At 37.9% G+C, this 60,948-nt stretch overlaps 3 protein-coding genes across 5 annotated transcripts; all 3 read right to left on the reverse strand.

Annotated features, from left to right (window-relative positions):
• Positions 1-9,628: 9,628 nt before the first annotated feature.
• On the reverse strand, positions 9,629-16,109 carry LOC129280264 (retinol dehydrogenase 8-like). 2 transcript variants are annotated; one of them, XM_064112472.1, is made up of 5 exons: positions 14,520-14,711; positions 13,686-13,953; positions 12,761-12,940; positions 11,718-11,811; positions 9,629-10,612 (listed from the first exon to the last, which is right to left on the reverse strand). In XM_064112472.1, exons 2-5 carry the CDS (start codon positions 13,948-13,950, stop codon positions 10,276-10,278), a joined length of 876 nt encoding a protein of 291 aa, XP_063968542.1. In that variant the 5' UTR covers positions 13,951-13,953; positions 14,520-14,711; the 3' UTR covers positions 9,629-10,275. The 2 variants fall into 2 exon arrangements, with proteins under 2 accessions (XP_063968542.1, XP_063968541.1); XM_064112471.1 differs by lacking the exon at positions 14,520-14,711 and adding an exon at positions 16,021-16,109 and having other exon boundaries at positions 10,249-10,612.
• A 665-nt stretch (positions 16,110-16,774) lies between these two features.
• On the reverse strand, positions 16,775-34,763 carry LOC129280701 (retinol dehydrogenase 8-like). Of its 2 annotated transcripts, XR_010296264.1 has the most exons (6): positions 34,558-34,763; positions 33,022-33,289; positions 32,090-32,269; positions 30,423-30,516; positions 27,786-29,367; positions 16,775-20,746 (listed from the first exon to the last, which is right to left on the reverse strand). XR_010296264.1 is itself a non-coding variant. In XM_054916710.2 (5 exons), exons 2-5 carry the CDS (start codon positions 33,284-33,286, stop codon positions 29,043-29,045), a joined length of 864 nt encoding a protein of 287 aa, XP_054772685.1. In that variant the 5' UTR covers positions 33,287-33,289; positions 34,558-34,747; the 3' UTR covers positions 25,988-29,042. The 2 variants fall into 2 exon arrangements, 1 of the variants encoding a protein (XP_054772685.1); XM_054916710.2 differs by lacking the exon at positions 16,775-20,746 and having other exon boundaries at positions 25,988-29,367; positions 34,558-34,747.
• A 4,200-nt stretch (positions 34,764-38,963) lies between these two features.
• LOC135157171 (uncharacterized) lies at positions 38,964-56,836 on the reverse strand. The gene is made up of 4 exons (XM_064112002.1): positions 56,754-56,836; positions 54,485-54,703; positions 48,377-48,467; positions 38,964-41,566 (listed from the first exon to the last, which is right to left on the reverse strand). The coding sequence occupies exons 1-4, from the start codon at positions 56,797-56,799 to the stop codon at positions 41,341-41,343; spliced, it is 582 nt and encodes a 193-aa protein (XP_063968072.1). The 5' UTR covers positions 56,800-56,836; the 3' UTR covers positions 38,964-41,340.
• Positions 56,837-60,948: the final 4,112 nt, after the last annotated feature.

The raw sequence follows: 60,948 nt of genomic DNA on the forward strand, positions 1-60,948 counted from the left end.
TGAAAAATTGTAGGCTTTAGTTGGGATTTTGGTAGTGGTAAAAGCTTTTTCTCTTTTTCGGTTTTGCCATTGGGTTTGCAACAGCTCCTTATGTTTTCATTACATGATTCAAGCCTATTGTTAATCATTGGCGTAGAAATTGTATTTTCATTGTTTTGTATATAGATGATTGGGTCGTGCGGCTTCCTTTGATTCATATGATACTATGGTCAAGACGGTGAAAAATGACTTACTTGAAGCAGGTTTGATACCAAATGTTGAGAAATATCTCAATGGACTCCTGTCCAGTGTTTGGATTGGTTAGGATTACCATGGGAAAGTAGACTAGCTTGTATAAAGATTACTGAAAGAAGGATGAAAGATCTTGAGTTATGTTTAGATTCATTTCAAGCAGAATTGCCTGAGGTTTCAGCACGAAAGGTCGTAGTTATATTTGGAAAGATGCATTGTATCCAGTGTTTGTGTTTGGCACAGTTACTCAATTTAAAACCAGACGTATGCATCACGAAATCATCCGGAGGGTACATTGGGATAGGACATAATGTGATCAATAGTGATAATGATTTAATATTCGTGTTCTTCATCTGGATAAGAATTTGCATATTCTTAACGTAAACATTATTTCTGCATATTCAGTTCCACAGACTTTCATCTATTCTGATGCAAGTCCATCATGCTGCTGGGCCTGGGTTTCTGAGTGCGCAGGCATGAAGAAATGGCATGAAAATGGTATGAGATTGGATTGAGTTTGAAATGGTTAAAAGCTCCACTTGGAGAGAACTCAAGTGATCAGTAAGTATGACACTGCAAACAGTTGTATCTCACTTGAGACATAAAACCGTCAAGGTCTGCTGTGATAATAAAAGGAGTAGAATCTATTGTAAATAAAGGAAGTTTTATTGCAGGATTGCATAGGTTGAGTTTGCACATCTTTAAGTTCTGTAAAGAAAATCATATTGGTCTTCATGTTTATCCGGTTCCCAGGGAGGAGAACCGTTGTGCAGATGTACTACTGTATTAAGTCGCATCTTTGATTTTGATTATTGGGATGTGTCAGGTGAAATTTTTGGGGTTTTGGACAAACATGGGGCCCGCACTGTCGACAGATCTGCGGACGATTTTGATTTAAAAATGAAGAAGTTTAATTCTAAATATTGGTGTCCCCTATAACAGCTCATGTTGATTCCTTCTCATGTGATTGGTCGGGTATTACTTAGTGGTTAGTTCCACCTATCGAAAGTACTGATCAACATGTCAAGATTTCTTCTGCTCGGTGGCTTGGTTGTTCCCTTTTGGCCCTCAGCACCCTTCTAGCCATATTCATTTCTCTGAACACAGTAATTTTCGTTCCTTGGTTTCTGAATACTTCAAAATAGATAATCCATTTTTGGGACAAAGAAATTCCGAAGCCCAGTATTATGTCTACGCCTTCATGGCATAAGAGTTTCTTTTTTTGGACACACTATGTTGGTATGTAATAATTATCCAATTGATGGAGGTTAATTCAAAATACTACTGTTGGAATGCAGCATATTGTCATTATTACATTTTATTACATTATTACATTATTACGCATGGCATAGAGCAAAGAAGTGGTGATGACAATTGGAGAACGTGACGATTATGTTGAAGGAAATTCATTATGAATATTGACAAGGAATTGATATGAGATTCATTCTCAAATATGAGATTCATTCTCAAGTTAGTTATATTCTACTAAAGGCGAATCCCATATGAGGAAATTGGTGATAATTGGAAATATTCAAAGTCTTGAATATACAGAATTCTCGAAAATAAATTGTGTTTAAGGAAGTTACATTTTTTGTTGTTGTTTTAAAGGCAAAAATAAATATTGTCTAAAACGAAATGAATACCAAAGCTTACAGTCGTGTTTATGCCTTCAGGACGATTTGAAGGAATTGCGATATGAAATTGTAATCCAATGAATACCCTACTAAAATGTGAGTTAATATATAAAACCACCTGGTTTGAGTATAGCTGCATAGCTATAGAGCATCATAGAAGTTATGAAATTTGGAGAAGTTGATAAAAAGATTGAAATTGAAAATTTGTCTCAATTTGAATATGAATATAATGTATTGAAATATACTTGTATAAAAATTATGTTCATCTTGTTCTTACTAAAAATCCAGAAATTCAATACAGGACAGGTATGATATAACTTGAACAAGGTTATGACAGCTTCGAGAGCTGATAACACTGAGTAAATACAACAAAGCGTTGATAGTCTGAAATGATTGGTGTAGCTAAATAAGGTATATTCTGACTTAACTCAGCAAAACCAGAAGACAGTCATGACAGTAGTCACTATCTTACCGGGCTATCTTATTCAATTGCATAAAGAGAAGCTCCGTATCTAGGATAGAGTCGGCTTTTTACGCCATTAAGTGGCACTTTGACTGTAATCCAAGCAATGTTAGCCTATGTGATCGCAAGTTCAGACATACTAATTTACAATGTTTAAATAAATTACTAAACAAACCGATGGTTAAGAAGGAAGTTATAACTTAAGACATTTTGCAAGCATTTCTTGAGAATTATGGGTGTTCAACCAGTCTATTAGATATTCGATTATGTGCTATGAGTTTGATTTTCTACGCATACTTTCTACGATTTGATGAAATGATACATATTCGTAAATGTGACTTAGACTTGTATTTGTCTCAAGTGAACGTTTTCATCATGAAATGTACAACCGATATTTACAGGCAAGGAGCTTGTGTTCTTATATAGGTGCTACAAATTACCCACCTGCTGAGTATTAGCATTACGGAAATATTATTTTGGTAGCAGACGTGCTTAACGATACCTCTAAAGAAGAAATTCTTTTCAGGCCTCTAAATAACTGTAAATCAAGTAATACTTATACGTTAAGATGTGGATAGTTGTCCTACATGTATACTAGACTTTGGCATTGTTGAGAGATGCTTGGCGTAAGGAGGGTTGAATCCAAAAATGTTGGCATTCATAGTCTTCGAATTGATGGAGCCACAGCAGCAGCAAAATTCGTGTGTTCCTGATATAGGTTGTTCAAGAAACATGGTAGATGGAGCTCGGAAAATGCATATATTATAAGGATAAATTGAAGGATCGTCTAATTTAGTTTCTATGATATCGGGGCTTTAGAATTAAATTTTACCAGGTAATTTAGCCTCACATGTAACTTGTTACAGATGGACTGCAGGTGTTCACAAGAAATTGTTGAACGAGACATGTTGTATTGTCATCAATATTCATCAAACGTTGACTAAAATTGAAATGATTGTGTTCTTTAATTCTTGTTCTTGTTTACCCGTTCTTTGATTGACTGATATAGGGAGCAGAGCTATGTTTAGCTTGTCTTGCCGTCGAAGCTGGGTGCTCCCCTTGAAACGGGTATATTTTGTAAAGTATACTTTTTATATATAGCGATCGTGAAGCGTGAGCAGACAATTATTGATATTCTGATCTGAAACTGGATGATTTAAGTACATTTAAATAAAGAACATGCAGGCTATCGCGCATGTTTTAGATTTAGACCTAGAATCTGGGCATTCTGAGTGCATTTTTTTAATGGAACTTTATAGAATACACGAAGACAATAGGGACTTGGCAAATCAAACAATGTGACCACGCAGCGTGAGCTTAAAATGTTGATTATGTAGACCATAAAACGGACATTTTACAGAGCACTTAAATTTGTAAATGGAAAAAATAATGAAAGCTCGATGTCCGAGCTAGAATATGTTTTGTATATTGACTTCAAAACTTGCTCCATATTAGCTCCATATCAGCCCGGATTGAGCAAGATATGAATCTCATCGAACGGGCAATTCTGGCGCAAAGCGCAAGCAAAAATTTTATATAGTAACATGAAAGATTTGTTGGTTTTTTTTTTGCAAGTCTTCCCCTCACATTATTTCATTCACTCGTCTTCCTCCTCTTATTTTCCTCTTCTCTTTTTTTCTGTCTTTCTCCTTCTTTTCCTTTTTTCTTTTCGTCTTTCACCCTTTTTTTAATTTTTTTTTGCTCTGCCAATTTTCTCGGGGGGGGGGGGGGGCACACCAAATCTCAGGGGGGGGGGGCACGTGCCCCCCCCCCCCGTAGCTACACCATTGGTTGTGCTTAAGGATAGTGAGGCGTGATTGAAAATAATTTATTCACGATTGAGAGTCGAATTAGGGAATAATTTAACTTTCACCAGTGTTACATCTTACCATAGGCTTCATTTAAAAATTCCAATGCAATTCAGATTTGACCTCTCCTGATCTCTTTAGGACAATGACCTTAAGGTCAATGACTTTAAAATTTCAGAATATTGATGTTTTGCATCCATATTTCTTGATTAGCATGTTCATGTTAAAATATTTTTAATATCGACTTATGTTGAAATTTGAGGATCTTTAAGGATAACTGACCTTAAAATGTAAAAATATTGGTAGTCGGCATCACTGGTTAATATGATAAATATTTATATTTTGAGGTAATTGAGCTTTCACTTTCCTCAGCAGTCAAATGTTGAGATCTGCGATCCTTACCCAAATGATCTGTTAAAAATTACAAAACTATATCATCCGTATAGTTGTAAATCTTTATGAAACGGTCTCCAGGGGCCCGTTCATAAAGATACCATGGTAACTGTCATAATAATGATAATGGCAACGTTAAAACAGGTGTAACTCTTTATGAAACGGGCCCCAGGTCTTTTTTTGCTAGTACATTCCTGACTGAGGTTAGAGCATTGGGGAGTTTTGACATATGCGAAATGCCTCAATTAAATTTTTGCTGTTATCATCTATGTATACTCCCCGAGAGACTTGCATTTTTCCTATCTAGATTGTAACCTGGTGCATGTAGTTCTTTAGAAGGGAGATGCAACTTACCATGATGCTGGTTGACACTGCACTTCTCTTCCCATATAACTTGCACTAGTCATAATGGTGACTCTGCCAGAGGTTGGACAGAATCATATGTTTCCTAGATTTTAGGCTCTTTCAACTAGTTTGGCATCATAGAATGGATGGACGCTATATCTTTGCTTTGCTGAGAGCTCTGTGGTATAGCCACTGATCTGCGTATATCAGATGGGAAATACCTGACAGGACATACAGACTCTTCACATTTTTTGGCCTAAGATACTTTGTGATAGTCCCACAAGTGTTGTCTAGAGGTAGGTCCAAGACAGGACATGCATACTCTGTAGCAGAATATTGGTGGAGGAGTTTGTCAGTTCCGGAGAAGGTAATTATGCATCCTCACTTCCCCCCTTCACTCTTGATGTGGCTGATCAAGGGTGACACCAAGATATATGCACGGTCGCAGTGCTAGAAGGGAATTCCAACCATAGGTTGCTTTGAGTTTCCTCCAAGCATGAGGATTGTGGGGATGAAACAAGCTAACCTTGGTCTTTGGGTTTGAAGAACACTGGACTCGAGCAAGAACACTACACTAAGTCAATTCTTTTGAATTCTTTACCTGCTGGTCTTCCTGTTGAGCTCCATAAACAGATGTATGTTTTCTAGTAGAAGTTTGATGAGTTTTTTTTTCAGATGAATGCCATCAATGTTTTGTATAGTTATACGAGTAGACCACAGTATCAGATGCAGCTGTTAATTCAACAAAATTTTCTACACCCGTAAGTTAGTTACCTTATCAAGTCGGAAGTCCTCAGTGAACTGGGTCTGGTTGAGAACCTAGCCGGTTCCCAAGTTAAAAACCAGCCTGGTTAGGAATAGGATATGTTCTATAATGGGACCATCTTTTGTACAGGATGAGATGCTCAAGTAGCTTGTAGAGATATCAGAATAGGGCGATTGGCCTGTAGATTTTCGGCACATTTGGATTTTTCCCAGGTTTGAGGAATTACTTTAGCCTTCCTCAAAATTTCTGGAAGATGGGACTGTGTAGCACATTGTTAAACAGGCTGACAAGCCATTCTTAAGCAATACGATCAAAATGTCTCATTTACTCAGAGGGATGTCACCGAAGCGTGCTGCCTTTCCCTCTTCAATATGAATATCCAGGTGAAGTCTCCATCGGACTGGTCCCGTGGAAGATATTCAGTTTGGTTTGGCTTGTACTGGGTTGCTCTATTCAGCAGAAGCTGGATAGTAAACTAGTTAAGTTTATTATTCTAAATACACTGACCTTTGAAAGTTTCAGGGTTAAATGTCACAACTTTTAATTTTCTCATGTATCAAGGGACCTTAGAGGTTAAAATTAACTATTGGATCTCAGAATACTGGTCACGTCTATCGGAAGGTAGCGTTTTAGGTCCGTCCCACTTACAGACGTTAGTATTAGTTTTCAAAACAGCTACGCTGGTGCTTTCTGGAACTTAAAGGATTTATTGTCAAATGCCCTTCGTGAATAGTCGAGGGTAGGTGAACTGATTTTTTTTTCTTGACAAAATATGGGACTTTAGGAAAACCTTCATTGGCCCGAATTCACATGGACAGTTTTCCATTGATTTTTTATAAATTGTCCTCCTTAAATTAAATGAAAATGAAATGAATTAAGGCGACCGCACACCTTACGATTGGTCTGCGACCCGATTTCAGAATAAAATGTAGTAGAATTTGATGCTAATATTGAGACTTGGAATATATTACTGTGTAATGTTCTAAATCATCTTACGAATACCTATGTTCAAATCTGTGACTATGCTATCATCCTTCTTAGAATAAAAGCGAATTTAATATCTAGTCGCAATGACGTCATAGCAGTCGTACGATTGGCTACGATTTGAAACTAATTTGGCCTTTACTCCAAAATAAGGGCTTGCAATCTTTCAAAATTGTTATATTAGTATTCTTTCAATTGATTTTAACCTCAAATAAAATGATATGTTTCATTCACATTTTAAGAAAATGAGCAAAATGCGATTTGTTCCAAAATCGGATCGCGAACAGTCGTAAGATGTGCGGTGGCCTTTATACGGCGCGGTGGTAACTGTAGCATTGACCGTGGCCGATGATGTCATACGAACAGCAGTATTTGACGTTACTGCTGTTGCTGAAAAATCTGATTTTAGATGTAAGTGCAAGAATGATGATAAGCATGGTTATAATGTAACAATAATGGACATTATTTACCGTGTTTACACGTGCATCGGCTTTTGGTTCAGAACCAGAAGCCGATGCAAGTGTAAACAGGGTATTAGACACATAGATCCTTATCATTTGATTGGTTGGTCGATATCGATCATTCAACCCATTTTACAATTTTTGTCAATGATGGCATCAACCGTGCAATTTTGGATCCATTCATCGTGCAATTTTGGATCCATACGATTTTGTCCATTGCACGCGCGCGCGCCGAGACAGCGCAGCAGGCACCACACAACTTGCCACACAACCACTCGTGTTTGCAGTGCGCATGTTGTATGTAAGCGATAATCAGCAGACCGAGCTCGTACCAAATGACCATATTTTTCATCGAAATTCACAAATTTCATATGAAAAAGAATTAATTTTTAGGTATCATATAAGCCAAATTGTTCTCCATTCGTGCAATGGACATACTAGGCCTACTTTCTTCGGTGAAAGATGAAATGAATGATCCATTCAAATTGGCTATACACCTCGTTGAATGGATCCTTTCATCTTTCACCCCGTGAAGTATTCTGCCCATTGCACACATGGACATTCATTATTTGTATATTAACGATTTTCCACAAAATATGGAATTGCCTTTAAGGACGTTCAACAGTTATGTTTGTGCGCATTATGATCTGCGCATATTTTACACTTTGCGCGCTGACGTCACAATGGATGAACAGGTGATTAATTAGCTGTGGGTATGAACTGATTTTTCTCATCATCTGCACTCTAACTGCAGATCCGATGCGTTAGTTTATGAAGCTAAAAAACTTTAATTATTCCATGGACCATTTAAAAAAACATCTCTACAATTTTAAAATACTTTACTCTACAGTGCTGCCAAAAATTACGAATATGACCCCGAGTTTGAATAAATGGTAGAGTGGTTTTGATTTTTTCTTCTCATAGATACCAAGCATTTGGCGTATTTTTTGTGTTTTAAAAAGCACATTTGCTCTAATGAAAATGCTGATAGTTTGAAAACAAGCACATGAAGCCCTATTTTCTAATGTTTGCACCTCTTAGGTATACCTTCCTCTACAACTTTGCAAATTTTGGTGAAAATGACATGGATTTTGAATAAAGTGCAGCATTTATTGTATTTTTGTAGTTTGTTATTGAAATTTCACTTTTTTGAGATTGGGTTTTTGTTATGTTTTACGCCATTTTTAAGAACTGACAGTGCTGTTAGACTTAAAATTGCAAACAAATAGCACTATAAATAGATTCTCCATTCTAACGATACACTTATTAACTCTCTTGCGAAATTTGATGACTTTTTCATGTATTTTGACTGAGTAATAGAGGTTTAAACTCATTGTAGTGATCTTGCGAGGTCTAAAAATGCCAAATTCTTTTGAATGCGCAATCCGTAAGAACATTCATTCGGGTGAACTTTGAAGCTCCATAGCAAAAAATCAAGCACATGGACCTATGTTAATTTTTGCATATTTCGAATATTCAGGTTCTAAAGTATCTATGTGCAAAGTTTGGTGAAAATGACATGGATTTCATTTTAACTGTGGAACGTCCTTAATGCATATAATCACACTGCGGTCATAACTAAGGTGCATAATGACAGACAGTAATTCTTCACACTAACTATTTTTCGAACAGAGTGTATTGTTGTTGTTGTTGCTTTGTTTTATCATTGTTGAATGAGCATTGCGTGAACACACTGTGCCAAGTCACAGAATTAAACTTATGTGTGGATAATGTGACCACAGTGGCCCGAATTCACAAATGTGGTTGTGAAAACCCACGGTTGAGTCCATGCTTTATGCAGATTATCTGGCGCGTGTTTAAAAATGTCCAATGCTGATGTGCGCTTTTGTCACAGTGCGCCAAATTGACGCCTGTTGCCGTAGTTATCCACGCTATTTTGTTCGTGAGCCCACTGTTTTTATTCATGAGTCCACTCTTCAAACAGTGGACTCATGAATAAAAATTGCGTATCTTACCATGGTAACAGGCGTCAATTTGGCGCACTGTGACAAAAGCGCGCATCAGCATTGGACATTTTTTTTATACACGCACCCGATACGCGCTAAATTAAGCGTAATTTATACAGGAAATCTGCATAAACCATGGATTCAACCGTGGGATTTAAAAACCACCTTTGTGAATTTGGGCCGGTGTGTTTGTCGTTACCACACTCTAAAAGAGCTACACAGTGCGAACGGGCATTTTCACTTGTCTGGCACTTATTTGTCATGACATAACTATATAGGCCTACACTATATATGTGATACATGTACGCAACACAGCGAGCCCACATTATTTTCTCACAGTGGTTACATTGTGTCCATACAGCTAAATATGTGTTGGCTATAGGCCTGTAAACACACTGTAGTTTTGTGCTCTTTCATTCCAGGGAAATTTCTCGTCCCACCTATCCAAAAAAAAAGGATTATTCATTTTTCCATAAATACTACACTGTAAAAAAGGAGATTTCACAGAAAGTAGTTTAAAGAACAGAAGAAAAAAAGAAAATAACAGACTTATTCTTTACTATTGTAGAGCATTTTCTGCAATTCAGGTCTGTTTAAAAAATGAAAAACTTTAATTACATGAGATTTGTAAGGTTCTATACAACAAATACCAATTTTCTGTAATATTAAACATTAAATTTAAGATTACAGAGTACAGTAATTAAGATTACAGGTATGTTCGAAACTTTCTTGAACTTCTATTAAAATTTTCTAACAGTGTAGATGTGTCCCGAGATGTGTAGAAATCAGACCCGGGGCCAATCAAATATATTGCTGTACACACGCGTGACCATGTAATTTCCAAACACCCCCTAAACGAGTTTTTCTCTGTGTGCAAAATAACCCCCTAAACAAGTTTTTGCGGGCTTTATTTACACATTTTCGCCCCTAAACAAGTTGTCACCAAAATATGACCTCTGGGAAAAAACTTGGGGAAAAAACATATCCTAAACACGTTTGGCTAGTCTTAAAAAAATAAGCTTTTGGGAAAAAACATACCCTAAATACGTTTGACTCCGCAATTGACAATTGACCAGTCTTTCAAAACCACCCTTTTTTCTTGAAAATCGGTGGTTTTGATACCCTTCCAAAGCTGAAAAAAAAACACCCCTTAAACGCGTTTTTTTTTGTCACGCGTGTGTACAGCAATATATTTGACTGCCCCCCCCCCCCCCCACGGGAAATCAGAGCATTCTCTGCGAACTTGCGACAGCCTTCTCTCCAGTCATATCTGCCAGCCCTGCTTGTACGTTCTCGTAAAACTCCTCTGGAAGGAAATGCCTCAACGCCGGTTTCTCTAGGTCAATGCACCTTGTCATTATGGACTCGGCGACAGTATCAGTCGTGACTTTGGTGGGGCCCCCGGTGGGGCCCTTATCTTTGGCGATTATACCCATCAATCTTTCGAGCTGACGACGATCGATATCTTCGATGGAGCCATCTTGGAGAAGATGTTCGACGCTTTTTATTGATTCTTTCAGTATGTGAGTTTTAACTCCTCCAGGCTCGACGAGACAAACTCTAGGATAAGGAGAAACGATGATGAGAAATTATATAAAGACTGTTTACAGTTTGCTTACCCATACCTGAATGTTGCAGGCAGGAGGACGTGGGGCGATATCTTGATGTTTTCGTCAAATCTGGATGGGAGGGAGTGGGGTGTGACGGACTACCATTTCTCATAATCCCAAGTGTCTGTAGAAACTTTTAAAGTTCCATATTCCCTTGCTCCCCGCCGCCCACCCTCCCCAATGTCCCCACCCGCCCTCCCCATGTCCCCCTTTACCGTGAATCGCCTCCTATATAGCAACGAGTATTTCCCTATTTGTTGAGTGAATTAAAACACTTCTTTAAATTGAATTTTATATTATGCGTGGTTTTGTTTTCTCCACATTTCATCGATTCGATAATGTTATTGATATTCCGGCTATACGGTAATTCGTTTTGCTCTCCTTAATGCCGATAGAATGCCATTTCTCAAAATCACCGTAACAATCCTCCCCTTTCCCAAGATTGCAACCCTCCATCAGGGGATCTCTCCGGGCCATGTGATCGCGTAAACCGACTTTTCTTAACCATGTTTCGCAGCATTGGACGACATTGGAAAGCCGGAAGAGATGATGTCAGGGTTTGAAATCCCCTTTGAACTCTCAATAGTCAATATTCTTCTATTTCCATAATACCCAATCATGCAAGCCTGCATGATCAAGGCGTTTCGGTTTCATTTGGTGTACGTACCTCCGTAAAATATACTCGGGGAAATCCTTGATCGTTGAGTGGAATGACGCCATTCTTGATCCATACGCCACTATGCGAATATTTCAGGCGTGGTCAAAATATTCGAGTGAACGATCAGGGCATTAACAGATAAAGTTACACTGACGCTGATCATGCTAATCTTGAATGCGATTACCTTGCCCAACTATACAACGAAGAAAATATCGTGATTTGACTTTATCGATTTTATCAGTTTCCCAGAAAGGACCCACAAATCACAAAGACTCATTCATTCCTAGTATGAACAAAGTGGACGCCACTTTTTTAAATACCAAGGTACGTTTTCATAAAAAAAATCGGGTTACGCAATTACAGGATCACCTGGTGGTTCGAAGTAAGCTTGCCTCACCTGATATTGAATGCACGTAGACCAACAGCAAGGGCCTCAAAGTATCCCTCCAATGCGAATTTGTTCGAGCTGTATACTTCAAAATAGGGCCATGCTATTGAAAACAAAAGAGAGATGTGCAAATTCCGATCAACATTCTCCTTCAAGAAAATTGATCAAGTTTTCAAAGGAAGTTTCATTTGTAAGAATAGAGAATGCATTGAGAAAAATAGGCTTAAATAATATAGACCCGGTACGGATACGAAAAGGTTTCTTAAAGATAGACAGTGAATCCTACGACATGTATATTAAAGAACAGACCTAAGATCGTGGTGGCTTCGCCAATAACCAGGGCTCAGGGGAGCGTTTCATCAATATTTTCATCCGACAAGTTGTCAGATCTGACATCTTTCCATGATTTTGATTGGCTGAGAGGCACTATTCCTATGGTAACTGTCGGAAAAAATGGGACTTGTCGGATAAAACGTCCGACAAGTCCTTTCATGAAATGCCCCCCAGGAGCCAGCCATATTTATATTTTGTCAGAACACACATAATGATAAATTTACAACTTTGTTGAAGTCGTACGCAAACTTCGAGACCGTATTATAGCTTTTCGACAATTTTCCGAGACCTCATGTAAGGTTAGTGTGTGATTGGCCCTTTGGCTTTTAACAACATTCATTTAAAAAAACACTGGAAAACAAAAGAGGGGGGGGAAATTCTTTACAAATCCTATCAACAAAGAATTTTATTTTCACTTTTACTTGTTGAAAACATATAAAAAAGATAATCAAAGTGACTTCTCTAAAATAGAATCTGAACCTCTCAAGTGATATTTAGTACTCAATATTATTTAGCAAATAGTGTTTTTTTTTTCATGGATTTACACGTTATGATCAGTAAATTATTATTTTAGTCTTTTATACAGACTTGTTTATGTCATTAGGAATGTCTGTGTCGAATTCGACAATGGATGAGATCAGAACTCCTCAAGACCTTCGAAGTAGCCCAATCCTAATAGATAACTTAGTGCTATTCAGCAATACTGTGAGAATATGTACCTGTTCTTCCTACTATACTTGACATGACGATGATCTTTCCCGCCTTTCTTCGTTTCATCTGAGGTAAGACTGCCTGAGTGAGTCTAATCGCACCAAACACATTCACGTTGAACATCTTCTCTATCATGTCCCTCTGCACCAACTCGGGGATATTGATGGAACAGATACCGGCGATATTGACTTTAAGAGAAGTATAGCAAGGGAGATTTGATAAAAAATAGTATGACATCACATATGCATATTTTCTCCTTTTCAATGTCTAAGGTCCCACTTACCATGCTTACGTTGCGAAAAGAAGCCTTCATTGTCTTAGAAAATAATTTTCCCGATGAAAAGAATACAGGGTTTCACTCTGTAGAGGGGCTCAGAATAACATGCAATGATGACCTCACACTGTGGATACCTTCACAATATGACTGTTCATGGTGTATTCACATAGTTGACTTTGTGTACACGATATTTAATGTGTTATATTTCAGTTTTCTGACAGTGTGAAGAGGATTTCACGTTATGTTTTACACTGCGGTCACATTGTAGAAGACGCAGAGTTCTGTCCAGTACGGTTGTGTACAATTTATCTTGTTTTCTTTACCGTTAGTTATTTTTTTCACATCTATATTTGTTATCAAGCAATCGAATGGCAAATATTCACCAATATGAATCCATAGTCATGAAAAAGCACGTTGATATCTCATTTTAAAAGAAATATATTCCTACTTACCCCATATTATACCGTAAACATTGTTAACATGGTTAAGACATAGACCGAAGCAACTTGGTACATAGACAATGTCGTTAACTATGGTCATACCATGTCAACAAATCTTTAAAATGCTTTTTCCAGAACAGCAGCAACCTTTCTTTTCTTTAGGCCTGTACATGTATTTTTTAATATGAATTACAAAACGAAAAACAAATGACTTACGAAGGATATCTATTCTCCCGTATTCTTTGAGGGTTCTCTCAACTACAGTTGTGATGTCAGTATCCCTCGCCACGTCCAATTCCTCAATAAAAATTGTTTTGTTTAGAGCGTTCCCTACAGCAGTCACCAAATCGTTCTTCTCCGACATCGCGATAATGGTAGCGATGACGATGTATCGCTGATCGCGGTCCAATGAGAGACGTTTAGCTGTGGCAAGACCAATACCCGCTGAGCAGCCAGTCATGAGAACGATTTGACGAGACATTTTCTTTACAAAGAAAAGGGTAAGTAGACTGATTGTTTATGCCATTCTCATCAGACCATAAGAGTACTGAGGTAGAACTTTAAACAATAACAAGAATTAATAGCCATACTTCTGAATTTTTAAAGTATTATATCATGTCTTTCACAATCGCTCTTGCGACCGTTTGCGATCATTTGGTCACAATTATGTTGCACACGATCGCAACGGATGTAACCAGTCGCACCACCTATTGTGAAAGTGGCTTTATAAATGGCAACTTTTACACTCACTAATACATTGCAGATGCATTTTTGAAAAAACACTTTATAGTGTAAAAGAATCCATATTTGCTTGTGTTTTTGCGTGTATCATGCAACAATGAAAATGCAAAAAAAAATTATAGGACTTTAACTGAAAGCTGGTAGTAGTATGTCCACGCTTACATACCCCCGTATACAAAGTCCTTGGTTTGGGTGGGGGTTTCAGGTCAATATATTGTTATCACCCCCACCCCCTCCCACACCGCTCGGACCGGATTTACGCCAGTGTTATGATACAATATGAATTTCTCGAGAAATGTATAGGCCTACCTCAGCCTTTGGATCACAAGATGAAGGAGAAGACTAATAAAGTGACAGAAGAAGATTGCCGTCGACAGTCCTTTTCAAATCACCAAAATAATGATGAACAGTGATTCTTCTCCACATCTAAACGCAGCTTATTGAATAAAGTCTACCAGAGCAAGCTCAAGAATATGAGTGTGTAACCTCATACCGATAAGTGATATGTTTATCATGCATATACAAACTTTTATTCCAAATCACTAGAAAGAGATATATCATCATGATCATAGCCACAAGTGTTTATTTTCTTTCAGAGGTCGATTTCTGTTGATACAGTCGAGTCGATTGATAAATGCCTATAAAGTTCCCTAGGGTCAAATTCATTGCTGATAATCGACAAACTGTTCTATTTATTTTCGATAGTAGTATGATTATTTAAAATCCAAGGTCAAATGTCCAAAATGGACGCGAATATATAAGATGAAAATAGAAGCCATATACTGAATTTAATTTTGGACAATAGCAAGGGGGACCTGATACTAAATACATGTATAACCTCTTCGCTTGCGAAGCGAAGATGCCTGTCATTTTTGGTGGGGGGAGGGTCTTCATTGCCATGGTAACAATCCAAGTCAGTGTTACCAATAACTATGACAATCCAATGTATCATGCTTACTTCATTCCAAGATACATGTATCATAATTCCATGCTGTTCCCATATATAGAAAGTTTGTTATAGCAGTTGGCACACAGAGGCAATATTAGAAGGTAAAGCGAAGATGCATATCATTTTTGGTTGGGGGATTTTAGGGCTACGTTTACAAAATATATCCAGATTACTCTTTGTATTCCCAACAGGTGCTACTGGAGACTTCTTTAAGTTCTGCGGAGTTACGCTGCTGCGTCATGTTATTGTCATCAAATTTGGTACCCAGAGGCAAAATGTGGGCAAGGTCATTGTTGCCATGATAATTGTATTTATTTGTCAAATTTCTGTGTGAGCTCTATACATGTATATCGCAATGTTTGATGATGCGGTGGGTTCGGGGATACATGTGCTCGGCCGCGCGATCCACCGAGCATATCCGATCTAATTTTGTTACATTACTGAAGCCAATACGTGAAACTTTAAGATATATATATATATATATATATACATACAGTATCCTCCCGAATATGTGCATTCGGATGGATTCGCAGCTGATTCGGTTACGGTGTAGGGGTGTAACCCAGGATTAACCCATGCAGGCTTGAAGCACAATCCCGGAGCACAATACCTTCAATGTTACTTTAGGAGACATAAACAATGAAAGCCGATATAACTTTACTACATATTTAATGTATTCCAATCAGACCCACACCATAATAACTGTAGGTAAACAAATCAAATAAAGAAAGAAAAAGTCAACTACTTTTGTATGAGAATGGTAGGTCGCTACAGTCAATATCTGGACAAATATAATCAAACATGAGTGATAACCTACTTGTATAACAACAATGAATTTATATCAATCGACCATTAACTTACTGCCATTTTGAGCCACTGTTGCACCCGCCACAAGGAGGAGAATTAATATCTCAGCACAGCCGTGACCTATGTCAAACTTTCAGGATATATGATGGACCTTTGGTTGAAAAAGAAGGCAGACGTCAAAGTGCGAGTGATTCTATCTTATAATGAATTTGTCTTTTTATACACACTGTTCTTGACTTTGATAGTAACGTTTGTGAACGAGGAAGTTTGTGAATAAGGAAGTGTTTGTTGAAATATTAACTAAGCATAGCACAAAAGTCCTCCTTTTAAAAGAAAACGTTTTGTGAACCGACTACCATTACCAGTAGCGTAATGTGCCCCCCAAAAAATGAGGGGTCCAGTCTAGTCGTAGAGTGCCGGGCCAATTTTCTGAAAGGCTATGAGCGACCGAAACGAGAGAGTAAAAATTGACCTTTTTGTACAAAAAGTCTCATTTGTGATTGATTTTAACATGATATTCAAGAGAATATTTTAGCCATTTACCTTTTCCTTTCTCAAATTTTTCTTGGTCACTACTTTTCTTTTTGTTGGGGGGGGGGGCGAAGTTCATACTGAAGAATGTGATAACATAAGGTTTTATTTATTTATTTTTTACACATATTTAAAAAGGGTAGCCCAATCAGCAGAAACAATGGGCTTCATTGGGGCCCTTTGTAACAATACAATGTAAAATATACATGAAAATAACCACAAAGATGTATATCAGCCCAGTTCAAACAGACAAGGATGATAAAACAATTCAATTCAATTCAATTCAAATAAACATTTATTTTCTTCCATTTCAAAACATTTTTCATAAACATTAGTTCATACAAAAATCAAATTGTTATGAGGAATATAAATGTGTACATGTTTGGTATAAAGAAGAAGGCGTATACCCTAAAAGCCGAGGCTTGTGACGGGATATATACGCCTATAGACAGAAATACAATACAAAATACAATACAAAAGAAAGGGCAGAGAAAAGAAAAGAAGGAAAGGGAACGAGAGAGGGAGACGTGAGCGGGAGGCGGGCATGAATTAATGTATAAAATAGAATGCTCAACAAATGTATCAGTGGGGGCAAAATATAAATGCCGCAACAACAATTGTCCATGGTTCATGTTAACTTAAAGTCAAAAGGAATCGTAAGTTGGAAAATATTCATATATAAAATGACAGAAGCAGTTTTTTTCATTTTATACTTAAAGCTAGTTGACGATAGAGATTGTTTTATGTAATCCGGTATTTCGTTCCATATTTTGGGGCCAGTATAACGAATGTTGTGTTGAAAGATAATTTTTCTATATTTGGGAATTAATATTTGATTATTTGAGCGGGTATCAAAATTATGTATGTTGGAAACATGCGTAAACAAATCACGAAATTTGTGTGGAATTTGAGAATTTAAACACCTGTAGAGAAACTGACATTATTGAAGTTTATTGATGTCGTCTAATTTCAACAATTTTAGGGAATGAAACAAATTTTTAGTATTTGCTAGTGGTATATTGTAATCTGGAGAAATAATACGCACAATTTCATTTTGAAGGGAACATAATTTCTTAAGATGGGTTTGGTATGTGTTCGCCCAGACCAAATTACAGTAATAAAAATATGGCAAGATTAAAGAGCAATATAATGTACGCAATATAGTTTTAGGCAAGTAAAAACTTAGGCGATGTATTATTCCAATATTTTTTGCAACTTTGTTCTCAATTTCATTTATGTGATGTATCCATGTTAAATTACTATTAATAATAACGCCAAGAAACCTTGTATTTTCAACTCTGGGAATAATTTGGTTGTTAAGTTTCACCACTACATGATTAAAATCAATACGCCTTGTGGAGTTACGGAATATATGTAATTGCATTTTTTATAGTTAATGGTAAGCTTGTTTGCACAAAACCATTTACAAACATTTGTTAGTTCAGTATTTACAGTTTCACACAAGTGATGAAGATTTCTATCAGAATAAACAATATTGGTATCGTCGGCGTACATGATAAAGGAAAGGAGATTTGACGAACGATAAATGTCATTAATAAATATAATAAACAAAAGTGGGCCAAGCAATGACCCTTGTGGTACTCCACATTTAATTGTCTTAAATTCAGACTGAACGGAGTTATAAACGGTGCATTGTTTACGATTTGAGAGGTAACTAGAAAAAAGGTCGAGGGCAGTTCCACGAATACCATAGTTAGTTTTGATAAAAGTATGTTATGATTAATTGTGTCAAACGCCTTCGACAAGTCAATAAATTTGAATAGGAATTTTATTTCTGCAACAAAGATACATAAAAATTCCAATATTATAGAGATTTAAATCATAAATATTCAAAATCTGTAATTGAGAAAAAAAGTGGCTTCGAGTGGGAGATAAGAGGACTTTGTAATGATACGGACAACCTTTTTCTGCAATAAGAAGAGTCTGTTTATACATGAGCTATTTGAATTACACCAGGCTATATTACAATAGTTTAAATAAGGTAAAATAATTGCACTTTATAGTCATCAATATGGATTTTGGCAAGAATCGTAATCTGTTGATAATACCAACTCCTTTGGAAACTTTGTTACAGATGATACCAATGTGTTCATGCCATGTTAATTTGTTGTATATTATCACCCCTAAAAAGTTAATGAAGATACTAATGAAATGTTTTTATTCCCCATATTTACATTAAATTGTGTATGTAAATGCTTATTCGTAAATATCATGTAATTTGTTCTTTTAATATTAAGTACTAGTTTATTTAAAGATAACCATTTATCTAAAGGTACCAATACACTATTGAACTTATCGTTTAGTAACTGTGGGTTTGTATGTGACATGAAAACACTGGTATCATCTGCAAACTGAATAAAATCAAGATGACACGATACATTGTATATATCATTCATATAAATAAGAAATAACAACGGGTCTAAAATTGAACCCTGGGGCACTCCACATTTGCTGCATTCTGTTTCGAAAGTAATATTGTTAACATATACAAACTGTTTACGATCAATGAAATAGCTCTGACACCAATCTAATAACACACCCCTTATACCCTAATTACTGAGCTTGTGTAACAAAATAAAATGATCGAGAGTATCAAAGGCTTTTGACAAATCAAGAAATAAACCCAACATAATTTCTTTCTTGTCAAAACAATTGCTAACTTTATGGATGAGCTCAAGAAGTGCAGAAGACGTGGAATGCCCCGGTCTAAAACCATACTGATGTTCTGAAATGATATTACATTTTTCAAGAAATTCATATAACCTGGAGTAAAAACACTTTTCAAGAATTTTAGAAAAGACAGGAAGAACAGATGTGGGTCTATAATTACTTACATCATTATCAGCACCACCTTTGAAAACTGGAATTACTTTAGATATTTTCATTTTATCAGGAAATACAACTTTAGCTATAGACATATTTAAGATTTTACAAAGAGGAACACAAATGACATGAATGACACGTTTAACAACAGATATGTGTAAATTATCAAAACCAGGACTGGAATTCTTTTTCAATTTACAAACTATTTCAATTATTTCTTTACAAGTGACAGGCGGAAAAATGCAGTTTTCTCACTCAGTACTTATGCATCCATAGATACAAATACTAAAATTATAAAATACATATGTGCGATATCAAATAGACATCAACATTATCTGACATAATCTACTATATACCATCAACATCAAATCAAGGAATCAAGATAAAAAGACTGAAAATTGTATGACCCATTGATAGTTAAATTTAATAGAGTGGGTGTAAGTAGTAGTATGGAGTTGATTTGTCAATGTTTACAGATTATTTTTGAAACTGTTCAGATTAGGGGAGCGTCGAATTTTAACTGTGAGATTATTCCACTGGACTATGCCCGCGTTAACAAATGACCGTTTGTAATATTCTGTTCTACCTCTAGTAGCTTATGATTTAACTTGAATAAAATTGCGCGTGGTTCGTTCTGCTGTATCATCGTAAAAAGTAAATCTGTTTGCAAGAATTGAGGGGACTAATTTGTGGATACATTTATAAACCATTATCGTTGTCATGGAAAAGAAAAAAGGTAACATTTCGTCTCGAGTTGCACATTCACACTAAGAAATAGGGGTGCAAGAATTTAAGATGCAACTTTGCGGGAAAAAGTACAGAGCAAGTATTCGAGCATATAGTTGCACCTTTCACTAGCCACCGCGCCTGCGCAGGCCCAGGCCCACAGCGGGTGGTTTGGGTGCAATTTCGAACCTCGCATATAGTCTAGGTTCCTGTCATCCTTATCAAAAATACTTGCAAAGTTGAACCTGTTCAGCAATGAAAAAATACTTATCTTGTTTGTGTGTGTGTGTAAGAGTGTGTCTGGCATACGTTTTTACTTGCGAAATTGCGCCTAAAATATAGTAATGAGTTTACAGGGTCTGGGAACCATCTGCTTATAAATCGTACGTGCTGAGGGGTCTTTGAATTAACAAAATAATTGCATAATTTGAATATTTCTGAATATGTTACGTTTGTCGTGACTGTTTCGGTAAGATTAATTGTAAGAAAAGTGGTCTAAGCTTTTTCTTTTAAGTTTTATTCGGGGAATCAGGTCATTTGGCAAAGATAGTCATTTTAGCGTTTCAATAACTGCAATTATAGGTGTCTTACCCCATGCACACGATCCACCATTTCTTTCCTGTTTGTGCCAAATAATTATTGCCTAATTAAAGGTAGAGTTAGAAGTCAGTTCAAATACCTCTTAACGTGCGAAGCAAGTTAATGAGAGGTTATCTCGGGTCAGACTAGCTGGACAACAACATATCCCGTCAGCGGTACGTAACAGGTGTTTCACAAGGTGCCTGGTCAGGCGAATTCCTTTGCCCTGGCGGAGATATGTTGCGATGCCAAATATGGTATTTTGTCGGACTTCACTAGGAGGCGTGGCCAAAAAATGTTGCGTTGCGAATTTTGGTATTTTTCGGACATTACAAGGAGGCGTGGCTAAAATTGCTACATCGCGTTAGCTGACGTGGTAATTTCGGGAGGGGGCAAAAGCAAATTTCTAACAAGTTGTCATTCTTCTTCGTGGAGTCGATTGGAAAGCATCTTTTATCTCAATTCACCTTTTTTTTTGTGCAACATACTTACTGTATTTTTGTTATCCGTTTGTTGAGCTCTTTAGTTGTGATCCTTCTAATTGCCATTCTAACCCATTCATATAGCTTAATAACGCTTTGCAGTTGAGAATTTATATTCTTTATCTGGAACATACCTGTATATTTGTGTTTATATCCGTTTGTTGGACTTTTGAGCTGTTTGGGGTCACAGTTTGCTCTCAGGACTCAATTTCGCCACCCCTGAATTATTCAATCATGCCTAAGGTTAAGCAAGGCAAAAAGTTAAATCAGAGGAAGTCTACTCGTCGTTCGGTCCGAGATGCTGCCAGCCAGCCTTCTCCTGTCGACCTCGAGACAGACGTTGGCCAAGTTTTTAGTTCTACGCAGAGCCCAGCTGCTGGAAGTTCGGCGTCGACAACCAACGGTGAGTTCGGGACAATGGGGGGCTCCTGGCCTCTTGTGACTTCTCCACAAGATCAGGTCCTTCCCCAAATTCAATCGCAAGCTCCCCCTTCTATCCCTCCTGCCCCTGTAGTTGAGGGGCTTAATAGTCATGCTAATTTTACACCAGCCCCCAACCCCCCTTTTCCTACGCAGCCAGATATGCTTAGCTGCGTGTGTGATGATTTGGGCGGGGACGTGCCTTCCAGTGTTAAGGAGAAGATTTGGAAGGGTGAATTTGTAGAGTTGGGTGGATTGCTTAAAAGGGAAAGCTTAAGCGAGGAATCCCAGTTGCAGGCCTTCAGTCTTTGTGCCACCGGGTCCGCTTTAATGCTTCGCCCCCAAAGCAAGGCTCCGGTGATCGCCAGCATAGAACAGTGGACATCTGCATTCCTTATTTACGCGTCCATATACTTGGAGCGACACTGTATGCGTGCGCGCGAGCTCCTCAAGTATATGGATATCGTTCGCTCTATTGTGCGTTTTGGGGGTTTCAACAATTGGCGGTCCTATGACATTCAATTTCGGTTACGTCAGGTCCGTCATCCACATCGTTCCTGGGCTGTCATAGACACCGAGCTATGGCTGACAGTAGCTTCGACGCCCGGTCGAGCAGCGTTTTCGTCTTTTGGGGGTAACCAGCCCTTTCGGCCATACGACCGGTCGTTTCGGCGGGGTAGTTTCCCTTCCTCAGGATATGCCAATAGACAAGGGGCAATTCGGGCCCCTGGCGCCGCGCCTGCCCCCTCCCGCTCCTCACCAGTCATGCCAGTCTGTTTCGCCTTTAACGCTGGGTCATGCCAACGCACCGCCTGCCGATATGCTCACCGGTGCGGAAAATGCTCCTCAGCAGCGCATGGCTCACACGCCTGCAACTCTGCCGCCGCAATTGCCAAACAGAAGCCTAGCTCCAACTCCAATTAAACTTGGCAGCATGCTCCCATTTCTTCGACGGCACCATAATCAACATAATGCAGCTTTTCTGATTTCTGGTTTTAGGTTTGGTTTTTCATTGGGTTTCACAGGCGAGCGTCGCTCTGTGTTCTCGCGTAATTTGAAATCTGCTAGCGAGCATAGGGACATGCTGTTGGAGAAAGTTGGTAAGGAAGTTAGTTTAGGGAGAATGTCAGGTCCTTTCCAAAACCCGCCTTTCAATAACTTTCGCTGCTCCCCGGTAGGGCTCGTCCCCAAGCGAAATCCGGGAGAATTCCGTCTAATTCAGCATCTATCTTCTCCTCGCGGGGCTTCGGTTAATGATCACATTGATTCCGATTTATGTTCTGTGAATTACACTTCATTTGACAAGGCGGTGGATCTCGTTGCACGCTTGGGTGCTAGTGCTCTCATGGGAAAAACCGATATAAAATCCGCTTTTCGCTTACTACCAGTAAATCCCTGCGATTTTGACCTTCTGGGGTTTTGCGTTGATGGCGCGTATTACTTTGATAAATGCTTGCCAATGGGCTGTTCAATTTCATGTGCCCATTTTGAGCGTTTTAGCACTTTTCTTGAGTCATGTTGCCGTGAAATTGCGAATTCAGAGCAAATTTTGCATTATTTGGATGATTTCTTTTTCGTTGGCGCAACACGGCAGAAATGTCGTTCCTTGATGTATCATTTTAAGGCAATGTGCGAAGTTTTTGGCGTCCCGATAGCGGAGGAGAAGACTGAGGGGCCCGTTCCCACTATCATATTTTTAGGGCTTGAAATCGACGCGGCTGAGCAGAGAGTTAGAGTACCCAGGGAGAAAGTAGACGTGTTACAGGCAATGCTCATTGATTTTGTTAAGAAAGATAAGCTCTCGTTGCGGCAGTTGCAGTCGCTAATTGGCAGCCTTAATTTCGTGTGTAAAGCCGTGGCTCCCGGAAGAGCCTTCCTAAGGAGACTTATCGATCTTACGAAAGGGGTCCGCACCCCCAACCAACGGATAAGGCTTTCACGCGGCGCGAAAGAGGACATGCAGGCCTGGCTTACGTTTCTGTCCGATTTCAATGGCACAGTTATGTTTTCACACTCAACAGGGGTAACTAATGCTCATTTTCAGTTCTTTACGGACGCTGCGGGTAGCATTGGCTTTGGTATATCCTTCCAGGATAAGTGGGCTCAAGGGAGATGGCCAGCTGAAATACTGGAGAAGAATTATTCCATCGCCTTTCTAGAGCTTTTCCCAATAGTAGTCGGTATACGTATGTGGGGGGCTCTTCTAGCTAATTCTAAGGTCTTATTTTGGTCAGATAATCAAACAGTTGTTTATGTTGTTAATTCCTTAACTTCGAAATGTCCTAGTGTTATGAAACTGGTTCGTTTGCTTGTAGTTCTTTGTTTGGAACATAATATTATGTTCAAAGCACGTTACGTGCCAGGCTCTTGCAATGAAAAGGCTGATGCCCTCTCTCGTTTTCAGATGGACAGGTTTCGCAGGTTAGCACCAGGCGCAGATCTGGCTGGCAGCAAGCTTCCCGCCCATCTTTGGAGCAGCTTCATATAGAGAGAGAGCAGCTGTTGTTTTCTTCGCGGGCGCCCGGCACTCATCATACTTATAGGAACGCTTGGTCTGTGTTTAAGCAGTTTCGGCTGCAATATCATTATGATATAAGTATACGTCCTAACGTTGAGCAGGTCGCTCAATTTATTGCTTATCTCTCCTGGAATGGGTATGCGGGGGCAACAATAAGTACATATATATCAGGCCTGGCTTTTACGATGCAAACATTGGGTTGGCCTGATGTGACTGACGCTTTTGTAATCCGGCGGCTGGTAGACGGGTGCAGGCGAAAAAAATGCTCGCCGTGATACCCGGTGTTCCATAACCCTGCCTATTCTCAAATCCATCCTAAATTCATTGACTCACGTATGCGTTAATACGTATGATTCGGCATTGTTTCGGGCTGCCTTTCTAATCGCTTTCTTTGGTTTTCTTCGAGTAGGGGAGTTCACGTCTCGATCTAGACATGAACCCGTTCCTTTATCAGAAAAAGATGTTATTATTCAAGGGATGGGTAATCAAGCAAAATTGCGCATTACGATTGCGAAGTCTAAAACAGATCAAACTGGACGTGGATGCTCGATTTTAATTCCACAAAATGTTGTGTCGTATTTATGCCCACTTCGCGCTGTAAATGATTACCTCGCTCTGCGGAGCTCGGGCGGCTCTGCCTTTTTCCGTCACTTTGACTCGTCACCCCTAACGAGGCACCAATTTGGCCAAGTTTTAAAGCATGCCATTAGTTTCTGCGGGCTACCCGTTGCTCATTTCTCTTCCCATTCTTTCCGTATTGGGGCGGCAACTTCTGCAGCCATGGCAGGTGTTCCCGATGTTTGCATTCAAAATATGGGGCGCTGGGCTTCCAACACACACAGATTGTATATTCGACAACCTCTCCCCCCTTAATTTAAGCAATTTTGACAGTATGTTTATCCCCCTTCTGTGTTTGATACCAGTTCGTGCACAATTAAAAAATATACCTAATGTTTCTTTGTTTTTGTTTTTGACAACCCTCTAACGAGCAGTAGATATTTACTCTCTCTCTCGCTTGTTGCCATGGTGACGGCGTCGGTATCTTACCCACTAATAGCCCCATGGGCGCAGGCAGACTTGCTCGCCCACTGTTAGTATATTGTGGTCTTTGCTACACTTATCATGTTTATGGTATCTGTTTACCCCCCCCCCCCCTTTAGAATGTACAATCGGTGCCGCTGTTTCTTTCCTTTTCTCTCTTCCATGTGCAGTTATTTGGAGTCTCAACGTGGGTTTGTGTCAGCATTCCACGGAATCGTACGAGAGGAAGGGGACATTTCATGTTTCGCTGACGCGGGCATTCCAGCTCTAACTGGGGGCGGGCCCTCACAACTCGGCACGTGGCCGGGTCATAAAACCAAGGAGCTTCCAACACAAAAAACTCAATACATCCGCGAACAGGAGGACACTTGATTTCTTTGTCGCGGAGCGAAATCATAGAGTAACAGCTGTTTTACCTCCGTCGAGCACTCGCTGGCTCGGACGTCGCGAACGGTTGGAACTTTTTTTTATGAGCAGATGTTATTGCCTGAATACCTTATCCAGAACTCACACGTGGTACCACCAGATCTCAAGCCCTTTACTACAAACTTCACTATTTAGTTACTAAGCCCCGCCCACCCCGCCTCCCCCATTTTTATTAGAGCATTATACTCTTCGGAAGTGGACTGAATGAGCATGAATCCTCCTAGATGGTTTAATTGGGCGTCCCTGTTAGTTTAATGCACCCCCCCCTTCCCAGCTTCTTAGCGTGGACATTGTAAATACACTACAGCATGGTTTGAACTATTGGCATCATATTGTGTTGTGGCGGCGGGCTGACTATGAGTCATCCCGTTTGGCGGCATTCCATTTTTGCCACAACACATTATGATTCTTCACTTATTTTGGGCTTCCTGAGATAATATTTTTTATTTTTTTTAGACCAATTTAGTATATTCCACTCCTCAGGTTATAATGTGAACGGGGCTTGGTTCGTCACCCGATTTGGATGAGGCCACCAGCGAATTCCATTTCGGACCGAACATTAACGTTGCCTCGTTCACATTCTAGTTCAGGGCCGTTGGTGGGGCTTCTGAGCACTAGTTTCTGTTTTAAAAGTTTTCCTGCATAAGCTCGTGTTGCAAACGGGAATCTTTGCTTCGTAGCTTTGCAGATGGAATTTTACGTTGCCCACATTTGGCCACATGACAAACTGGTGTCTTTGTCATGAATGTGGATGGACTGTTTTAATTGTCAATTGAGGAGATTGGTTTAATAACTTTAATTTTTCGCATATGACACATCTCAGGAGGCTTTACGTTTATATTATTATGTTTTGATTGTTGCATTATATTATTTTGGCTTTATTTGACAACACATCATTTTACATTTCGGTATACATCATTTGGAAGATGCTTTTCAGAAACAATTTTTATTAAACTCCACGGAAACTGCATTTACTCGCCTCTCGTGTATTTTGTCTGGGTTGAGATAATACCTCTTAACGTGCGAAGCAAGTTAATGAGAGGTTATCTCGGGTCAGACTAGCTGGACAACAACATATCCCGTCAGCGGTACGTAACAGGTGTTTCACAAGGTGCCTGGTCAGGCGAATTCCTTTGCCCTGGCGGAGATATGTTGCGATGCCAAATATGGTATTTTGTCGGACTTCACTAGGAGGCGTGGCCAAAAAATGGTTCGTTGCGAATTTTGGTATTTTTCGGACATTACAAGGAGGCGTGGCTAAAATTCCTACATCGCGTTAGCTGACGTGGTAATTTCGGGAGGGGGCAAAAGCAAATTTCTAACAAGTTGGCATTCTTCTTCGTGGAGTCGATTGGAAAGCATCTTTTATCTCAATTCACCTTTTTTGTGCAACATACTTACTGTATTTTTTCCCTCGTCCATCCCCTTGTCACCCCCACTAATTTTCAACGTCAAGATGTTTTGTTTCATGTTATTCATTCTAACAATGTGAGCTTCGGGCCTTAAGCCTGGTCGCACACCCAAAGTGGGCCGCAAGGTAATTCCATCCAACCTGTTCACCTACTTTTGGATACCTTTTTGTATTTTACTTTGGTTTACCAGTTAGTTTAATTCATTTATCATCAGGTGTTCAGGGGGGTGTTTTCGCCCTTGCTGGAGCTCGGCCTTTTCCCATCACATTATGATTCTTCACTTATTTTGGGCTTCCTGAGATAATATTTTTTATTTTTTTAGACCAATTTAGTATATTCCACTCCTCAGGTTATAATGTAAACGGGGCTTGGTTCGTCACCCGATTTGGATGAGGCCACCAGCGAATTCCATTTCGGACCGAACATTAACGTTGCCTCGTTCACATTCTAGTTCAGGGCCGTTGGTGGGGCTTCTGAGCACTAGTTTCTGTTTTAAAAGTTTTCCTGCATAAGCTCGTGTTGCAAACGGGAATCTTTGCTTCGTAGCTTTGCAGATGGAATTTTACGTTGCCCACATTTGGCCACATGACAAACTGGTGTCTTTGTCATGAATGTGGATGGACTGTTTTAATTGTCAATTGAGGAGATTGGAGGCTTTACGTTTATATTATTATGTTTTGATTGTTGCACTATATTATTTTGGCTTTATTTGACAACACATCATTTTACATTTCGGTATACATCATTTGGAAGATGCTTTTCAGAAACAATTTTTATTAAACTCCACGGAAACTGCATTTACTCGCCTCTCGTGTATTTTGTCTGGGTTGAGATAATCACTGACTCTGATTATGTGCAGCACAGAAGAATTCCGTAACCCACTTGGCCAAACGGACATTGCGGACGGCCAGGCACGGTGAATCCTGATAGGATCCATGGCAGTCTTAGGTTTAACTTTGCACCTTATAGGTGCTAATTTGGGGAAGAGTGTGTACCCCCAATAAATTTTTTTTTTAATATGAAAAAAGTTCAAAATAATATATCTAGTCCTAATATAAAACATATATGTTGCGAGAGTGGAAATGAGTACCAATTAAAATATGGCTTTATTCCGTCAATTTTTTTCGAGCAGGATCGAGTGTGTGTAATTGTTCATAGACATAGGTTTATTTAATCAGTAACGGGTCTGTAAGTCTAGATTACTCGAACTATCGGCACATAATCGCTTAAAAATCACTTCCGGTATCATTGCTTCTCGCCAGCAGAGCGGGAAGAGGTCTTGACTGCAGTTACAACGAGGTGAGTTCGAGTCCCAAGCAAGGTAAGCATTACTAAAAAATCCATATCAAGTGAAACAACGATTAATTCCTCCCTGAACATATGAAATTAGCATTGTTTAATATTGTTTAGTCAACTTGGTCCTTGTTATCAAATATGTAAAAAATGTAATATTGTATTATTCCCAAAAAAAATAGTGAGTGAAGGAAAAAATTGACTGTCTCATTTGCATGTCAATGAATTGTGCATATCACTGTTTTGTTAAAAATAAGCAAAACTTTGAAATGTCATATACTCTCTTATTCTATATTCGATTTTGATAAAAAATTTCCGCGTCACGCTAGTTTGATTTTTCTCTATTCATTCAAATCAACATTTTTCTGGGGTAGACTTGACCTTTAACAATCGCAGGTGGATGTCGACGTGCGATGAAAACTATTGGAGTAAACTTATAGGGAACTTTCTCTGTCCACCTATAAAAAAGGTAGTCATTCTTCCCCATATACTACACTGTATAAAAAATAGATTTAACAGAAAGTATTTTAAAGAACAGAAGAAAAAGGAAAATAAACAGAATTATTCTTTATCATTGTTATAATAGGACATTTTCTGCAATTCAGGTCTTTAGAAAAAGGAAAAAGAAGCACTTTTATTACCCATGATTACAGGAAATTTGTAAGGTTCCATACAACAAATACCAATTTTCTGTAATATTAAGCATTAGTGTAAGATTACAGAGTACAGTAAGATTACAGGTGTGTTCGAAACTTTGTTTCAGGAACTTCTGTCAATTGAAACTGCAGTGAAGATGTGTAGAAATCAGAACATTCCCTGCGAACTCGCGACAGCCTTTTCTCCAGTCATATCTGCCAGCCCTGCTTGTACGTTCTCGTAAAACTCCTCTGCAAGGAAATGCCTCAACGCCGGTTTCTCAAGGTCAATACACCTTGTCATTATGGCCTCGGCGACAGTTTCAGACGTGACTTTGGTGGGGCCCTTATCTTCGGCGATTATACCCGCCAATCCTTCGAGCTGACGACGATCGTTTTCTTCGATGGAGCCATCTTGGAGTAAATGTTCGATGCTTTTTATTGATTCTCTCAATATGTAAGTTTTAACTCCTCCAGGCTCGACGAGACAAACTCTAGGATAAGGAAAAACGATGATGGGAAATGCTATAAACACTGCTAACAGTTTGCTTAGCTCTACCACCTGAATGTTGCAGGCAGGAGGACGTGAGGCGATATCTTGATGTTTTTGTCAAATCTGGATGGGAGGGAGTGGGGTGTGTCGGACGACCTTTTCTCATAATCCCAAGTGTCTGTAGAAACTTTCAAAGTTCCACATTCCCTTGCCCCCGCCGCCTATTACCCTCCCCATGTCCCTCTTCCCGTGAATCGCTTCCTATATGGCAATGAGTCCTCCCCTAGTCGTTAGAGTGAATTATAACACTTTTCTTTAAATTGAATTATATGTTATGCGTGGTTTTGTTTTCTCCACATTTCATCGACTCGATAATGTTATTGATACTCCGGCTATACGTTGATTAGTTTTGCTCTCCTCTATGTCGAATGCCGATAGAATGCTATTTCTCAAAATCACTGTAATAATCCCCCTCTCCTAAGATTGCAACCCTCCATCAGGGGATCTCTCCAGGCCATGTGATCGCGTAAACCGACTTTTCTTAACCATGGTTGGCAACACTGGACGACATTGGGAAGAGATGATGTCCTGAGGTTTGAAATCTCTCAATAGTCAATATATGCTTCCATTTCCATAATACCCAATCATGCAAGCCTGCATGATGTTTCGGTTTCATTGGTGTACGAACCTCGGTAAAATATACTCGGGTAAATCTTGATCATTGGGTGAAATGATGCCATTCTGGCTCCCTACACGAATCTTTCTGACATGTTCAAAATATTCGTGTGAACGAACAGTAACAGATCAAGTTAGATGACCATGGTAGTCTTGTATGCGATTACATTGCCCAACTATACAACGAAGAAAATAATGGGATCTGACTTCATCGATTTGATCAACTTCCCCGAAAGTACCCACAAATCACACGGACGCATTTATTCTTAGTATGAACTAAGTGGACGCCACCTTTCTCAAAATACCAAGGGACGCTTTCATAAAAAAGTCGGGTAACGCGATTACAGGATCACCTGGTGGTTCGAAGTAAGCTTGCCTCACCTGATATTGAATGCACGTAAACCAACAGCAAGGGCTTCAAAGTATCCCTCCAATGCGAATTTGTTCGAGCTGTATACTTCTAAATAGGGCCATGCTATTGAAAACAAAAGAGAGATGTGGAAATTCCGATCAAGATTCTCCTTCAAGAAAATTAATCAAGTTTTCAAAGGAAGTTTTATTTGTAAGAGAACGCATTAAGAACAAGTGGAACGCCTCTGTCAGTCTCGCCTGCATTACGCAATTCGATATAGCAGCAGTGCTGCCTTTGAAAACAGCTAATGAATAATTATTCAAAGAAGAATACACCAATATGATAATAAAATATGTCCATTAACCCAAAATGACCTTTGACCATGTGACCTAAGACATGCGCAAAACAATCATTCATACTTGATTACCCTTATGTCGATGTTTCATGAGCTAAATCCATAAACTTTCTAAGTTATGATGCCAATTCAAAGCATACTCCCAACACGGCCAGAGTTCATTGACCTATACATGGCCTTTCGATCTTGGCCAAGTTCCTGAAACGTGCACAGGGTATTCAGGGATACATTGCTGCTCTTATGTCCAAGTTTCATGAGCTAAATCAATAAACTTTTAAAGTTATGATGAAATTCGTCAAATAACCCCAACATGGCCAAAGTTCGTTGACCCTAACTGACATTTAACCTTAATCATGTGACCTGAAACTCAGGCAGGATCTTAAGTGATGCACTATTATCCTTAAATCGAAGTTTTATCAACTAGGTCTATATAATTTTGAAGTTATGACAACATTTTAAAAACTTAACCTTGGTTAAGATTTTGATATTGATTCCCCCAACATGGTCTAAGTTCATTGACTCAAAATGACCTTTGACCTTGGTCATGTGACCTGAAACTCAGGCAGGATGTTCAGTAATACTTGATTACCCATATGTTCTAGTTTAATGAACTGGGTCTATGTACTTTCTAAGTTATGATGACATTTCAAAAACTTAACCTTGGTTAAGATTTCAATGTTGATGACGCCGCCGTCGCCGCCGCCGTCGGAAAAGCGGCGCCTATAGTCTCGCTCTGCTATGCAGGCGAGACAAAAATAGGCTAAAAGAATATAGGCCTGGTACGGATACGAAAATGATTTCTTAAAGATAAACAATGAATCCTGCGACATATATAAGAACAGATCTAAGATCCTGGTGGCTTGGCAAATAATGACGGCTCAGTAGCCAGCTATATTTATATTTTGCCAGAACACACACAATGATAAATCTACAACTTTGTTCAAGTCTGACGCAACCTTTCAGACCGTATTATAGCTTTGAGACAGTTTTTCGGGACCTCATGTAAGGTTAGTTTGTGATTAGCCATTTGGCATTTACAAATTTTCATTTTTAAAACAATGGAAAACAAAAAGATAGGGAAAATTCTTTACAAATCCTATAAACATACATGTATTTTGTATTCAGTATTATTTTGCAAATAGTGGTTTTTTTTTCATGGATTTACACGTTACGATCAGAAAATTATTATTTTAGTCTTTTATACAGACTTGCTTATTTCATTAGGAATGTCTGTGTCAAATTTGACAATGGATGAGATCAGAACTCCTCAACACCTTCGAATTAGCCCAATCCTTATAGGGATAACTTAGTAATATTCAGCAATACTGCGAGAAAATCTACCTGTCCTTCCTGCTATACTTGAGATGACGATGATCTTTCCCGTCTTTCTTCGTTTCATCTGAGGTAAGACTGCCTGAGTGAGTCTAATCGCACCAAACACATTCACGTTGAACATCTTCTCCATCATGTCCCTCGGCATCCGCTCGGGAATACTGACGGAACAGATACCGGCGATATTGACTTTAAACATGTTTAGAGAAGTATAGCAAGGGAGATTTGATAAAAAATAGTATTACATCACTATGCATATTTTCTCCTAAGAACTTTGTAATCTTTTCAATGTCTAAGGTCCCACTTACGTTGCGAAAGGAAGCCTTCATTGTCGTAGAAAATAACTGTCCCGATGAAAAGAATACAGGGTTTCACACTGTAGAGGGGCTCAGAATACCATGCAATGATGACCTCACACTGTGGATACATTCACAATATGACTGCTCATGGTGTATTCACATAGTTGACTTTGTGTACACGATATTCAATAGTTATATTTCAGTTATCTAACAATGTGAAGAGGATTTCACGTTATGTTCTACACTGCGGTCACATTGTAGAAGACGCAGAGTTCTGTCCAGTACGGTTGTGTACAATTTATCTTGTTTTCTTTACCGTTAGTTATTTTTTTCACATCTATATTTCTTATCAAGCAATCGAATGGTAAATATTCATCAATATGAATCCATAGTCATGAAAAAGCACGTTGATATCTCCTTTTAAAAGAAATATATACCTACTTAACCCATATTATACCGTTAACATGGTTAAGACATCGACCGAAGACACTTGGTACATAGACAATGTCGTTAACCATGGTCATACCATGTCAACAAATCTTTAAAATGCTTTTTCCAGAACAGCAGCAGCCTTTCTTTTCTTTAGGCCTGTACATGTATTTTTTTTAATATGAATTACAAAACGAAAAACAAATGACTTACGAAGGATATCTATTCTCCCGTATTCTTTGAGGGTTCTCTCAACTACAGTTGTGATGTCAGTATCCCTCGTCACGTCTAATTCCTCAATAAAAATTGTTTTGTTTAGAGCGTCCCCTACAGCAGTCACCAAATCGTTCTTCTCTGACATCGCGATTATGGTAGCGATGACGATGTATCGCTGATCGGGGTCCAATGAGAAATGTTTAGCTGTGGCAAGACCAATACCCGCTGAGCAGCCAGTCATGAGAACGATTTGACGAGACATTTTCTTTACAAAGAAAAGGGTTGTAGACTGATCTTTCATGACATTCTCATCAGACCATAATAAGTAGAGTACTGAGGTCGAACTTTGAACAATAACAACATTTAATAGCCATACTTCTGAATTTTTAAAGTATTATACCGTGTCTTTTAAGGGGCTTTGACAATCGCTCTTACGACCGTTTGCAATCATTTGGTCACAATTATGTTGCACACGATCGCAACGAATGTAAGCAGTCGCACCACCGATTGTGAAAGGGGCTTTGTAAATGACATCTTTTACACTCACTAATACATTGCAGATACATTTTGGAAAAAAAAAAACTTTTTAGTGTAAAAGAATACATATTTGCTTGTGTTTTTGCGTGTATCATGCAACAATAAAAATGCACACCATAGAAACCACCTTGCCACTTCAAGACCCCATTTCATAAATACTTCTTAAAATAACAAATCCACAGTTTCTTTAACAAATTTACTATTGGCCAATAAGACCGAAGGATTTCAATAACTTTTAACCGTTATTGCAAATTCGCCATCATATCGAGTTTTATGAAGAAGACAGTATACAGTCAATATTATACATTTTGAAGTGGTGGTAAAATCCCGCATGCTTTCCAAGGGCTAATTTATTTTACGATAAACAAGTTCATGGTTTTTCTTAGTAATATTTGTAAATATCAAAATTTCAGTATCGGGATCAAAATTTATGATTTCCCGACAATATAATTCCTTTAGTTCTTCTTTCTAATACGTGGAGATGATTATGATAAAGAAGAAGTTAAGTGTAAAAAAACCCTGTCATTCTTGTTTTCTATTAAAAACTGATTAAATCTATGGATGACAAATTTTCATCGGTTCCATAAATGCAGCAATAGGAATGCACATCTCGAAAATGACTGAGTGACATTCAATATGAAAGAAGTTCTTGGACATCATTTTGTCTTCCAACTGAAAATTTACTCGTTCTCTCTTCGCTCTCTCTCATAATGATATTAACTGTTATTCATTAATTAATATCACGACAGATCCATTACAATATAGAAATCGAAAAAAACAATTGTTATAGGGCTTAAACTGAAAGATGGTAGTAGTGTGTCCACGCTTATATACCCCCGTATACAAAGTCCTTGGTTTTTTGGGTGGGGGTGTCCCAAAATTTTTGAATTTTCAGGTCAATATATTGTTATACACCCCCCCCCCCCATTGCTCGGACCGGATTTGCGCCAGTGATTATGATACAATATGAATTTCTCGAGAAATGTATAGGCCTACCTCAGACTTAGGAACACAAGATGAGGGAGAAGGCTAATAAACTGACAGAAGAAGATTGCTGTCGACAGTCCTTTTCAAATCATCAAAACAATGATAAACAGTGATTCTTCTCCACACCTAAATGCAGCTTACTGAATAAAGTCTACCGGATCAAGCTCAACAATATGAGTGTATAACCTCATACCGATATGTTTAGCTTGCATATATACACACTTTTATTTCAAATCCATTGAAAGAGAGATATTATAGCCATACGTGTTAATGTTTTTCTTTTAGAGGTCAATTTCTGTTGAAACGGTTGAGTCGATTGATAACGGCCTATCACGTTCCCTTGGGTCAAATTCCCATTGTTGATAATCGACCAACTGTTCTATTTATTTTCGATAATAGTATGATCATTTAAAATGCAAGTTCAAAGGTCCAGGGCCGGTATTCCATAAACGAGATAAGCTTTTTGCTTAAGTCATAGCAATTTGTCTTAGCATTTTGCTTGTCTAAGAAATCTTCCCTAACGATATTCTATAAACTTTAAGACATTTGTCTCAAGTCAGACGATATGGCTAAGCCAAAGTCTCAAAATGGATGCAAATATATAAGATGAAAATGGAAGCCATATTTAAAGTTGGACAATAGCAAAGGGAACCAGGGGGTGTTTCATAAAGCTGTTCGTAAGTTAAGAGCGACCTTAAGAACGACTGATGATCCCTCCTTGCGGTAAGTGGTACATGTATTTTGAATCGGCGATGATTTAGTGCTTAATAAAGGATCACCAGTCGTTCTTAAAGTCACTCTTATCTTACGAACAGCTTTATGAAACGCCCCCCCCCCCCTGATACTAAATACATGTATACCCTCCTCGCTTGCATTCACACGTATATACCCTCACACGCACACACAGGTCCCCACCACATACACCATATATATAATAATAAAAATTATAATACAGTGCGTATCAAAAAAGTTTACACTTAGAAAAAATCCTTTAAAATTATACACTTGTAATATCCTGAAGATTTTTCTACATTTAAACATTGGTGCAGACCCATTTAGGCAAATGACGATATAACTGTCGAAAAATATTTCCGCTTGAGTGAGCACCACTTACTTTTGAAAAGTTAGTGAAAAGGGATTTGCGCAGAACTTTGAAATAGTTATGCGAGTAAAAGTATCAATCGTGAAGAACACATGGAATTTAGCTAGTAAAATTGATTTGAAGATATCTTTTACCTTTTTTAACTTGTTTCCTTGCCCAAAACACTTCGAAGAGTGCATTGCGCCCCACCCCATTCCCCCACATACCGAGGTCATCGTGACAATATTTGTTTTTACACTGAGCTGTGATTTACATGAAATGGCTTGGGCTTGATTTTCATTTCGTTAATCATTGTCAAGCTTGGGAAAAGTGTGGAGAAACAAGTATGAAATGAAAAATGAAATGTAAACCCACTTTAAAGGAGAATGAAACTCTTGGAGCAAGTTAGCTTTTGTGATAGCAGAAAAATCAAAGAATAAGATCAACAAAAGATTGAGTAAAATAGGACTAGCAAGAGAAGAGTTATGAGCATTTGAATGTCGAGATTACTAATGCTATGGAGATCCTCCCATTGGCAATGCGACTAAGATCTATGATGTCACAGATGAACAACTCTCCCCTTTTGGACACTGAAAATATACCCCAAAACATCTCTTTTGGCTCATTCTAATCATATGACAAACGATTCATAAATGATATAATGTTGTGAAACCTCTGTACTTTTCCTCTCATAAAGAGAATACCTCACCTTGTGATAGACTCGATAAAAGTGAGAATATAAGTGAAATAAGTACTAAAGTGATGAGGGAGTTGTACGTGTGTGACATCACATATCTTGGTCGCATTGCCAATGGGAGGATCTACATGGCATTAGTGATCTCGACATTCAAATGCTCATAACTTTCCTATTATTCAATCAATCTTCCTCAAACTTTCAACAATATGTTTCTTTGATTTTTCTCTTTGATATGGATTCAGCTGGTTTCAAGGGTTTCATTCTCCTTTAAATAATAAAAACGTAGTAAATAAATGCTGGAGATGTCAGATATAAACTTTTGTTCAGATTCAGTTATGTCCTCAGATTCAGCTGGCACAAAAAGGGTAAAGGTTGTGCTTACTAAGTGTTGACATTTCAATTTGGGTGGCAAAATTGTTACAAAATGTTTGAATGTATCCGTTTTATTTCAATTGACTAAAAGTGCAAGGGAAATGTATGAGAAATGATTCGCAGGGTAAGTTTGATTTCGTCTTTTCCCCTCAGTGACACAGCGTGAAAACGAGCATTTCTGCGCAAACAGATTTCTGCGAGCTTTACGAAAATGGACAATGCTCACTCAAGTTCATCTGATAGATGAGACCTTATCCTAAGAATATATGTGAAAAAATTACCCACATGTTGTATATTATTTAATTCCCAAGGCTTTTCAAAGTGTAAACTTTTTTTATACGTACTGTATATACAGTGCGTCCCAGAAAAAACGAAACCGAGATTAGGCGATGATTTATCATAACTTAATCACAAATACAATAGACAAATGACCTACATGTACCAATGTAAAGCTTAGAATCTCCTCTTTCATCCGATATTACTTAGATTATTCCCCATTCACGCATGAGTGAGCAAAACAATTTGAAGAAAGGATACCAAAAACTCATTTTGCGGGGCGTATCTGAATTTCAAAAAGAAAATCACATGCCTAAAAAGTTCATTATCTGCTCTTTTATTTGATACCTTAATCACAAAAAAATGGTCAAGAAGTAAAAAGTTCTGTTCCCTCGAAACAATGCTTGTATTTCCATAATTTCATTAAATAAACGTGTTTTCACCGGTTTCCCACAGAAGCTATCGCATGGTTAACAAAAGACCTAATGCATGGCTGATCGTCAACAAAACGGAGTGTCAAGTGAGTTTGAACGCTAGCCTGTAGAACCTCTTAATTTTATGAAATTATTAAAATTCAAGCCTTATTTCAAATAACCAGAACTTTGTTATTTCTTGACCATTTTCTGTAATAGAGGTATCAAATTAAAGAGCAGATATTGAACTTTTTAAAAATGTGGTTTTCTTTTTGAAACCCAGATACAGCCCGCCAAATTAGTTTTTGGTATACCCTCTTCAAATTGTTTTTGCTCACTCATGCGTGAATGAAAAATAATCTAAGTAATTACAGATGAAAGAGGAGATTCTATAGGCTTTACAATGGTAGGTCATTTGTCTATTGTATTTGTGATTATGTCATGATAAATCATTGATAAATCTCGATTTCGTTTTTTTGTGGGACGCACTGTATATATATATATAATATTAATCGTATATGACAAATAAACGCAACTCTGTAGACGTAGCAGCACATCGTCTTTAACAGTTTTGCGAGCTTTAGGCAAAAGCTTTTGAATCAAATTATTAGTGAAAAATCGCAGGAACAAAATGCGCACGGAAAAGTCATAAAGATATATATATATTATAAACAAGAACAGAGATATATCGCATAGTCAGTAGAAGTAAATAGAACATTAAAGTACATTTATCGGTTCGTCTGCTTGTGGTGGTGTATGTGTGGGTGTTTCTGCGTGGGTGATGTGAATTAATATTTGCAATGTCCAATTTCTGACATTGGTTTATGTGCATGTACTCGCGGGGGGCACTTATATTGACGAGTGGGTACCGTGCGCGACCAAAAGCATGTAAAAAGGATGTCTTTTTCACGATAGGGCACGTTACGTACGTAACGTAATAAGGGTGTAAAAAAAAGGATATCTATTTAGGAAAGCTACGTGTTTAGGGTCAAATTTGCGAGGATATAAAAGGATTAATTAATACTAAAATGTTTTATAAAGGATGTCCCTTTTGCACCAACAGTTAACACAGTGTTAAGAGTACGATTTGCGCGAGGTGTGGGAGGTGCTGGGGCCGAACTAAACCCAATGATGTAGGTAAAGGTAAAACCGACGTCCGTGACATAACAATTAAAATATCGCTGTACTTGTTTAGGGGTTCAATTAAGGGAATACTTGCCAAGAGTATCGTTTTGTTTCCAATACTTGTTATGCGTAGGGTTTTACACGCCAACACTTGTTAAGGGGTGCATTTTCATATGGAAAATACTTGTTTAGGGTGCTTTTCGAGACCCCATGGTCGCGCTGGTATCGACTCGTCCCCTACCCCGGGACGTGTACTTGCCTTGAGTTTGTGAGTGTTCAATTTAACAAAACAAGCCCGTCAAACCAACCAGATTGCCAGTAATCATATTATGATTCGCTTTCTGCGTGAATTATACGTAAATTATTAATTGGCTTTGTTGTTACCAAAAACAAAGTCTTCATTTCACCAAATGCATATGAATAATGTTGATAATTAACCCGTATTAGTTTGGTTAGTTGATATTACCATTACTTTTATTACCATAATTCTTACCATTATCATTATGATTATCATAAATATAATCTTAATCATTAACATCATCGTTACAACCGTCATCCTTATCATCATTACCATCATGATTATTCCAAATAAATTTCTTGTTGTTCTACACGTACATAACCTACTGTAATCAACTAAATTACTACTAACAAACATATATTTAAAACATATAAACTCTTCAAAAAAAGTTTGGAAATCTGAATTGGATCGATAATCCCTCCTCGGTTTTAGTACATATTAATAATATGATTGATAGCAATGAATTGCTCATTTAATCATCTTTAAAATGATACCCTACATGATTTGATTATGGATCACATGAAGGCACAGTGCTTTGAAATGTGGGGCAAGGTCAAAATTCAAAAGTTGCAAAATGACACAATATTGAAAGTCACTGTTCTTTTTTCCGGGGTGATGAGTGAGTTTCTCAGCGGTTTCTTTTTACTTTGATCGATAATCCCTCCTTGGTTTTAGTAAATATCAATGTGTAATTAATATCAATGAATTGATCATTTAATTCTCTTTAAAATGATACCATACATGATATGATTATGGTTCACATGGAGGTGCAGTGCCTTGAAATGCGGGGCAATACAAGGTCAAAATTCAAAAGTTGCAAAATGACACAATATTGAAAGTCACTGTTCTCTTTTCAGTGGTGATGAGTTTCTCAGCGGTTTCTTTTAATTGTTTTCTTGCACCTTAACATCAACATGAACATGGAATCAAACATACCTCTGCATGGGTATTTCAAACCATTTATCTCACAGAACCATCACTACATAAACCACAACAAAACATAAAACAATGAAGAAGCAGGGGCTTGTTTTGAATGGATTTTCATCTCTATTGACACAGACAAAAGAATCATGTTCTGTATTCACCCTTCATGACTATTTCTGCTCGTTTTGCAGCTTTTCAATTCAGACCTTATCCAACACTTTTGAATCTTGCTCTTTTCTTGATGGCATGATCATAACAAGCATGGTATCATTTCAAAGAAAATTAAATAATCTTTTGAATGATATAAAATATGCATTGTGTAAAATCGGGAGTTGGGAGAGAATAATGGCCAAACTCAGATTTCCAAAGTTTTTGTGCTCGTTTTGCAGCTTTTCAATTCAGACCTCATCCAACACTTTTGAATCCTGCTCTTTTCGTGATGGCATGATAATAACAAGCATGGTACCATTTTAAAGAGAATTACATGATGTTTTGAATGATGTCAAATATGCATTGTGTAAAATTGGTAGTTGGGAGAAATTATCGGCCAAACATAGATTTCCAAACTTTTTTTGGTTACACTTCGTAATTCCAAAGGTTCTTTATCCCGAAAGTTCGTAATTCCGAAACACGCAAATTGCCTATACCTCGATGTTCGTTCCGAAAAATGAAAACCGGGAAACCAGAGGAAGGGCAAGTGTGGTGGTGGGGGGGGGGGGGGGGGAGAGAAACACCGTTGCTGTTTAATTGTTATGAGGATGGGAAGGCAAGGGCGGCCGAATGAATTTTCGTTTGGGGGCAAAGCCGAAATAACACTCGTACGTCAAAATGGGCACTTTGGCGATATTTTCACCATGAGATTATCATCTGCGTGAAGCTATTGTGTGTTTTATAGTAATTAAGTAGAGAAAAGCCTTTTTGAAGTGACTTCTGAATATGAATGAAAGATGTATATTTAAGCTTTATTTTTCGCGAGAGAGTATAATGAGCGAGCGGTTTGAAAAAGATTTCAAAGCTGAAGTTGTAAAACTCGTTTTGGGGGTCAATTACTGTTAAAATTGCATTATTGCGAGGTGTTGTGAGCGTGAATCACAAGCTCAAACTATAGGGCATTTCAATAAGAAATGAAAATTTAAAAATCTGAGCAGGTTTCTGCTATCATTAAAAAGATGTGCATCTAACCATGGACCCTAGGGTCCATGATCTAAATAAAGAATTGACACGAGCGCAAAGCGCGAGCTTAAATATACTGACCAGAAAAGGAACCTGTTAAGATCTGCATTTAGTGACCTCTTTAGGATACTATTATTTCAGCAATCGAATAATGCGAGTGCAGAGCGCGAGCTGAAAAATTGTAATATTCCAGCCTGAAAATTAATCTTAAATGTATAATTTAAAAAGAGTATTTATTTTGAAAAAAGGGAATTTCCCATTTTGTAAAAATAGCATTTCCCTGTTATTTCTATTGGTCACTTCTTTCTTTCCCTTTCCCTTCTTTACATCATTATTGTTCGTGTCCCTTTCTCTTTTCTTATCGTTCCATTTCACCCGATCTTTCAATTCTAGCTATAAAAACCCCATATCGATTGACTTTTTTTATTCTCGCTCAAATAAAGTCATACATATGCTGATCTCCCTGGTTCTGTATTTGATTGGCATACTGACACTGCGTAGCAACTGATCCGTTCTCATACACATTTCCTAGGGCCACTCCCATGGAACCAGTTCGTAAAGTTTCGTAGGGGGATGATGGTGAGGCGGTTGGCACCAAGTCCATGTAGGGATCATCGAGTTGCTTTGTATTATATCCATGCAGAGTCTCCACGGGATATCTATAGGGTCATTCTCAAAAAAATGTTACAATTCGCAAAAAACGTGTCTCGACTATCTTATGGCCGCTAGCTTCACAACCCTGAACATTTTCTACAAAAATATTATCAAGAAAATGACAATAATAGACTAGCTCCACAAAGCATATGCGACCAGTGACTAGTAAAGCTCTAATTTTATTTAAAAAGCCTTTTATTTTTGCTTTTTGTTAAAATCGACGCTGTCTCGGGTCAATTTTAGATTTTTCTATCATTCTCTTTCCTAAGTAGTCTGTATTTCTTACCTACATTAATGTCTGGTGAGGGCAGCTTGGTGTAAACGTCCGACATACTGCGCTTTTCCTAGTATTTGATGATCCCTCAGTGATTAATTTCACTTTTAACTTTGTCCCAAATTTATTTTAACCTCCGTAACGAATACTGCCACAAGTTTTTTTTCCCATTCAAAGTGAATGGTATTATGTGATAATGTGTCTGCAAGTAGAGTGATATTCATTAATAAATAATTAATAGGGAATTATCATATGTGTTTCCTGTATTACACAGAAATAAAGGACTATTCTTAAAAAATAAAATGTATGACTAAACAGCTTTAACATCCGTAACGCACCTTAAGAAAATATGCACTTTGGCAGTTCTGTTAAGGATTCAGTATTATATAGGATAAGACACACCTTTCATAATAAATACAATTTTCAAAGGTATGGCTGCTAAATAAGGACCACGTTGGACCATAAAGCATAAAGACATTAACTTCCGTAACGCATTAACTTCCGTAACATTTTTTCTTGAATATGCTACAAATTTGTGCTATACTGAATCACTCCGGATCATACAGATATAAATCATATAAGGTACCGTCCACCTATTTACCCATAAAAATGATAGCTATTCATCCTTGTCAAATTATTATTACAAACCTTAATTTTAACATCACTTTAAAAAGAGGGTAAATTGCCAGCGAAAACAATTTCCCGAGAATTATATATGACATATAATGTTTTTAGAATTTTAAATAATTCATACTACAAATTTTGAATATTGGCATCTTCTTTAGAATTTAAAATTTCTAATTTCCTTTGCTATATATAGTACATTAACTTCCGTAACAATTACTGTTACGGAAGTTAATACACTCTTTGCTGTAATTTGCTGAGATTGATAGCACGATTCTAGTTCCAGAACAGGTGACATGGCTTTGTCTAATGCTGTAGTCGGCAGAAATGGTGTAGAGAAAGGGAAGAAGGAGAAACAATTAAGCTTTCATGGAGAAGGAAGACAGAAAAACTGTTTGCAATGACTCATGATGAGGGTTAATGTATCACCGATCAAAAATGTGAGCGCAAAGCGCGAGCTAAAACTTGTGTATATAGTCTAACCTGAAAACTTTAAATTCTAACATTTTTTTGTAAAAATGATCAGGATGTTATCTGAATAAACTAATAATGCGAATTCAAAGTGCTAGCTGATTTTTTTTTCGTATTCTGACTGAAAGCTTGACATTCTAAACACTCTTTGTACCAATACAAGGATGGGTATCTTAATTGATGCGACTGTAATTTTTTATATTTTGATCTGAAAACAATAATTTTTGGACGTTGTAATTTGAGAACAAGATATATATCCAATAAACAATTATTGCAAAGGTAAAACGCGCTTTTTGAGGTTTAGTCCCCCAAACGGGACATTCTACTAACTTTGTAATCATAAAAAGGATGGGTGTCTTGTTAAGGAAATGATGCGCAGCGGGTGCGAAGCTCGAGCTGAAAATATGTGTCATTCCAATATGAAAACCAGCCATTTTAAGCACGCTTTCAAATAAAGAGGATATAAATTGAATAAAAAATAATTTTATGCAATAGAATACAAAATAACAAGTGGGGATTACATGTATGTACACCATCAATCAACTCTTAATATTCATGAAGATATGCTTAGACTAAATTGTTTCACTAAAATAATGCAAATCTTTAAAATTGCATAACTTCATTATTCCTTGTTCGATTTTGATCATATTTGCAGTATTTTGTTTGTCTGCATATTATCTGTTCAGATAATATTTTCAGCCTGGATGACCCCTTTAATTCGCATGAAAAGTGCTGAAATAATCGATATAGGCCTAATGACATGAAAAGATGGAAAGGGGGGTATTTCAAATACTCACGGTTTGTTGGAATTTATAAATGAAATACGTATTTCGATAAGCAAACATTTTGGCTATTCATTTTTTTAAATCACGAACAGGATGCGTAATTGCGTATCTCAATGAAACAAAATAATGAAAAAAATCGCGATAAGATGATATAGATTCCACTAATAATTTATGTATTCGTGAATTTTTAGCCTCTTGTTTCCTTCACCTTACTTTTTTACTATTCATTTCCCCATGTCCTTTTTTAAATGTTTTTTCCCTCTTTTCTATCTTTTTTGGTTATTGACAAGCGGCAGGATTCCTCGTAACCCAGAGAACTCATCCTGGTTACGGGACTGCGATTGTTATATTTTGTTTATTGCCAGAAACTTTAAAGATGAATTGTAATTCTGTGGCCCGGTTATTCGGTTTTCTAATTCCAACTTTGAACAAGAACGAGAATAAAATTACAGTTTCCGTTTCCTGTTTTTCACATTTTTTAAGGGGGGGGTTGGCAAATTAAGCTATGTGTTCCACATTTATCTTTATTTATTAAAAAAAGGTTATACGAATACCTAAATATGGATTTTCCTAAGCTAACAAATGAATACTTCAATTTGTGACTTGATTTAACTTCCGTAACGCAGACTGACAAGGTTAAATGCCACTCGAGGATTTAATGGTTAACTATCTTTGGATTCCCAGCATTGGTCATGCATTGCTAAGGATCTCAGGTTATGGATGAAAGTTATTTTAAGGTTGCCTCATTCAAATTATGAACATTAAACTGAACGAAAGATGTGCAATGATTTTTTTATAGTAATTTTTGTTAAATGTTATTTGGTAAAATCCTGCTTCTGAAAAAGAATATTGAATTTTTTCTATCTTGCAAACACTTTGGCTTCAGTAAATAAAATTGTTGATACCACAGTAAATATAAATGGTGTGTTTTTCTATTTCAATCATTTCAAAAGTGATTTAATTGAGTAACATAAGTGAGCAATGCTATACGATTAACCTCCGTAACGTTGATATACAGTGCTTGAGTTAATCCGGTCATTACTTCAAATTGACGCAACAGCGACATGCCCCTTTTCTGTTGCCACTTTCTCATACATGGTACTTTCACAATATGTGTCTTTCAACCCATTTTGTAGACTTCATTTTTACGATTTTTCCCCCCATCAATTGTAGCATTTTTCAGAGAATGACCCTATATTGATAGCAATGGAAAGTTGGCAACGAAAGTGGTAATACTTACTCAGTCAAAAAATGCTGCTAATTGTTAAAGATATCAATAATGATAATTACACTTGCTTATATAATGCTCATCATTAACTTTATTAGAAGACTCCAAGCGTTCTACAATAACTTACCAAGCTTTATAGTACGCGCAATGCGTTTAAGGACGTTCCACAGTTAAAATGAAGTCCATGTCATTTTCACCAAATTTTTCAGAGAGTTACTTTGGTATCTATGCATTATGAAAATGCAAAAAATAATATAGGTTCATGTGCTTATTTTTTTATACGGGTCTTCAAAGTCGCCGTATTTGAATGATATGCAATCTTGCGCAATCAAGATAATTATGCCTCTCTTAGACCTCACGAATTCACCAAATGAGTTTAAATCATCTTTACTCAGTGGATACCGCATCAAACTTCATCAAATTTTCAAGATATATAACAAAGTGTATACTAAAGTAAGAACAAGTCTTTTAATTGGTAAAGCTATATGCATTTGGAGTCAGCAGCGCCCTCATTTGGCAAGAATGGTGCAAAAACTCGGAAAAAACAAATCTTCAAAGACGTGAATCTACTCAAAAATTAAAAAAGTATTTTGTAAGCTGCACTTTTTTCAAAATCCATGTCATTTTCATCAAATTCGGCTAAATTGTAGAGGAATGTATATCAAAGGAGTAGGGAATTTAAAAATATGGGGTCCATGTGCTCGTTTTTTAACTATGAGTGTCCAAAGTGATGCGAGTTGGCATGAAAATCGCCCAAAATGCGCCCAAAACGTGCAAAAGTCTAATAATGCCGTCTAAAATACGAATGGTTCCGTAGTTTTGCCCCTAAACATTCAAAATCCATGTCATTTTCATCATACTCTCCAGATTTGTAGAAAAATATATTCTAAAGACATTAAAATATAAAAAAATACGGGGTCCATGTGCTCGTTTTTAAACTATTGGTGTCCTAAGTGTGACAAGTTGGCTTGAAAATCGCCTAAAAAGCGCCGAAAACATGCAAAAGTCTCTTAAATACCCTCTAAGATGCAAATGGTTCCATATTTCGCTCCCAAACATTTAAAATCCATGTCATTTTCATCATACTCTCTAGATTTGTAGAGGAATATATTCTAAAGGCATTAGAATATTAAAAATATGGGGTCCATGTGCTCGTTTTTTAACTATTAGTGTCTAAACGGTTGCGAGTTGGCTTGAAACAGCCCCAAATGCGCCGAAAACAAGCAAAAGTCTCATAATACCGTCCGAAATGTCTAAAATACGAATGATTCCTTAGTGCTGCTCCCAAACATTCAAAATCCATGTCATTTTCATCATACTCTCTAGAATAGTAGAGAAATATATTCTGAAGAAGTTAAGACATTTAAACTATGGGGTCCATGTTCTCGTTTTTAAACTACCAGTGTCTAAACGGTTGCGAGTTGGCTTGAACAGCCCAAAAATGCGCCGAAAACAAAAGTCTGACAATACCGTCCAAAATGTCTAAAATACGAATGATTCCGTAGTTTTGCTCCCAAACATTCAAAATCCATGTCATTTTCATCATACTCTCTAGATTTGTAGAGGAATATATTCTAAAGACGTTAGAATATTAAAAATATGGGGTCCATGTGCTCGTTTTTAAACTATCAGTGTCCAAAGAGTTGCGAGTTGGCTTGAAACAATCTATAATACGCATAAAACGGGCAAAAGTTTAATACCGTCCAAAATGTCTAAAATACGAATGGTTCCTTAGTCCTGCTCCCAAACATTCAAAATCCATGTTATTTTCATCATACTCTCTAGATTAGTAGGGGAATATATTTTGAAGAAGTTAAGACATTTAAACTATGGGGTCCATGTGCTCGTTTTCAAATTATCAGTGTCCAAAGTATTGCGAGTTGGCTTAAAAAAGCCCAAAGTGCGCCGAAAACAAGCAAAAGTCTGTTAATACCGTCTAAAATGCGAGTGGTTCCGTAGTCTAGCTCCCAAACATTGAAAATCCATGTCATTTTCATCATACTTTGCACATAGATACTTTAGCACCTGAATATTCCAAATATGCAAAAATTAATGCTTGATTTTTTGCTATAGAGCTTCAAACTTACCCAAAATGGATGATGTTCTTAAGAATTGTGCATCCAAAAGAATTTGGCATTTTTAGACCTCACGAGATCACAACAATGAGTTTAAAGCCCTATTAGTCAGTCAAAATCCATGAAAATTTCATCAAATTTGCAATATGATTAATAATTGTATCCGTAAGATGGATAATCTATCTATACACAACAAAAAAAGTAAGTCCCCCCTTAAACAAACATCAATAATTTCCGAACCAATGCGAGTTTTTAATATATTTTTACATGAGCGTGTAGGTAATTTTATAAGCTATCCTCTGAGTAAATGTCATTGACGTATTTTACGTCATGCTTCAGTGAGCACCATCAAAAGGCAAAAATGTCACTTTTCAAAAGTCACAAGCCAAATATCATTACTTTGATTCCATTTTATTGGAACGAATTCCACATTCTCATCATGAAAAATAGTCAGAAGGTTTGTAAAAGGTACTTTCTAAAAGACGATACATTTTTTTTTGCTAAATTTCACGGTTGAATAAATACAAGTCCAAATTTGCTATAATTGGATTTTTTACAAATTTCTATCAATAAAAATGATAGAATATGATGACAGTTATTTTGGGGAAGAGTATCTTCAACAATATTCATCGTTTCACGGTTCAATGAACATTTATTGAAAACCAAAAATACGATTTTCAAATATCATAGGCATGTATTGTTTCATTTTGGTAACTGAAAATGATCTTTTCTCAACTTTTTCGCTATGTTCATGACCAATTAACATGCTTCAATGATTCAAAGGCGTTTAATTAAACATTCACGCTTGAATGAACATGTGGGATGTGATTAGCTCTTTTTTACGTTATTGGAAAAAATGCAATTTCTAACTATGGATATCTGTCACAAACCTCCTTCCATAGTTCATTTGATTTGATTTTTATGAAAATTCCGATGTTTAATGCATCGGTGATTTTGATGAGAAAGGCTGCACTTTGTGGCCGTCACATGAAATGCCCTAAATTCATAATTTTTCCACTATTTTGAGTCGGATTTTTTAATGAATACCTGTCTATGTATTGCATGTGTAAAGTCTGTGTTCGTTGCGTATCTTCTTTTACTAGAATCGCGCAGATATGCGAGTGCGCAGACAAGGGGGACTGCGCTGACTTGGGGGAACTTGCCATACAATCAGTGGCGGCATCAGGATTTTCAACTATATGTGTGTGGGGGGGGGGGTGGGGGGCATGCGGAGTGCAAAGGAACTTACACCACCGTGCATGCAACCCCCCCCCCTACCTTGGTGCCTCCACTGTATGACACTGTGTAGCATATCATTAGGTTTTTCCCACTAAAATCAAACAATGAAATTGAACTACCTCTTTCTGCGACGGACTAGTACAGTGATGATTACAATGAGTAGTACCACAAGACATACTCCGCCTACTGCACCGCCGATCGTCTTCGGTTCTGCATGACAAAGAAACACACACAAAAAACATCTCAACTTTTAAGTCCTTTTGATTGTGTCTTTTAGGATAATTCCCGAGGCAACTAGCTTTTTTCCTCGGGTGATTCGTCTTCTTGGGCACGTTGCATAAAGAGTTGTTATAGAATGGATGGGAAAATCCCTGCAATCTGATTGGTTGAGAGCTATGCAAGAATTTTTACTGGGATGCATGAACGATATCCCGATAATCAAAATGATATCCACTGTAAACAAGCTATCGTCCGAAAAGGTCATTGTGATGTCATCGCGCATGTACTGTTACGCTTGTTTACGTCAAAATTTTGAATTTTCGATCAAGGCAGAATGAATCAAATAAAGGATGCAAAATGATCTGTAAGTATAAATACGGTACCGTAATTGTCATAGGGATTAAAACTGCCTGCAAACTCGTTAGTTGAGAAGTCCAGACATATGATCTAACGTTTCAGCTGGGCTGGCTGTGCACAGCCAAATCTCCACTGCAGGCCCAGGCAGCCGTAGGCACTGGCCCCCGGCGCGGCCCGGGCATACACACACAGCTATTGGAGGTCTGAGGCTGCCTCATACCGGTACTCACACTAGATCTAGACTAGTCAATGCAAAGCTGTATCTGGCATTTTGGGTATATGATATGCCTTTGTGCCAACATATTATCAATTTAGGCATACATATTTATGTAGTCCAGGGTTATCAAAGGGTCTGCATTACATTTTGGTATTTTCATGCATCCGGTAATAAATCATGCGTCCAGTAAAAAAAATCATGCGTCCAGTAAAAAAAATCATGCGTCCAGTAAATATTTTCATGCGTCCAGTAAATTGAATTTACCGGACGCATGAAATTATCATGCATCCGGTAAATCATTAATTTTTGTGGTTTATTCAATAATTTTTTTCCATTCTATAAAACAGATGATGCATGGGTTTCTTTCGTGGGTCAGTGGAACTGTGTGCACGCGGTAACTTTGGCATTATGGTCTAAACCCACTCGGCTGCGCCTCGTGGGTTAAACCATGCCAAAGTTACCTTGTGCACACAGTTCCTACTGACCCACTCTAACCCAGGCATCATTTGTATACAATCAAACGCAACTTTAAAATTTAAACGCAACCTGACCAGAAGCGTCGTTCGTGACTTGTGCATGATTTATTGACTTGCATCTAAACGAAAACCGGTTTTCAAAATAGGTGTTTCTCTTTGCTGGAGCTATTTATTTATTGATCTATTTATTTATTTGAGTTAAATAATTAAGATCATTCTAGTTGATATAGCGGAAGTCAAAAGTGTGTGTCGGGGGGGGGGGGCGTTAAAAAAAAAATTATAGTAAACAACAGGGGTGGCATTCTGAAAATTGTCTTAACTTTTTTTTAAGTCAGCAAGATAACAGCTCGCTAAAATTCTCTTAAATTGGTATTCTGAAAATTGTCTTATCTCTCTAAGGACGTCCCCTATTTTATCTCTGACACGCCCAATATTTCATCATCAACCAATCATTAAGCTTGTTATATGCTTAGGTCAACCAATAGAAGTGTCTCTTCTGAAAAATAATGAAGCGCATTGTTGATATGAGGCGTGATTTCCTTGCGCCCTCCGACGCTTATGCTAGTGCGCTTCTGTGCTAGAAATACACGTGGCTCTTCTCAGAGAAATATTTTCTATGAAAAGATTCATCGTATCGAAGACCAATTTTTAATTGCTGAAAAGTCTACCAATCCGTCGTTATAATGTCTTTGGAATGTCTCCTTTTGTAAAAACATGAAGGTTCTTGCGGGATGCAGCAAGAAATAATTATTGCAGACGGACAAATATCGCATGCGACAATAAGTTACAATAGCCCCCTACCTCTTTTTTCTTGTATTTTGCAAGGAAGTTAACAGAACGCAAAGATCCTACATAGATTGAATCCTGTATAGTGATTGGCTCGAATAGCATCATGTGACCAAATATATTTCTACTATGATGTTGCGTGACGTCAGACCTCGATATATTTTTCGCTATACCAATATTCTGACGTCATTATTTCAGAAAACTTTATATTCAGCTAAACTCTCGGGCGCACCGGCCAGCGAGCTCTCTATCTCGGGCAAGTCCCGCGATGCGTCGGCGCAGGCACTCATCTGCGTTCCGTTAAGCGCGGTGGCTAAAAAAAAAGTAGGTAATTCAAAGCAAGTAACCGGACTTTGCTAGCTCGGCGCATAGATTTTGGTTATAGATTATTAAAAGTAGGATATAAAACAAATATATCAGGTGTTTCATTCGAAAGCATAGTGAAAATTATTAATCCTCGGTTGGACTGGCAAAACTACTATATTTCCCTCGGGGCTTCGCCCCTCGGGAAAAATAGTAATTGCCAGACCAACCTCGGATAAATAATTCCGCTATACTTTCTCAAAGCCTGGGGCGGTATTCTGAAAACGTTCTTATCTTAATTTTGTTCTTATCTACGTCACGTTCTCAAATTGGTATTCTGAAAACGTTCTTATCTTTTTCTTATCTTTTGTTCTTATCTTTTTCTTATCTTGCTTTCCATCGATGCTGAGCGCGTAAATTTATAATTCGCGCATATGATACAAAAGCGCGCTAAAAGATAAGAACAAAATAAAGATAAGTGGTATTCTGAAAACGTTCTTATCTTTTTTCTTTCTTATCTCTTTACGATATTTATGATAATATTTAAGATAGCTAGAGGGTTATCACATCTCACGATGTCCGCGTTCTTTCTTGCTTAAAATCGATGGCCACTAGTAGTAACAAGTACCCACAAGTATTCCTCCCACCCTTTCTTTCATTCACCCTTTATTTTCCCGTCTCTTTTTTATATCCCTTTTCTCTCTCTTTCTTTCTTTCTTTTCTTTTTCTTCCTTTCTATCTGTTTGTCTTTTTCCTTTCTCTCATTCTTCATTTATATCCTTTGTTCTATTCTTTTGAATATTTTAACTTCTTCCTCATATTTCTTATGCGTTATTTTATTTATTATTTATTTTTCTTCCTTTTTTATTTTCCCTTTACGATTTTGAACCTTTTTTCTTTACTAAGTTTTTATTTTTTATTTCCCCTTTTCTCTCTCTCTTTCTTTCTGTTTTTCTTTTCCTTTCTTCGTTCACTTTAACTTTTGTAATCTTTTTATTTCTTCATTCTTTTTCTTTCGTCTTTATATATTTTTTTCTTTATTCATTTTTCCGCTCATTCTTTTTTTTTTCTTTCTCTTATAATTTTTTTTTCATTTTTTTCTCTTTTTTTTCACTCGTTCGCTTGCTCTTTTTTTTCATTCTTTTTATTTCTGCTTTATGACACTAAATGTGTGCCTTATTTAGGCCTACTTTCTTCTTTCTTTATTATAATTTATTTTTTTCTCATTCTTATTTCGTTCGTTCTTTATTTCCTCTTTCTCTATTAATTCTTAAAAATCTTTTTCTTTATTCTTTCCATTAATCTTTCTTCGTATTTTCATTCATTCTTTAATTTTCTTGCCTTTCAATTTCCCTTTCTTTTTCTTTCCTTCTTTGAATTTACCTTTCTTTTTATCTTTATTTAGTTTTTAATTTTGCTTTAATTTTCCTTTCATCTTTTATCTTCTCTCTCTTGTCTCTTTCTTTCTTTGTTTCTTTTTCGCTCTCTTTCTTTATTTCTTTGTTTCATTTTCCCTTTTTTGTTTCTTCCTTCACTCTTTTACATTTTATTCCTTCCTCTTCTCTTTTTTTAACTTTCTTTCATTCGTTTTTTCTAACTTTTTTCGGTTCTTTATTATTTCATTTTATCCTTTTTAATCTTTTCATTTTGTCCTTTTTCGTTTTTTTTTCCTTTAAGTTTTTTTTTCTCTTCCTTCTTTATTTTTCCTTCAATATTTTATAATTGATTATCATTCTATTTAACCCTCCTTTTTCTTTCTTGTATTCTTTCCTTTTTTATTTCTTTTGATTTCGTAAATTTTCTTTTAAGTTATTTTGCTTGCTTTCTTTCGTTTACCTTTTCTTTTTTTCATTGTTTTCTGCTTTGATCCTTTCATTTTTTTTTTCTTCTTCATTATGACCTTTTTCTGTCTTCTTACTTACCTACTTACTTTCTTTCCTCCTGTGTTATTCTTTATTCGTAACTGCTTTATTTACCTTTTTTCTTTCTTTCTTTCTTTCTTTCAATTCTTTCTTTCTTTTGTGCACGTGTCTCGAAATAATAATCAGTCATTGCGTATAAAATGCCTATTTCGCGCAATGCGCCAGAAACAGTGTACGCGCAGCGCCCATGATCTTCTCTTCATATTAGGAACGCTTCTATTGGTTAAACTGCCTATATAAAGCGCAATTTGATTGGTAATATCTTAATAATGGGCGTGTTGAAGTTAAGAAGGAGGCAGTCCTTACAGAGATAAGAACGCGTTAAGAAGATTTTCAGAATACAGGGGAGCGTTTCATCAACATTTTTGTCCGACATGTTGTCAGATCTGACATCTTTCCTTGATTTTGATTGGCTGATAAGCAATGTTACTATGGTAACTGTCGGATAAAACAGGACTTGTCGGATAAAACGTCCGACAAGTCCTTTCATGAAACGCCCCCCCCCCCGATTTGCAATGATTTTAGCGTCTTCTTATCTCATTGAGATAAGAACAAAGATAAGAACAAAGATAAGATCGTTTTCAGAATACCACCCCAGATGTATTTGTTCATTATCTCGATATGTTATCTTGCGCAAGATATTTATGCGCCGTTTTTAACTTTACGCATAATTCTAACGTTAGCTCTGACATCATACGCGCTCAGGGAAAGTTACAAGAATAGATACAAGAATTTTCGGAATACGGATTTTATTGTAACTCTAAAGATACAAGAATATTTCTCTTAAGACAATTTTCAGAATACGGTCAATATGTAAAATCACTTAAATTTAGGGCATATATATCAACTATGTGCAGTCAGTCCGCAAGCCCTGAAAAAGTAGCTTCTTTTATCCAAGTGATATTCATGACTAGAGGGTTTTTGCATAGTTAATGAGCTTGGTGCGAACCAAAACACCTCTTTTTATTCGGCCATTGCTGCTCTAAATATTGACCAAATTTCATGTTTTTGATATCTTTGTAAAGAAGAAGAATCATTCTTTTAGGTCATGTGTTTGGATTTTAAAAAAAAATGTTGTAATATAGGAAAAACCTTTGATCTAAAACATGAAACAAAATATTTTTTTTATGCAACAAAAGTTGTTGTTTTCACACTTAATTTCTGTTTGGGCACAAATGATTTTTAAATCATGATAAAGCTGAAGATCTAAGCTTTAATATGTTATAATTTTTATAAGAAGATGTATTTTAGATGGGTCAGCAGCCAGCTTTTCATAGGCCAAGTACATTTTGCAGCTCAAAAACAAGAATACTGCGCTCTGATTGGTCATAGAGACCACACACCCGCGCAAATTCCAATGTTCCCCACACTGGGCCTCTGCGAGGTCACACTCACCATGTGGTAATCTCTTCAAATTACCCGCGCCTGTTTGTTTTGAAAACAATATTCAGCCAATCAGAACTCTGGATTTTATGTTACTCAGAAATTTCAGAAATCTCGTCTTGCATCTTTATGGAAAAAGCTGGCTGCTGACCCATCTAAAAGATGCCACATATCAAGATTGACATTGTAAGAAAGTATAGATTTTGAGCTTTCTGATGATATAAATAATGTTGGTGCCTAAAACACAAAATGTTGCACAATTTGCAAGTGAAAACAGAGGAAGAAAATTCTGTTTGATGCATCTTTTCAGGTAAAAAAAATCACTTATTTATCAAAATATTTCATTCAAAAGAAATAATCAATATAAAAGAGTAACATTTATTCTTGCCCATGGTACAAAAATAATCAATATTACTCAAGGAGAAAGTGGTTAAATTCTTTGAGAAAGAAAGTCTCACAATTCACGAGATTTTGCAGGGACATGAATTCAGCCACGAGAGGACTTGGATAAATCTTGCTCATTAACACAGGGGCTTGCGGACTGACTGTGTGTTAATTGTTTACCTGCCAGTCTATTATTATTACTGCTATCTATTTCACATGAGACGTTCGAGGGATTCCAACGGCCACCATCCATACAGGTAATAGTCGGTGGTTCGATGTTGACGTTGAAGCCGGTGTCGCACATAATTTCCAGAACATCACCCGGGCTATAGTAGATCGCCATGGTTCCGTTGTACCGAGTACCGATTCGCAGTTGCGGTCGACTGCAAATGGTTTGAACTGGATAAAACGAAATTTATATCATACCAAATTCAATACCTTAAATAACGATTATGTCATGGACGTAAACACTTGACTTCACCTATTATGGTGTGTGTGTGGGGGGGGGGGGCATTGGCGGCGGAAGCAAAAAAATTTAGGGGGGGCCATCTGAAATTTTTGGATGGACACAGGGACAAAATTTAACAAGCCCCCCCCCAAAAAAAAAATTTCAGGGGGGCCCACGTCAATTTAGGGGGGACGCAGGAAACAAAATTGATAAGCAAAAAAAAAAAAAAGGTTATCAACAAAAAATTTAGGGGGGACCGTTTCGCCGCCTATGGTGGGGGGGGGGGGGGTCGTGAATACCTCTCCACCCACAAAAAATTTGCTGCTTGAATTTAGGCCAGTGACTCGTTCCTCATTTATGACGTCGTGAAAGAGAGAGATAGGTGTGGATGGGGTATTTTCCTATTTTCGGATATGAAACACTTTCTGGAAGGTCATTCGTTTAGCATGACATAAATTGCGCAAGACAAGGAAACTTAATTTAAGGGGGTGAATGGCCATCAGTGCGCACTGTCTCTCATTGACTGCGTGTTACACATATTTCTAGTCTTAATATACTTTTGAGATAATGATTTAGTAGTACTGAGGATATAAATAATTATTTTATTTCTGTAGAGCTGTTGCGGCTTTGTGGATAAGTCAGCGGGCTTTGAACCACACGGTCCGGGGTTCAAATCCCTCCGCAGCACTTGCGTCCTTTGGCAAGGCGTTTATCTACATTTGCCACTTTTCACCCAGGTATAGGTACCCTGCATGTAAGAAGGAATTCCTTGAATGCCCGATGCGCCCGATCAGGGTAGCCGTGCTTAAGCCGGGGTAATAGTATGCAGTGCTTTGAAACATTTGTATTAAGCGCTATATAAATGTTGCATATTATTATTATCATTACTATTATTATCATCATGATCTAAAATATTTGTTTAGAGGAAAGGTCCCCGTTTCGCTTGGTAACATAATTATTGCGATATGAATGCATTGACTGGTGAATCGTTCAAGTGGGCCTATATATGACAAGACTACTGCTCAGAATGTTGCATTGTGGGTACTAAACCTGGCCAGGTATGAATAGATGAGCACTCGGGCGAGGCTTTTAAGGATGCTGCACGCCACAACTGGGCGTTGCAACGCGTTGAGGCGTGCACGTGTAATCAAAGCTACATGTGGACCTGTGGACGACCTGATGCAGTGGTTCGAGGTTTGAGCCCTGGTCACATCTATCGGAAGGTCTCTCCCAAACGTTGATATTAGTTTTCACAACAGCTACGCTGATGCTTTCTGGGACGTAGAGAATTTGTTATCAAATGCCCTTTGTGACAATTATGTCTTTGTCGAGGGTCAGTGAATTTATTTTTTTTCTCGACAAAATATGTGATTTTAGGAAAGCTTACTTGGCCCGAATTCACAAGGACGGTTTTCAATTCATGGTTTATGCATTTTCATCCTTAAATTAAACGAAAACAAAATAAATTACACGTCGTAGTGGTAACTGTCGCATTGACCATGGCCGATGATGTAATACAAACAGCAGTATTTGCCTTTACTGCTGTTGCTGCATCTGATTTTAAATGGAAGTGCAAGAGTTATGATAATCATGGTTATAATGCACAGTAAAAAAAATTATACAACGCTGTTTACTATATGAACCTTACAGTAATTGTTTAAACAGTTTAAAAAAGTGTTTAAATCTTAAGCAACAAAATTTTAATTTTCAATATCTGATTTTCAATAAATCAAACATGATTGTTTAAACGGTTAAACAAATACTGTAAGGTTCATATAGTAAACAGCGTTGTATAAGATCTTAAACAGCGTTTTTACTGTGTGTAATAATAATGTACATCATCAACAACAGTACGAACAAAAACTGTTAGTTTGTAGTATTTAAAGGAGCCACCATTTCCTGACAAAATATGGGACTTTAGGACATGTATGATGGGCCGAATTCACAAGGACGGTTTAAGCATATTTCATCCTTGACTTAAATGAAAATAAAATTACTTACACGGCATGGAGGAAACTGTACCATTGACCGTGGCCGATGATGTCATACTTATAACAGTAGTTGGCGTTACTTTTGTTGCAGATAAATCTGAGTGTGAATGGAAGTGCAAGAGTGATGATAATTATGGTTATAATGTAATAATCATTTAATTTTGACGGGCCTTGAGGGGAGCATCAAATATATTGTCCACAAAAGAATCATATTGGCCCGAGTCTTTACACGAGGGCAATATGGTTCTTTTATGGGCAATATATTTGATGTTTCCCGAAAGAAGAGCAAGTCAATATTTTCATTATTATCCAAATGAGACATCTAGAGCAAAAATCGTGAAAATTTAGATATTTTACCTTTTAAGAAATCAATGTGATTCTTTTTTTTTCATGTTGATCAGACTGTGCTTGTAAGCTAAACCATTGTGACGTATTTGAAATGTTGCAGCTTCCATCTTTATTGACATTTACCGTGTTTACACTTGATCGGCTTTTGGTTCAGAGCCAAAAGCCGATGCAGAATCGGCTTTTGGTTTATCTTGCACTGTGTTTACACGCTGCTACAGCTCGCGGTTCAGAACCGCGAGCCGATGCAAAAACCTGAAATGATACGCACACCAACAATATACGTCATAATAAAGACAACACTGGATCCGTGCGCCCACAATTACGTCACAATGGTAAAGTAAATGAAATGCGAACCAATTGCCGATGCAGAATCGGTCTTTTGTTTACACGTAGTAAAAAAGCCGATTCTGCATCGGCTCTAGGGGATTCTAAAACCTACTTCTACTGTTCTGCTCTTTCCACAGCTGTGAACATTGCTGATTCAGCATCTACTGGATAAAGACAAACGGTACAAGAACCCATCTATGTTCACAGCTTTTGTGTTCAAACCTGCCTGGCTACCACCATGCCTACCGTATCCTGTCCAATTCCAGGCTGCGACTACGCCACGCCGGATCTGGATGCCTCTATTGTTGCTGCCCGGCATACGACCCACTCCACAATTCATGCCTCTGCTGGGACAGGGTCTGCTGCCAAGATAGAGAAGGTCAAGAGGCCCACCATAGTTGCAGCCGGTACAGGCGAGGACTGGGCTTACTTCACTTCTCGATGGTCCGATTATGTGGAGGCTACCAAGATTTCTGGCAAGGACAAGGTCGTGCAACTCCTTGAATGCTGCGATGAGCCTCTTCGCAAGGACCTTACAACATCCTCTGGCGTCAGCCTCACAACCAAGTCTGAAGCAGAGGTGCTGGCGGCAATCAAGAGGCTCGCTGTGCGTGAGGAAAACACCATGGTAGCTCGAGTGGCGCTACATAACATGCGCCAGGACCGGGATTAGACAATCCGCAGCTTCGGGGCCCGCTTACGTGGTCAAGCAGGGATCTGTAAGTTCATCATTAAGTGCCCTGGTTGCTCTATGGATGTCAACTACACTGATGAGATACTGCGGGATGCCCTGACAAGGGGAATCGCTGACCCCGAGATTAAGCTCGACCTCTTGGGGGACAAGAACCAGACCATGGACTTAGAAGATGTCTTCCAGTTCATCGAGGCGAAGGAGGCTGGCAAGCGTTCTGCTTCATCCCTCCTGGACTCTCACGTCGTGAACTCCGCTAGCAGCTCATATCGGAAAACCAAGCAAATGCACCTCAAGTAAGGCCAAGACTTGTGTAACTACTGTGGCAAGAAGGGACATGGACGGGGTGCCCCTGCTCGCGTCCGTAAGACACAATGTGATGCCTATGGACACAAATGCAGGCACTGTGATAGATTCCACCACATGGAGGACGTATGCCGATGCAGGGACAAACCAAAACGTCTCCCTCCGGTGACACCTGAGGGACAGGAGAATGCTCTATTTGACTCCTTTTGCCCTGTTCATGGCTATGATCACTCCTGCGGAGGCCATGGCATTCCCCTTGATCATCACGTTTATGATAGCCTTAACCAAGCATGGATCAGAAGGAAGTCTTCCCCGCAACCCTTTGTAGATGTGACTGCTCTGGTTGTCCCTGATGACTACGAAGCTCTTGGATTTCGACTCTCCTCCCCTACAATGCCTCAATCTACCCCTGCAATGGCTGACACTGTGTGCCAGAGCTGCTTGGCCGGCATGAAGATAGTTCGCCGCCTTGGATTACGTCAACGGGACCTCATCCCTGTCAGTATGAAGATGCGAACTGCCACTAAAGGTGGCGTCATGATTCTTGGGGCCATTCCATTGTGTCTGTCTGGCACGGGTGCCCGAGGCCGTACCGTCTGGACGAGACAGCTTACCTACGTCACAGACAGTTCTGGGGCCCATTTCATAAAGAGTTGCTATCATTGCAAGTTGCTATGATAGCAACTCTGGTAGAATAGCAGCTCTTGCTTGCTATGCTAGCAACTTGCTATGCTAGCAACTATGCATTTCATAAAAGCACATTCGCCGCTGGAAAGTCAGCTTGACTTTCCTGCGAATTATTTGAATAGTCATGTACGAGGCTGATTAGGGGGAAATCCCCTTTCTCTCCAGTTTTTTGTTTTCGATTCAAGTCATAGGTTTAGGTAGAAAGTACTGGCGGATCCGGGGGGGGGGGGGCACAGCCGGCCCGTGCCCCCCCCCCCCCACCTTTGAGAAGCAAAATTAGAAGAAACTAAATTGAAGGAGAATATATATTTTTTTTTGCTTATTAATTTTTTGGGAGCGAAATTGTTATTTAGCAGCTGCAAACATGGTCTGCAGCATAAGACTAGCCGTTGATACAGAGTGATGGCTCTATGGTGATGCCTGGCTTGCAATTCTAGAAGAGAGTAAGAAGAAAATACGAATTTTTCCTGGGATGGCATAGCATTGTTCTCCATTGTGTAAGTTTTGAAAGAATTCATGTAATTTAGCCCTATGCCAGGGAAAAAATATTTTTTTTAGAAGTGAAAATGTATCATTATTGCCGGTCGAAATTTCACCTTCAACAAAGTTTCTACTGTACTATTTTTATCCCAGTCACACACTTGACTATTTGTGTCGGTAATGCAAGGTTGTATCAACAACAAGGCAGGCGCAGGCCACTGCTGGTGCAGTGCTCTTAAAAATCACCCTGAAGCAAGTAAATTTGTAGGCTCTAATGATGCATGAAACATCGAAAATGACCTTAAAAGATTATTTTTGTTCATAATGGAAATATTTTTAAATAATCGGTTTCAACGGCAAATAACCATTCAGTAAACTAAATGGATCCAACAATGGCCACAACTTTTTTTTTTAGAAAGTCAGAAACAGAAAAAAAAAGATTTTATCATTTTTTATGGCCTAGGACTTTTTAAATTTAGGCCTTAAATTAAACACTTCCACATAAATAGATCTACCTTCCTCTATTTTTTCCTACAAGAAAAAAAATCCTCTCCATTTGTTTTTTTTTTCTAAACTCTGTCTATAACCTTCCCTTTTTTCCTTGGCCTGCCCTGGGATAAACTGAAAAATTCACTGTTTCGGAGGAATTGTTAAACATTTTTTTTTGGTAGGTAGGGCAAAAAAAAGAAACTGCATTTCTACTAGAAAGCATTACCTTAATATATTCTTTATTAGCATTATTATCACAGAAATTGATCTTAATATCCGTTCTCTTGTAAGAGCCCTTTGGCCTTGGGCATGGCTGAGCACAATGTACGCCATTCTTAACAATGAAAAACCCTTTCAGTGTCAACTTGACGCTCCCCTATGACCAGCGTCAAATATGTAACCCTATTTGACGCTCCAGTAACCATACTTGGCGCTCCAGTAAAAAGTTGACTCTCCTGCTGGAGCGTCAACTTTTTATGAAATGCGCTGCAGCGTCAAATATTAAATTTGACGCTGCAAGTGAAAATTTGACGCTGTTTTGGGACTTGACGCTGACGCTGTACCTTTATGAAATGGGCCCCTGATCAGCTCTTCCTCAGCCGGGAAGCCTGTGTTGGCCTTGGAATCATCTCAGATAGTTTCCCACAACTGGGTGCGACACGAGACCCGCCCCTTTCGGGCACGGCTGCAGTCCTTGAGGGGCCTCATACAAGACGTGCCTGCCACTCTACTCAACGTAGATTGCCCCCACCGCCTCCCACCTCACTACCTTTCCAAGCAACTGAGGACAACCGTGCCAAGCTCCAGCAATACCTCCTTGATTATTACAAGAGTAGTACGTTCAACACTTGCGAACACCAACCACTGCCCCTGATGG

The sequence above is a fragment of the Lytechinus pictus genome, chromosome 17 (genome assembly GCF_037042905.1).
Source record: "Lytechinus pictus isolate F3 Inbred chromosome 17, Lp3.0, whole genome shotgun sequence".
Taxonomy (NCBI): Eukaryota; Metazoa; Echinodermata; class Echinoidea; order Temnopleuroida; family Toxopneustidae; genus Lytechinus; species Lytechinus pictus.

Coding starts and splice junctions, on each gene's coding strand:
- LOC129280264 (XM_064112471.1), bottom strand. Junction 12,941..13,685: donor CGGGAGAATAGATATCCTTC/GTAAGTCATTTG, acceptor CTTCTCTTAAAG/TCAATATCGCCGGTATCTGT. Junction 11,812..12,760: donor AAGTATAGTAGGAAGAACAG/GTACATATTCTC, acceptor TGTTTTCAATAG/CATGGCCCTATTTTGAAGTA.
- LOC129280701 (XM_054916710.2), bottom strand. CDS start 33,286: ATGTCTCGTCAAATCGTTCTCATGACTGGCTGCTCAGCGGGTATTGGT. Junction 32,270..33,021: donor CGGGAGAATAGATATCCTTC/GTAAGTCATTTG, acceptor ACATGTTTAAAG/TCAATATCGCCGGTATCTGT. Junction 30,517..32,089: donor AAGTATAGCAGGAAGGACAG/GTAGATTTTCTC, acceptor TGTTTTCAATAG/CATGGCCCTATTTAGAAGTA.
- LOC135157171 (XM_064112002.1), bottom strand. CDS start 56,799: ATGACATCATCGGCCACGGTCAATGGTACAGTTTCCTCCATGCCGT. Junction 54,704..56,753: donor TACAGTTTCCTCCATGCCGT/GTAAGTAATTTT, acceptor CGTTTTATCCAG/TTCAAACCATTTGCAGTCGA. Junction 48,468..54,484: donor TAATAATAATAGACTGGCAG/GTAAACAATTAA, acceptor TTTGTCATGCAG/AACCGAAGACGATCGGCGGT.